The 71,061-nt window shown below is 37.0% G+C and overlaps 7 protein-coding genes across 14 annotated transcripts; 5 read left to right on the forward strand and 2 right to left on the reverse strand.

Moving 5' to 3' along the window:
- The first annotated feature begins 7,701 nt into the window (after positions 1-7,701).
- On the forward strand, positions 7,702-10,772 carry LOC306997213 (endonuclease domain-containing 1 protein). Its single transcript, XM_079610399.1, has 3 exons — positions 7,702-8,074; positions 9,921-10,077; positions 10,332-10,772. Exons 1-3 carry the CDS (start codon positions 7,778-7,780, stop codon positions 10,721-10,723), a joined length of 846 nt encoding a protein of 281 aa, XP_079466525.1. The 5' UTR covers positions 7,702-7,777; the 3' UTR covers positions 10,724-10,772.
- Positions 10,773-10,911: 139 nt separating this feature from the next.
- Positions 10,912-18,146, reverse strand: LOC306997211 (TRPM8 channel-associated factor homolog). 3 transcript variants are annotated; one of them, XM_079610395.1, is made up of 8 exons: positions 18,009-18,146; positions 14,113-14,863; positions 13,046-14,037; positions 12,860-12,954; positions 12,506-12,719; positions 12,172-12,411; positions 11,750-12,087; positions 10,912-11,406 (listed from the first exon to the last, which is right to left on the reverse strand). In XM_079610395.1, exons 2-8 carry the CDS (start codon positions 14,727-14,729, stop codon positions 11,164-11,166), a joined length of 2,739 nt encoding a protein of 912 aa, XP_079466521.1. In that variant the 5' UTR covers positions 14,730-14,863; positions 18,009-18,146; the 3' UTR covers positions 10,912-11,163. The 3 variants fall into 3 exon arrangements, with proteins under 3 accessions (XP_079466521.1, XP_079466522.1, XP_079466523.1); XM_079610396.1 differs by lacking the exon at positions 18,009-18,146 and adding an exon at positions 16,132-16,209 and having other exon boundaries at positions 14,113-14,823; XM_079610397.1 differs by lacking the exon at positions 18,009-18,146 and adding an exon at positions 15,051-15,110 and having other exon boundaries at positions 14,113-14,823.
- Positions 18,031-25,880, forward strand: pnkp (polynucleotide kinase 3'-phosphatase). Of its 2 annotated transcripts, XM_079610398.1 has the most exons (17): positions 18,031-18,178; positions 18,281-18,327; positions 18,468-18,722; positions 19,590-19,853; positions 20,148-20,227; positions 20,306-20,363; positions 20,475-20,582; positions 21,691-21,762; positions 21,880-21,928; positions 22,581-22,651; positions 22,911-23,003; positions 23,696-23,792; positions 23,874-23,935; positions 24,093-24,202; positions 24,287-24,374; positions 24,848-24,915; positions 25,052-25,880. In XM_079610398.1, exons 1-17 carry the CDS (start codon positions 18,052-18,054, stop codon positions 25,170-25,172), a joined length of 1,770 nt encoding a protein of 589 aa, XP_079466524.1. In that variant the 5' UTR covers positions 18,031-18,051; the 3' UTR covers positions 25,173-25,880. The 2 variants fall into 2 exon arrangements, 1 of the variants encoding a protein (XP_079466524.1); XR_013797295.1 differs by lacking the exon at positions 25,052-25,880 and having other exon boundaries at positions 18,040-18,178; positions 23,874-24,005.
- Positions 25,881-26,695: 815 nt separating this feature from the next.
- Positions 26,696-28,522, reverse strand: LOC306997529 (calcium-activated chloride channel regulator family member 3-like; the record flags this gene model as incomplete). Its single annotated transcript, XM_079610832.1, is given in 7 exon segments — positions 26,696-26,746; positions 26,906-27,008; positions 27,010-27,060; positions 27,146-27,251; positions 27,348-27,498; positions 27,596-27,712; positions 28,511-28,522. Coding segments are annotated over 7 exon segments (591 nt in total).
- On the forward strand, positions 28,139-34,567 carry LOC306997885 (uncharacterized protein). Of its 4 annotated transcripts, none has more exons than XM_079611457.1 (4): positions 28,139-28,615; positions 30,006-30,456; positions 32,341-32,619; positions 33,402-34,567. In XM_079611457.1, exons 2-4 carry the CDS (start codon positions 30,045-30,047, stop codon positions 33,869-33,871), a joined length of 1,161 nt encoding a protein of 386 aa, XP_079467583.1. In that variant the 5' UTR covers positions 28,139-28,615; positions 30,006-30,044; the 3' UTR covers positions 33,872-34,567. The 4 variants fall into 4 exon arrangements, with proteins under 4 accessions (XP_079467583.1, XP_079467581.1, XP_079467584.1 ...); XM_079611455.1 differs by having other exon boundaries at positions 28,168-28,615; positions 33,399-34,563; XM_079611458.1 differs by having other exon boundaries at positions 28,404-28,615; positions 30,022-30,456; positions 33,402-34,566.
- A 675-nt stretch (positions 34,568-35,242) lies between these two features.
- trappc6bl (trafficking protein particle complex subunit 6B, like) lies at positions 35,243-39,648 on the forward strand. 2 transcript variants are annotated; one of them, XM_079610453.1, is made up of 8 exons: positions 35,243-35,380; positions 36,109-36,200; positions 36,332-36,399; positions 36,709-36,826; positions 38,344-38,427; positions 38,537-38,630; positions 38,842-38,992; positions 39,452-39,648. In XM_079610453.1, the coding sequence occupies exons 2-7, from the start codon at positions 36,111-36,113 to the stop codon at positions 38,871-38,873; spliced, it is 486 nt and encodes a 161-aa protein (XP_079466579.1). In that variant the 5' UTR covers positions 35,243-35,380; positions 36,109-36,110; the 3' UTR covers positions 38,874-38,992; positions 39,452-39,648. The 2 variants fall into 2 exon arrangements, with proteins under 2 accessions (XP_079466579.1, XP_079466580.1); XM_079610454.1 differs by having other exon boundaries at positions 38,842-38,984; positions 39,455-39,648.
- Positions 39,649-56,889: 17,241 nt separating this feature from the next.
- On the forward strand, positions 56,890-60,195 carry LOC306996729 (mRNA decay activator protein ZFP36L1). The gene is made up of 2 exons (XM_079609558.1): positions 56,890-57,108; positions 58,023-60,195. The coding sequence occupies exons 1-2, from the start codon at positions 56,989-56,991 to the stop codon at positions 59,160-59,162; spliced, it is 1,260 nt and encodes a 419-aa protein (XP_079465684.1). The 5' UTR covers positions 56,890-56,988; the 3' UTR covers positions 59,163-60,195.
- The last annotated feature ends 10,866 nt before the right edge of the window (positions 60,196-71,061 follow it).

Raw genomic sequence — 71,061 nt, forward strand, 5'->3', positions numbered from 1 at the left:
AGAGAACAAGAGAGTTATATGGTTTTCGTGAGAGGCGTCTATTTTCACATAATTCAATTCAATTCAACTTTATTCGCCATGTATACAGATACTAGGAATTTGGATTGGTCTTCTCCATGCAGGCAACACACAGTAAAACAGAAAAAAACAAAGAAAACGAGGACAAAAACACAATACAAGGACAAACGGAGACATTATGAGCAATAAGTTAATAAGTTAATATGAATGTAGTGTTGTGTTAAATAAAAATAAAGATAAAGTGCAATGAATTCCTGATTTAAGCTTAAGCTACGCCTATACGTCAAACGTCGGGTCAGAGGTCACTCTCTCGTGAACGCACGTACGGCCGTTAAATATGGATATTTTTCTTACAAAAAACCCATTGCTTCGCTTTAGAAGGCATTAACCCACTGAAGTCATATGGATTACTTTTATGATGGATGGAAGTGCTTTTTGGAGCTTCAAAAACTCCATTCAATGTCATTACAAAGCTAGGACGAGCAAGGATATTATTTAATATAACTCTTTACACCTAGGATGGCTTGAGGGTGAGTAAATTATGAGAGAATTTTCCTTTTTGGGTGAACTATTCCTTTAAAGTATGGAATTAAACAGATGTTATGATAGTCTTCTGTTCCCAAATGTGACAAGAAAACAAATGTAGGGTAGGACTTGATTTTGGTTTAAGATGGTTGTGGTTTGCTATTGGTCGATCTCATGTGAGTGACAGGTTGTCCCGCCCTCATGCCATTAAACACGTCATCAGAGAAGAGAAGAGAAGAGAAGAGAAGAGAAGAGAAGAGAAGAGAAGAGAAGAGAAGAGAAATAATGTATGTGGAAAAATCATTTGTGACCCTGGACAACAAACCAGTCACAATTTTTTGAATTTGAGATGTATACATCATCTGAAAGCTGAATAAATAAGCTTTCCATTGATGTATGGTTGTTAGGATAGGACAATATTTGGCCGAGATACAACTATTTGAAAATCTGAGGGTGCAACAAAAATCTTAACATTGAGAAAATCGCCATTTATGTTCGCGATTTTGCTGCATCCACTCACAAATATATATTTATTTACGAAATTTACAAAATATCTTCATGGTACATGATCTTTATTTAATATCCTAATGATTTTTGGCATAAAAGAAAAATCAATCATTTTGACCCATACAATGTATCGTTGGCTATTGCCACAAATATACCAGTGCGACTTATGACTGGTTTTGTGGTCCAGGGTCACATTTATAACACAGTAAATACTGCAATTGTCCATTTTGATTTCATGGTGACTCTAAATTCATAGAAACTGTGAAAATGGTCATGAAAAACGACATTATGATGACTGTCTTGGTGCAAAATACCTTGACTAAAATTAAAAGCAGACAGGCTGGAAAAAGTGTATGACTAACATATTGGTCAATAGATGCTTCCTGCTCTGGTGCAAGGAAACCAACTGTCTGTAGCTGTTTGTGAGATAAAATAAGGCTTCTTTTCTCTCTCCTACAGCAAGAATATTACATCTTAATAAATGACATGAAATCTAGCACACATGCTGTACTGTAAAGCAGTGCTTTTAATTGGAAGAGTGAATTATAAAACAGAAATTTGCACCGTCTGCCAGCCTGTTTTGGAGAAACACAATTAACTAACCAGTAAACGGCCTATTTGCGACACTATTTTTATTCCATTTTAATGATTTATTTTAGCACTGTATCTTGATCCGCATTAAAAAAAAAAGCATTTTCCTTTGGTTAACACAATCTGAATTCCAATACGTCTGTCCAAACCACAAAATGTAAACCCGTTTGCACCAAGATCAGAATTCTGGTTATAACATTCAGTTAAAAATAAAATAAAAAAATGTCTGTGCGTTCCGCTGCATTATACGTGCATATGTGTTTGAGTTTGTGTGTGTGTGTGTGTGTGTGTGTGGGGGGGGGGGTGATCGGAGACTCCAAGCCAATTACCACATCCACCAGACATCCTCAGACTGCCTGAGCCTTCCTTCCAATAAGAGTACGGCTGCAAAGAGCTGGGGCCTGAGGTGGTTGCCATGGCAACTCAGGGGCTGCTTGCATGGCGGATGATGCTGGGGTGATGGATTACAGTAATGGGATGGGGTGTGCAGGAAGGGAGGGGTGAGTGGAGAGAACTCATGCATAAATATATTGGAAATGTATGAATAAATCTGAAATGCATAGACTTAAAGGACACAGAGGAGGAGAGTGGATGGAGGATGTTTGGATTTGGCCCGTTCAACATGGGTCTGAAAATCATAGATATGTGGCTTTATGAAGGAGTTCCTGTCTCAAAGAGTTCCTTAAAACTATTTTATAAAGATATATGTGAGGTTGAACTTAAACCAACTTATGAGACAGTAATATTTGAGATTTTACCGTTTAAAACATCTATTTAAATAATAATAATATGCTTCATATGTAACTCACATATTTCTACATGCCTTTACTGAATGCTGAAATGCTAATGTATATATACAGGCTTTAAACAGCCTTATTTTAACTGTACATAACTCTTTTTTTTCTAGCTTTTTTAATTTTCTGAAGGAATCTGAGGCCCAGGGTCCTGCTGTGTTCTAATGCCACTTGAAATCTGTCACTAGTCTGCCATCTAGTGTTAGTCGCAAAATGTACAACATGTACTACTCTGACAAGCACTAACTAGCATTAACCAGAAATTAATAATGGAAATTATAATATTGACTCAATCCAGTCATTTAACCTCAGTGTTGTTATTGTTATCCAAAACCTTCCAAAAATCATTTTCGTTATATAAAAAAAGAAAAGAAAAGCTGAAATTAAAAAAATATATAACAATTTGTTCAAAAACTTAAACTTAAAAAAAGGCTTTTGCAACTAACTGAAACTAAACGGAAATAAATATAATTGAAAGCTAAATAGCAATAAAACAAATTGTAGCACTTCATTTTACAGTTCTGTTCTATTATAGGCTATGTATGTACTATTATAATAATTACAAAAACTAGATACTAACCCTGATCCTCCCACTAAACCTAGCCTCCTTAACCCCTGTACCTTATATTACCCAGTACTTTCTTAGAGTACACATAATGTAAAATAGAGGGTTACACTTCATTTTAATGTGTCATTGTTACAGTGTAATTATATGTTTAAGAGTAACATTAAGCAATTACATATACTTACTTTAGGGTTAGGGTAGGATTAGGATTTGGTTTAGGGTTAGTTGCTTGTAATTATGCATAATTTACTGTTATTACTATGGTAAGTACATGTAGCATATGTAACTAGGACACTGTAAAATAAAGTGTTACCAAAAAAAGTGTAACCATAAAACATCTCAAAAGCACATTAAATTACAAACACTTACACTAAAACTTAAATTAAAATATGAATCCATGCTTTAAATAGGCTAATACTAAAATAATACTGTTTAACATGATCTAACACCTTTATTTATCAACCCTTAGGCTATATCATTGATTTATTACTAAATTGTAGTCATATTTCTTGTTTAAGTCCGGGGGATATTAGAGCCCAAGCCACTCCATAACATTGCACATTTGTTAACCTTATCTCTTTAGATATATTTAGTTAGAAATAAACATGCTCAGTATTAAAAATATAGTATTTGTCCTTGGTTTACCTTTGCTGTGCAACGGAGAATGTGAACAGTGAGCACAAACTGGAGGGCAGCAGTTGTAAGAGCACATATTCATCTGTTAATCAGAGCCTTTCTCGGGTTACATCAAGGTCAGAGCAGACACCAGTGCTGTTCCCACAGGGTCACTTTTGAGTCATGGGAAAACAAACACACTGACACACAACCTTTGCTGAAAAAAAAAAGAATAATAAAAAAGAATTAAAAAAAAAAACATATATACATACATCATTTTGTTTAAACCTGTAAGACTTTCAATCATCTTTGATATTTTAAATGACATTAGTCCAAATGTTTTGAAGGGACTTGATTGCTTTATATGATGCTTTAACAGATCGAATTTAGGCTTATATTCACATATAAACTTTGATAGGTGAAACAGAAGCTCAGCTGTAGCCTACTTGCTTGATGTGTAAGAACAAAATGTGTAAGTATAATGCACATTGCACACCTTTTACTTTTTTGATATTAAAGGGGTGGTTGAGTATGATTTCACTTTTCTAACTTTAGTTAGTGTGTAATGTTGCTGTTTGAGCATAAACAACATCTGCAAAGTTACAACGCTCAAACTGTCATGAGGGTAAGCGGAAAACACAGCAGGTTTGGAGAAACAGTCACTTTAATTAGAGCTTGACAAGTCTTGACAAATATGCAGCCTCAAAAGAAACAAAAGACTACCCGAGGTAGTTCGAAACACAGGGAGCGCGTAAAGCAAACAGGTGAACTAAGGTCTGTTAGACTGGAGCTGCGTAGCTGAATTCCCCGTGAGTGATAGCGTCCGGGAGGCAGACGAGGCGGTCAGCGATTCTCTGGACTGGGTTCGATACCGACACACACGGGTCCATGCGACAGGACTGAGACAGGACAAAAATAGCGTCAGACACAATACAGTTCACAATAGCAAATGCAATACTCCAGCGAGGTCAGATAGAAAGAAGAGCCAGGATATAGGGAAGCAATCAGTGAGAAAGGAGGGACAGGTGATGAGAGTAATAGGCCAAGACTGGTAAAGAGCATCAGCTGAAAGACATGAAAGTAGATTGAAGAGGTATGTGCGTAAATGGGTCAGCGTGTGAGTATGTGAATGGGCGTTACTAGACCGCGTGTGTGTGTGTGTGTGTGTGTGTGTGTGAGATAGAATCAGAGAAAGCACCCAGATCATGACACAAACTTCAAAGCAAAGGAAGATATTTGCTTTTAAAGAAAAGGACTACAACAAACGGCTGGTAGGGACTACACAACATTCCTCCCGGGTTAGTGACATCACCAAACTAGAATGTACATAAACCCCACCCCCGGGAACACGCAGTCCATGTTGAGAAGAGGAAGAGTTGCTGTATAAGAGTACATTTGTGAGTCAGCTCAAACTTTAGCATCCATTTTTTCACATGCAATCGAAAGTCACTCTGTGTGCATCTCACAACAGTTCCTATACGAGCAATTTATAGATTACCATGACAGAATATCCTAATTGAAGATAGTTAACTCTCCTTCCAGCCGCACATTAACAAACTAAGATCTAAAATTAAATCTAGAATTGGCTTTCTTTTCCGCAACAGGGCCTCTTTTACTTATGCTGCCAAACTGGCTTTGGTGAAAATGACTATCATTCCAATGTTTGACTTTGGTGATGTCATAGAACTGCCTCAAATGTTCTGCTGAAAAAACTGGACGTTATCTATCATAGCGTCATACGTTTTGTTACAAATGCTCCTTACAACACCCACCACTGCGAGCTCTATGCACTAGCTGGTTGGCCGTCATTAACTGTGCGACGTTTAACTCATTGGTATCAACTTATTTACAAGTCTTTGCTTGGTAAAGTCCCGCTGTACTTAAGCTGTCTAGTTACTATTGCTGTACCTACTCGCAGTCTACGATCTAGTAGGTATATTGCCTTAGTCACCCCGAAAGTCTGCACAACATTCGGCCGCCAATCATTCCAGTTTTCAGCTGCCAATGACTGGAATGAATTACAAAAAACGTTAAAACTTGAAAAACTCATATCACCAGTTGCTTTTAAACTACTCCTTTCTGAACATCTGACCGATCTATGTACCTGTTAATTGCCTCCAATCTTTTTCTCTTTTATGCTATATCCGCTTTGCACAGTGGACTTTTTCATCTGCACTACTGTCATACTTGCTGAGTTTCTTGACTTATTGGTTAGATATATTTTAATAAGATACATTTTATATATCCAGTAAAATAATTATTTTTAATCTTAAAATACTCTCGCTATGTCTTAATTATGTTGCTTAACAGACTCGCATATATCTTATCCTGTTTTGACCCTATATTGTCTTATTGTGTTCACTGTAATTTGTAAATTTGCACTCTTGTGTTCTGTGTATTTATTATGTAACACCATGTTGTCTTGCACATGTTTTGCCTTATCTTGGCCAGGTCGCCGTTGCAAATGAGAATTTGTTCTCAATCGGCCTACCTGGTAAAATAAAGGTAAAATAAAAAAATAAAAAACATCAGCATACATTCATCAACTAACCTTTCAGAGACGTCCTGTTGCATTCTACATGTTGTCACTTCTTCTTCAGTCTCTCCATCTTTGTCTGACTCCGTTTTAACATTAAAGGAAGAACAGTTTCTGTCATTAGTGTGTCTGCTTGAGGTAATCGCAGCTGCTAACACACATGAGTTCTTGAAACCCCGCCCTCTGTGAAGCTCATTTGCATTTAAAGGGCCAGGCACAAAATGGTGTGTTTTTGCAAACCCTCAAAAAGTGACAACTTTACATGCTATATAAAAATATCTGTGGGGTATTTTGTGCTAAAACTTCACACACACACTCTGGGGACATCAGATATTTATTTTAGATCTTGTGAAAAGGGCATCTTACCAGCCCTTTAAAGTAAACTGTCGAATAATGTCTGCAAGTCATTCTCTTTACATGCTATAAGCTATTAATTATGGCTATATTTTGTGTATAAGCCTTTTGGTATAGTGAAATAAATAAATAACAATTTTCACACATGATTTGACAGTTTACTTTAATAAATATCAAAAATCTAAAGTGTGTATCACACCTGACACATACAGGAACACTTAACAGTTGGTTTTATGACTGGAAGTCATTCATATGCTATTAGAATCGTGTTTACGGATGTCGTGTAACTTCAGACACGGTCCCTAAAGGATGAATGAAAGTATCACCGGTTTGGTGTGTAAATGACAGAATGACATTTTTGAGTGAACTAACCATTTAATGTGCTTAATTTAACCCTTTATTTAATTATGTTATCAACTAGTGTGATAAGCGGGGCACAACACAAGGAAAAAACGCAAGGTTTGAAACTTTCCACACATGCCAGCATGACGAAACTTTTGAAAGAATTGCGCCAAAATTAAATAAATCTTTGGAAGATATCACTGAACATTTATTTAACCATATCAAAAGTACATTTAGTACTGAAGTTAATTTTTCATCTCTGTTTTATGTTTATTTAAATCTAGACAAATCTGATATTATTTTAATCTTATATATATTATTTAACAGTTGAGATAGTTCTTTAATGCTGATCTAGCCAGCAGAAGACAAACAGGAGGGGCACGTTGTAACACTGCATTACAATAAACCCCTATTATTTATAAGTATGCTATTCAATACTTTATTAATTCTATTGAGAAACCATGAGAAAAAGGTGAATAAAGACTAAGAGTCAACGTTCAGAAATGATTAATTATTATTATGTTTTGAACTGTGCTGTATAGCTGTGTTTTGTAAAGTTGAAAAAGTTAATAATTGTATTTTATTGGGGCATGTTGTCACATTTCACTTCCATTCTTTCGGGGTATAACAATACAAAAGTATACACTGTATTATTGAAACAAAATCACATAATTGTACTAGTGGGAAATTAATGTGGGAAAAAAAATATTCTCTGAACCCCAAGTGAATTTACACAAACTGAGAAAGTCAAAAAGTGTTAGTTTGTGCCCCGCTCTCCCCAACTCCAAATGTTGCTAAATTTGGATCTACTAGCCTAATCTTTCTTATCTGTAATGCTAACAGTCATGGGGAGTGAAGAACAGCGAGGAGTTATAAAGGAGAGCCTTGTTATAAGACGTGTCATCTGTATTTAGCCTGCCCTGTTGCATTATGGAGGTTTCTTTTATTCTGTGTGTCCTCACTGCCATGTCCTTGGGTCCAGCAGATGGACATGTGGTGGCTAATTTCTGGGATTCACCTGATTGCATCAAGTTCTTCTACAAGGAAAAAGTTCCAGAGCTGGGAGTTTCCCAGCCAAATGTTGTCCGTTTATGTCAGCGCTTTCTAAACACATATCACTTCACCACACTTTACGACACACACTACCGCATAGCTGTCTATTCTGCATACATCTTTCAGTCAAGTAATGGTGGAGGCAGAGAGACACGCTGGTTTGTAGAGCCACAGGTGAGTAACATCTATTATTCTAGTGCCTTCAGAAAGTGCTGATTATTTTTGTGTTTGGATCCTGCATCTAGTTTGTTTCTAACATCAATAAAACAAGAAATTAAACGTATGAATACAAAAATACTTATATGATATTCCTACACTGTAAAAAATATGATTCATTAGTTGACAACATGCCAATTAGTTGATTACATCGCAATTGTAACCAATTTTCTACTTTTTTATGTTACACAAGAAGTCAGTTTAATGAAATTTAATTTGAAATGACTGAAACATCCAAGTTGATTGTACTTAAAAATTTAAGGCAGCAACTTTTGTTTTTACAGTGTACTTGAACTTGGGTTGCTTTTTTTAAAATAAATGTCAGATCACATCTTTTTTTATTGTAAATATATATTTTAAAGTTATTAAGTTCTGTTTTACTCTTTAAATGTAGCTGATTATAAGTAATAAAGTAGTAAGCTAAATAATAAAATGCTTTTTAATCTGACAACTTATCTCATTATTGGGGCATGTTGTCACTAAAGGCTGTGTTTACACTAATGGTATAAATATTCAATAATGTGACGATTAAAGGAACACTCCGACTTTTTGGGACTTTAGCCTATTCAACTTATCCCTCAGAGTTAGATAAGTCCATACATACCTTTTTCATCTCCGTGCGTGCTATAAGTCTGTTTGACGCACCCACCGCTAGCCTAGCTTAGCACAAAGACTGGATGTAAATGGTTGCAGCTAGCATACTAATCCAAATAAGTGACAAAATAACGCAAACATTTTCCTATTTACATGTTGTGATTTGTATAGTCACAGAGTGTACAAAAAACAAAGTCACATGAGACACAGACATATTTTAACTGTATAAATACTGGGAACCGCATCACCTAAGACGCGCCGTGGTGAGGAGCAGAGAGTTCGTTCAGAGCGCGTCTCAGGTGATGCGGTTATCACTCCGCCCAAGTAGCAGTGCTTCGCCTTCAGATAATATAGTTCCCAGTATTTATACGGTTAAAATATGTCTGTGTCTCATGTGACTTTGTTTTTTGTACACTCTGTGACTATACAAATCACAACATGTAAATAGGAAAATGTTTGCGTTATTTTGTCACTTATTTGGATTAGTATGCTAGCTGCAACCATTTACATCCAGTCTTTGTGCTAAGCTAGGCTAGCGGTGGGTGCGTCAAACAGACTAATAGCACGCACGGAGATGAAAAAGGTATGTATGGACTTATCTAACTCTGGGGAATAAGTTGAATAGGCTAAAGTCCCAAAAAGTCGGAGTGTTCCTTTAAGTCCACTGGAGGCAAGTTGAGGTGAAAACCCAAAAGCAATTTATTTACAACACAAGATAAACACAAAACAAAACCATGGAAAAACAACTAAAGCAGAAACACAAACCAAGACTAGCGAACAAAATTCTGGAGCCTAGGCATAGAACAAACAATACTGGACAAGGACACAGAGCAAACATGAGGGCTACAGGATACAGGACACATACAGGACTAACGGCGAGGCAAGGGACACCTGTGAATAATTAAACAATGAACCAATGACAACATGACACAACAGACAAGGGAACACATGGCAGGATCACATGATAGACAACCAGGAACAAGAAACAAATCCCAAACCGTGACAAATAGCATGTGCTTATACAGAAGCTGATTTTAAAATATAATAAATGTAATTTAATAAAATAATAAAGCAAAAGAAACTATTTAATATATAATAAAATATTACCCTGGGAAATATTTACTGGAGTCTTTTAGTTTAAAATGAATTATTGTATATTAGTGTAATTTTGACGTCTCATTAAGCCATCAAAAACATTATGTTTTACTAGTTGGTGAATCCCACATGGTCCAGTGAAATGCAAGATGGATATAAGCTGTCACAGCAAAACCAGGACATCTATCTGGGAGAGAAACAAGCTTTAAATGAAGACTACACAAACTCTGGATTTGACCGTGGTCACCTAAACCCCAACGGACATCATGCAGGTATAACCACTAATGAAGATTAGTGTTCCCTCCTGTTGACCTTTTCAGTGACTGAGGTCGTAGTTTTAGATAGATCAGTTAATATTACTACATGTATTGCCAATCTTAAAAGTTACTCTTTAGTATACATAATATAATATACATTCAAAATTATTTACCTGGACGAAAACATCCTAAAATCCCCTCAAAAGTTGCTGAATTTCTTTTCAATTTTTTCTTTCTTTTCTCTCTCCTTTATAACTGCTTCCTGTTAGTTCCAAGTCGTAATGCCACCTTTACCCTGACCAATGTGGTGCCTCAAAACCCAACGCTGAACCAGAACGCTTGGAACAAACATGAGTCTAAACTGACCACATTGTTTAATGCAAACTGTCATCAGGCTTATGTGCTGGTTGGTGCCATCCCTTCTTCTAACAACTGGATCATCAAAAACAATGTCAAACGGGTGAACATCCCAGAGTACATCTGGAACGCTTACTGCTGCGTCGATCAAAACGGCCGCCCCATCCTAAGCGGTGCTGCGACTGCCCTCAACACAGAGCTGAATGTTGTTGTGGAACGCAGCCTAGATGAGATGGTCAACTTCCTTCAGCAATTCTCAGATGCACCAGTGAATGAGCTGTTCAGCGGCCAATGCAGAGCTTAGATTAACACTTTCAAATAAACTTTAGCAATAAGGCTTAATAATTCTGTATTTCAAATCACATCAACATTACGCACCATTCAGTATCTTTTAAAATAATATGTATGATTAATTATCATAAGAAAGGAAAGTACACCAATACAAAATGCGATGCCATACTGGCAGTTGTTTAACATGCATGTAGTTTTTGGTATGTATATGTTGTGTTTTTAAAATGCATGTTCAGGATATATAACCTTAGCCCACTTGCCCAATAGCCATTCAGAATATTTAAGTTATATGTATAAGTTTGTGCCTCATATTGATATGAATAAATTGCTCATCTACACACTTATTCATTCAAATGAGACATGAATACAATAATGTCCATGAAACTCCAGATAAGCAAATATCATTTTTTGTAGTTAATCTAACCCCTCAATTATATTAAAACTGAGACGTTCTTATGCGTACTGGCTCATAGGATGGTCATTCCACTCAGGGAGATGAGAGATCTTCTCTTCTGTGCTGGGCTGGATGGGCCATCCCCACGCTTTGAAGAAGGGGGACAAATTCACATTGACCACCTTGGAGAAGGTCTCAGCATACAGATTCATCTTGCCTGCGTTGTCATTTGGCACTCCAGTCATAGTATGGTAGGCAGTAAAAACTTTCTTAAAAGCGTCCCAGCCAAATTTTTCCTGAAGCTTGAAACAAAAATGAGAAAGATGATGGAAGATTACACACAAAAATGGGTATAAATATATATATTTTATATTTTTAAAATAATTATATTAACAATTACAATTTTATATTTATTTATTCCGCATAAGCTTTTATTGTTTCGTTTTTAAAAATTAACCTTAAAATAATGAATGATTACTTCTAGGGCTCACAAATAATTCATTATTGCTTTAATCTCTCTTTAATAATTACAATACTGGCAATGATGATGTAACCAAAATTGTACATTATCAAACAATGTTTTAAAACACATGCATTTAACCGATTAAACAAACTGTTAAAACACTATACACAGTCTGCTCTTACCTGCATGTAAGTCTCGAGTGCCGTCCACATGCTCCAGCTTTTTAAATCCTTTCCGCCACTGATATACATCTTGGTACGAGCCTGACGGTTTTCTGGAGTGATGGCTGGATGAGCATTAGCTCTATTAATTCGCAGAACTTCCTCATGTACGTACAATGACCACAGGTTGCAGGTGCACTCAGTGGTGTGTGGAGGGAACTCCCAAACTCCACGCTGCTGGTTATGACCCAACTCATGAATGGCTCCCCAAAGACCACTGTTATAGGCTTCCTTTACGTTTATTAGTGCTGGGGCAGAGTTGGAGTGCATCATGATGGGATATCCAGCATGCATGAAACCTGAGGGGGTGAAAGGGGGAACGTGTTATAGTCAGGATTGTGGGAATATAATTAGTTTTTTATCCCAGCAATAGTAACACTGACCGTGAGAGATCTGAACATCTGCAACAAACCGCTCCTTGCGGGGCAACTTGGCAGGCCTTGCTGCCAGGTCAGTTATGCTTCTCATTATGGTATCCCAGAACGTAGCCACCTCATCAGGGCAGTCCAGATTCCTTACCAGTTCGGATTCTAATGTGATGATGATGTTCTCAAACTCAAGTTCTGCCCAGGGAGCAGGAGCCGAACGGATCCCGCTCACCCAGTCAGCTACACTAGTCTCTCCTGAGGGACAGAACAGGTTTTATCATGTACCTTTAAATGTTCTGAATAGAAACCTTACTGTGATTCTCACTGAATATTAATTCAGAATTCTTACCAGATTTGAAGTATGGAGCCTGTACTGAGACCTGCACGACAATTTCCACCCCATCCACTTTGCTCTGGGGAGGTGCTATTAGATAGATGAGCCCTCCCCACAAATTCCAGACCTGGACCATTTCTGTGTCCAAAGGGAATCGCTCATGGACCACAGGAGCCCGTTTCAGGATGTTTGCTCCACCAATGTTATCTGTCTGGCAACCAAGCTGCACCTACATAGAATATCTCCTCATGTAAATAACATGCTTTCCAAGCCCTATGTGCAATAAGGTTGTATCTAAAGTGACAAGTATAGCTATTACATACAGCACTATTCCTTGATCGGAAACATGTAGTAGACTTTATTGATTACCTGCCAATTTTTCCCAACGATCTCTGAAGGTACTGATATGTACGTCTTCATACCAGGAGAAATATATAAGCCAGTGCTTATCCATTCTTCACAACCTGAAACAAGAAATTTTATAGTGCTTAAAATAGTAAAACTTAAACAAGGAATAACATTTTCCTCCTGCATTTGGCAAGAAATCTTTCGTACCCCCAGTGTTAGCATTGATCCGAACTCTTGCATCAGACACAGTGGGCAAGTTGGGTCTGTCCTTGATGATGTATGGAAGAAGGGTATCAGGATCAGGCGACACTTTGTATAACTCAGATCCAACGTGGAGCATCAGGTGGTCTTTAGCACATTCGACAGGACAATTACTGCACACCTGTGGAACACCTACCTCCTTCACTATGTCACTAAGAATTGATACCACTGAGGTGTAGGCGGCACTGTCATGAGAACGCATACGAAGGTAACTGGCACAGTCACTGCCCAGCTGCTTCAAGCAGCCCTGTTCATGAGCAGTCAATTCTTTCCCCAGGCTTACATGTTCAGCAAACCGCTGCAGCATGCTACGAAAGTGGTACTGCTCTCTACAACTATGCTCTATATCTAGAGCCTTATATAACCCTCCACCCAAGGTATTGCCTAAGAGACACAATCCCATCTTGTTAAGAATATGATTTCCTGGGTATTCGGTCATCACATTGCAGCCACAGTGGGTTTGAGCCCAATACCAGGCATGACCCCCAATCAGAAGTCCTCCACCTTCAGCAACAAATTCTTGGATCTCTGCACATTGGGCATCACTGTAGGAAGTGCAGACATAGACGCTTAGATCTTCTCTGAAGCCAGTCAACTGGCAATCTAAACCTGATTTGCTCAGTACCACGTGGGCTGCTTTGAGGCTGGGTAGGATCCCAATAACACCCTTCCGACCCTCATCAAGCCACTTGATAGCATTGATCATGAATGTGGACAAAGAGTCCCGGCCCAGGTAGCCTTCATGGGATACCAGAATTACTCGACCTTGTCCATAATAAGCACCAGCAATGAATGCTTTTTCAGCAGGAGTGACTGCAATGGGGAATGCTAATGGTCCGTGCACCATCACCTCAGATGCTATAGCCCCTCCTTGGGTGTCAAACTCGGACACACCTTTTAGCAGGAACTCTAGATCATCTTTGAAGTCTTTGCCTATTCTGAAAAAAGACAAGACAGATAGTGAATGGTTTGTTAAAGAATGGGTTAAAAGCAAAAATGTGTGCTGAACTTACGATACAGAAAGCCAACTAGAAGGGATGTTTTTTGGAACAGGAAAGTTGCCAACTTCTCCTGGGAGTTCAGAGAAATAAATTCCTGCAACACTGCACACCTTGTTTCCTGGAAAGTTCTTTAAAGTGTTTTCTTGTGGATGGTCACAAGACCAACTCAATGCTTGGCCAGCAATGATCAAACCACCTCCAGCTTTGAGGAAAGCAACCAGATCCTTTGCACAGGTCTCGACACTGTAAGCATCTGTGATATATATAGCGAATTCATTACGGAAGTCTCCTAGCTCTGTCTTGATAGGGCAGTAGTTCAAGTTTTCAGCTACTAAACGTAAACCCCCCTGAATTCCTACAATGCCGGCATCACCGGTACATGGCATAAGCCACATTAGAGCATTCTCTATGAGGCCAGGAAAGCTTGTTAGGTATTCCTCATGTCCCAACACCACTATACGTCCCTGGCCGTAATGAGATGCAGCCATCAGCACCTGACCTCTTGGATTCATGACAAGTGGAAAGGCATGTTCACCTATTAGTACAAGATCACTGGGCACTGCTTTCCCTCGGCAATCAAGCTCCTGCAGCCCAGACATGAGAGTGTAGTAGTCTTCTTCGCGTGCCATGGTGAATTAGTTCTGTTTAGTAAGTCAATTCAAATCACTCTTAACTGACAGTCAGTTTTAAAGGGTCTGAACACTGTGTTTGTTCAACCAGAGCCTGTGAAATGCAGAAAAATTATACCGATTGGTTTTCAGTCCTACACAAAGACAGAAAAACGCAAGTTTCATACATTTAGAAACAAATAGAAATATAATTTTGTAATTACATTTAATATATAGTAGTATACACAAATCTGAAATAAACACAATTGAAACTTTACTTCCCATCCCAATTGTGACTACAAATGTAAAAATTGCAACTTATAAAAATATGCACACACTCACCTTTATCTGTAGATACAAAGAAGCTCAAATGACTTTCCTTTTTAGCTTTGTGTAACTACTGTGGGAATGTGTTTGTGGCTATGACTATGGCTCACCCATAAGGAGGACACCCTAGGAGCACGCCCATAAAATACCTTTTTAATTTTGTTTGTTCATCTAGAAACCACCACCAACCACTCCCTACAGCATTTGTATGTACTCGTTTGTACGTGAGACGAGTAGCTTCGTACAGAGCTCCCCAAATGACGTGTGGGAGAAAAAACAAGATATCATGGAATGCTGGAATACACTACACAACTTTTGTCCAAATTTTTGCCAGATTTACAGTCAAGAGGAATCAACTCTAGTTGGCGAAAGTCAGAGCCAGTCTGCAGATTTTGAGCAGTAATAATTGACAAATTTCACAGAAAATCACTAAGCGTATGATGGGCACAGACTCTGATTTTTAGCTTCAGACTATGAAATATTCAATGTTTTCTTCCATTTGTCTAGTACGGGGTTCCATAGTTGTAAGACACAAACACTTGCCACTTTAAACTAAACTGTTGGTACTGCATTATGCAGAGTAAATAAACTATGTTTATCAAGCCATAATTATTAGCAGGATATCCTCATGATAATATTTGTGTAAACTGAAGATTTGTCATCTAACAGGCGTAAGCAAACTGAATAGTCTCATACTATTCTTTTGTCTGTGCACTTTGTCCTGATTTTCAGGTACTGCACAAACAAAGTTTTAAATCCACCTTTCAACACAAATACTAGAAAACAGACAGGCTACTTTTAATTGTTGCAATGCAATACACAGGTTTCTTGTATACAAACAATACCGGATGCGCGCGCATCCAAGAGGCAAGACCGCTATATGTTATGCCAAGTTCTGTAAAAGAACATTGTAATTAAAGTAGATTTCGCATTGTTTGTAAATTCTTGTTGACTCAATAATAAACTGCAATTTCAGAGTTGAATCTGTTTGCTTGTGTTTCATTTGCATATTAATATAACATTATGTAAAAAGTTAGTTAGTTGACTAGTATGAAATTGTCCAACTAAGTTTGCGAATCATAAAAACCTGACATACCCTATGCATTTAGGTCAGTTTACAGCACAACAGCTCCGCGTCATCTCTGCTTCTGCTAGATATAGCCGTAAAGACTGTTGCTTTCTGCCTCTTAGATACGCGCGCATCTACGTGATGACGTTGCACAGAAACCCGTGTATACGCTACCAGCTTAAAGTCACCATAAAAACGGACAAGTCTTATTTTTTTTTATGAAATATAGCAGTAGCCTATTTATTATAGGCTATGTTTTATCTGTGCACATGATTTTTCCTCTTCTCTGATGACGTGTTTACTGGCGCGTCTATCTATCTATTGTAGTGTCCCACTGGTTGTGAGCAACCAAGAACAAAGCACATTCTATCATTAACTGTTTTTAAAAACTTACAAAAGGTATACAGTTTGTTTTAGTGGGCTACACAATAAAAAACATGTGATAATGTAACTGAGAAAAATACTAAATTGGTTAATGACAGCGGTGGCCAACACCATGTCGCCACACTGTTGTAGTAACTTTAACTACAGCAAGTTAACTGGTGTGGCAGAAACTATAGATGACTAACTGCGACTCCCAATGACATGGGAACCAAACTATGGGAGCCGTTGTTTCACATCGGAAATATTTACGAACCGGACCGGTGACAGCGTGAGCGTACAACAACTGAATCACAAGAAGTAACGTTAACCGTAAAGTTTTAGAAAACGTGTAAGTGTTATTTGGATTTTGTCTTGTGTATTTAGTAAAATGTAGGTGGCCTGATTTAAATCTATATTTGAGAAACTTTGTAGTTTCACACAGACTGCGCAGGTTTAAAGTTAGCTTGAGCCTATGATCCCTCTGTTTCAGATGAGAGAGAGCAAACATCACTTAGAGGAAAATTTGTATTTAAAAAGCAATGTATAAGAACAAATTCTAAATATCACTGTATCACAACCAAAGGGGTTAATGTATGGAACAGTTGCAATGAAGAGATGAAATCATGTACAACAATAAGTAAATTAAAAAGACTATTTAAACTGAATATATTAAATAGATACGAAAAGGACTCGAGGTGAAAGTATTGTATATTGGTTCCTTGGTCTACAAATTAAGTTTAGTATGGAGGTGTTATTATTTGATCTGCTATAGATAGAGGGAAATGAATAAGATATACGGAAATGAAAGTAGAAAAGAAAAGGGGAAAACATTTAAATGCGGGTGTATGTTTGTATCTATACATCTGTATTTATGTGAATGCATGGGTTTATGTGAACTGTAGGTAGATATACGGTGTATGAAAAGATGTATGTATAAAAGAACTAAAGAAGAATCAAATTGTTTTGTATGTAACTAAAGGATAGACATAGAGAAAGGGGGTAGGACTTGAAAAGTTTGTTATGAACTTCCTTTTTGAACATGGGAACTTCTAATTTGAATTACTTACAATAATTTTGGAAGATTGTGCTGAGAAGTACATGACCTTATTTAGCTGCTATTTTGATTTTAAGTTTGTATATGTATGCATGTCTGTATATATATATTTTTTGTTTTATAAATGTGTATGTGTATATATATATATATATATATATATATATATAATATATATATATATATATATATATATAATGTATGTGTATATATATGTATATGTATATATATATATTTTTTTTTTACATGTTCAAAATAAACAACAACTACTACCCTCTGGTGTCAAAGTCCGACTAAGGTAATTGTTTTTACACATGAAACATTAAAATACATATTAAAACGAAGTTACGGCATTTAGCTAATGAGTTACTTTTCAGTTATCAGTTTAAATATTCATAATTAGCTCGCTAAATAAATACTAAATGTACAGAAGATTGGTAATTTAGCATACATTTGGACTATTTTAATATTAAATCATTGTATTTCTTACCGTAACTTCTCTCCTCCTGCAGTCCAGCTGTTCTTGAATGTGAATGGCGATGCAGTGCGCACTAATGAGTGTGAATGGAGCTCGGGTGGCGCTGGCTGATGGTCGAGCTTTTATGTTAGGTCGAGGCCCTGAATCCAGAATTGCAGACAAGAAATGCTCGAGGCATCAGGGTGGGTTTTCACATCACACCCAGCCTATACAAAAAGTTGTACGTGTCACGTTTGTGTCTGCTCATAAAGAATAGCCTAACGTAGTGCTTCTCTTTTTGACAGTCAAACTTGTGGCCAACTATGCCAAACAGGAAGTTCTGGTTACGCAGGTAAAAAAACAAACAAACAAAAAAAAAACCCAGTATGTTACAATTTACTTTATAGAGTAAATTTTATGAAACCAATTATTTTCTTAATACTTAAATCTAGGAAAGCATAAGTGAATACAATCCAAACTGTGTTTCCACAGCTCGGGCCCAACCCATCTTCCCTGGACGGTCAGTCGTTGGGTCGTGGCGAGTCTGGATGTCTGACATCTGGTTGCACACTGTACTTGGTTGATCAGTCCCACCCGTTCACTGTGGAATTTGTTGGAAATTCAAACGAAAAGTCTTCCTCTCCTCAGAAGAATAGAAATGTAGCAGATGAAAGCAGGGGCGGAAAGAAAATCTCAAATGATCCCAAAAGGAGCATCCAGGATTTCTTTTCTAAATCTTCAAAAAAGGTATCAGGATAATCCATGGTAGTGGGACTGGACATACAAAAATAAAATAATGGAAAGAAATTAACACTTTTATTCAACAAGGATGCATCAAATTGGCCAAAAGACCTATATAAATCTCAACATTTTCCATCTCTCAGTATGATTTAAAAAAGTAAAAGTAAAAAAAAGTAAAACGACAACAAATTGCATTGTTGGAATTAAAAGGACAGTGTTTAAAAAAGGCAATACATTATTATTATTATTTATTTCTATTTTGGGATTTTTTTTGTACAGTCATCCTCCCAAATTGCTATTATAAATGTCTGCACATTTATTTGACAACAGTATTTTTGCTGCATTTTAATAAGTTAAACATATTTGGATAATAATAGATAAACTTTATATAACATAGTTTTACAGAAGGAAATATAAATGTTGGCACATGGCGATTCTGTACCACAGTTGAATGGCTATAATGCATTTCCTCATTCTGAATTTATATAGATGTCATCAATTGTATTACTGCAGTTATTTCTTTTTTGGGAAGTTTTTATAATAATATTGTATTTATGCTTTAGAATCACTGTTATATTTTTCTGTGTGTTTTGAAGAAACAGGCAAGAAACAGTGAGCTAGGACAAAAACAATATTGAAGAATACATTAATAAAGATAAAAGGTTACTTAATTCAAGTCTGCAGGAGTGTATACATTCATAAAATAAACATTTATTTTATATTATTGGGAAATTTACATTTTCCATGTCTATGGTACAGATATTTTCAAAAACTTTCAACCCATTTTTTTCTTTTAAATTATTATTATTAGAGTTATTTTATGTCAAAAAATCAAATGAAATGTCCCATAAAACCTTGGCTTTTGTTTCTCAGGCAACAAAACGACCTCGCAGCCCAGAGAAGGATGACACTCGCATGAAACGAGTGCGTGACGATGAGGATGATGAAGAGGAAGAGACCTCATCTGAGATAAAGCTTAAGCAATTACAAGCATTTGCTGAGAGAGAGAGTGTTGAAAACCTGGACCCACCAACTCTCAAACCCAGCGCTACGTCTTCCACTTGCTCTCAGAGTCACTGGCAACAGATCGGCAGCCTTATGCTGTTCACTGCAGCAGGGGTTCCAGAAAGCTCCAAAGTAAGACATGAACTTTCACATAGTGTTTATTCAGCACATAGTGTTTATTCAGCACATAGTGTTTATTCAGCACATAGTGTTTACTCAGCACATAGTGTTTATTCAGTATATAGTGTTTACTCAGCACACAGTGTTTATTCAGCACATTGTGTTTATTCAGCATATAGTGTTTATTCAGCACATACATGTAGTGTTCATTCGGCACATATTTGTAGTGTTTATTTGGCACATAGTGTTTAACCATTTAAAAACATTATGCTTCTATAATGTTTCATGCTGTTTTGTGTGATTCAGGTCGCGGGTTTTGACATTGACGGCTGCATTATCACTACAAAGTCTGGGAAAGTATTTCCCACAAGTCCAGATGACTGGAAGTGAGTCTGGTTGAAGAACTTACTATACCCTGCAGCTGTTTGTTGTCTCTCACTTGATGATGTTTTACTCTTGTTTAGGATTCTCTTCCTAGAGATTCAGCCCAGACTGGCCAGTCTGTTGAAGAAAGGATACAAGGTGCTTCTTAATCCACTATCACTTGTTGATGTTGTCAGTATAAGATAATGTTTCATAACGGAAGTTAGAGCATCAATAAATGTCTAATTGGTTTTACTTTGCTCTGTTTAGGTGGTATTTTTCACCAATCAGATGGGAATATCTCGAGGAAAACTCAGACCGGAGGTGTTCAAGTCCAAAGCTGAGGATATTCTACAGACACTTAAGTTGCCCATCCAGGTTAATGACACGCTCACTACATACACTACTGTTCAGAAGTCTGGGGTCTGTAAGAGTATTACCAGCAGCCATATCATACCTGTAGCCCAAGACTGGTTGCCCACTGAAGCTAAGCAGGGCTGAGCCTGGCCAGTACCTGGATGGGAGACCTCCTGTGAAAACTAGGTTGCTGTGTTAGTGAGGCCAGCAGGGGGCGCTCACCCTGTGGTCTGTGTGGGTCCTAACGCCCCGGTATAGTGATGGGGACACTATACTGTCAAAAATCACTGTCCTTCGGTCCTGACTCTCTGATCATTAAAAATCCCAGATTGCCCTTCAAAAAAGAGTTGGGGTATCCTGGCATCCTGGCCAAATTGCCCAGTGGCCTCTGTCCATCATCATGGCATCCCCATATATACTCATTGGCTTCACCTTCTCCTCTCCACCAATAAGCTGGTGTGTGGTGGGCGTTCTGGCGCAATATGGCTGCCGTCGCATCATCCAGGTGGTGCTGCACATTGCTGGTGGTTGAGGAGATTCCCCCATTCTATGTAAAGCGCTTTGAGTACCCAGAAAAGCGCTATTATAAATGTAACAAATTATTTTAATGTTTATGAAAGAAATCTCATGCTCACCAAGGCTGCATTTATTTGATCAATAATAGTCAAAACAGTAATATTGTGAATGATTATTACCATTTAAAAGAACCATTTTCAAAGCTGAATTTTCAGCATCATTGCTCCAGTCTTCAGTGTCACATGATCCTTCAGAAATCATTGTAATATGCTGAGTTGCTGCTCAAGAATCTTTTTTTTTTTTTTTACTTATTATTATCAATGTTGAAAAAGTTGTGGAAGTTTTGTGGAAACCGTGATAGTTTTTTCAGAAATAAAAAAGTAAAAAACAACAACAAAAAAACACCATTTATTTGGAATAGAAATATTTTGTAACATTATAAATGTCTTTTCAATTTGATCAATTATTGCATCCTTGCTGAATAAGATTATTAATTTATTACCTTACTGACCGGGAACCTTTTAGTGGCAGCATAAGCAAATTTGAATATTGAGTGTAGTAGATCTATTTCCTTTAACTTATTTACGAATGGGAACACGTTGTCTTTTTTCAGGTGTTTGTTTCCACAGCCCCTGGTATTTACAGAAAGCCTGTTATCGGAATGTGGGAACATCTTAGTGAGAAGGTGAATCACTATTGTGGTTATTTGCATTTTAAAGTATAATTTGCTTTACATTACATACAAGCAGCAAGTTCAGTCCCAGTAGCCTATGTATATTAAGACACTGTTGTGTTTTTGCAGGCGAATGGTGGAGTTACAATAGATGTGTCACAGAGCTTCTATGTAGGAGGTGAGCTAAATCAAGTTCATTCAAGTCTAAGGCCCTGTTTACACCTGGTGTTAAGATGCTTTTTTGGTCGATCGGATCACAAGTGGATGGCGCTAAATAGAGGTGTAAACGGGGTCTAAACCGTTCTGAGCTTGTCCACTTTCAACCACTTCCAGAGGTAGTCGAAAACACATTCGACCGGATTGCTTTTGTAGTGTAAACGCTCATGTGGTCAAATGTGTTCGAACAGCCACAAAAGACCGCCTACTCTCCGTAAACTGACCTAATGCATAAACGCTATGCGAAGCGCGCTAGCTTGACAGGATTAAACGTTGTCGGCTGAAGACACAAGTTTGGTCTGAAGACGAAAAACATACCAAGTCCAATGTTCTCTCACCATTCCCGATTTCTTACATGCACTCACCGTATTCGGCGTGATCTTCCGGCTGTCAGAGCAGAAACATAAGGTGTTGCTCTCCGTATGTTTTCCGCTTTCAAACGTCCCGCTACCTTTCGGCACGCCAATTACTCTGACTGCAGATACGTACCCACACTTGAAATAAACATTGTTTTACAATTTTATTTTATGTATTTTATTTACTGCACATAGTGCAAAATGACCCAATAATATTTCAGATTTGCATGCTCAGTTATGGTTTTCCCTCATTTACAGACGCAGCAGGACGTCCTGCTAACTGGGCCCCAGGGAAAAAGAAGAAAGACTTCTCCTGCAGTGACAGACTGGTAATGACGTTAACTCCAGTCTTCATTACTCATAAGCAGATTGAATTTGTGACTGTTACTAAGAGTTACTGCATTTTATAAGAAATTATGTAAATGTAAATCACGTGTAATAGCTTTACTCTGGTTTGGCCACAAGAGGGCATGGTAGTGTTTTTCTTGCTCCATTTCAGTATAACAAAAAAGGAAACTTTACAATGTTGTGGGCTTTTGACAAAATACAGCTTTACAGGTTTTTCCCCCTTATCTCTTATGCCCTCAGTTTGCCCTCAACATTGGTCTTCAGTTTCACACCCCAGAGGAATACTTCTTGGGCTGGAAACCCGCTCAGTTCAGCTTGCCAGAGTTGGACCCTGTAAACGATTTGACTTTTTGAATGTTTTTGTTTCACTTACTCATTTTTCACATTCTATTGGGTTATTTATGTATTGGGTTATTTACATGTATGGTTATTTATGTTTTGTACCTTAGTTGGATACTTCACAGTGCCATTCAAAAGTTTTGGGTCAGTAAGATTTTTTTTTAAAGAAACAAGTACTATAATTCAGTAAAGATGGATTAAATTGATCAAAATTGACACTAAAAACATTTATAATGTTACAAAAATATATATATTTCAAATAAATGCTGTTCTTTTCATTCATCAAAGAATCCTAAAAAAAATGTCTAATGGTCTCCACAAAAATATTAAGCAGCACAAATGTTTTCATTATTAATAATAAGAAATGTTTCTTGAGCAGCAAATCAGCACATAAGAATAATTTCTGAAGGATCATGTGACATTGAGTAATGATGCTGAAAATTCAGTTTTGCATTACAGGAATAAATTACATTTGAAAATATAGTCAAATGGAAAACTAAATTACTTTAAATTGTAGTAATATTTCACAATATTACTTTTTGTGTGTTATTTTTGATCAAATTAATGCAGCCTTGGTGAGCATAAGAGACTTCTTTCAAAAATATTAAAAAATCTTACTGGCCCAAACTTTTTGGACATTACTGTACATCTGAAATAATGTTTTGTGTTTCTGTATCATTGTCCAGAGGAAATTAGACTCCAAAATGCATCTTTACGATCCTCCTGATAGATCCCTCACATCTACCAAACAGGAAGTCATTGTAGCAGTGGGATTCCCTGGATGTGAGCCTTTTTTTCAGTGTTTGTCTCTTTCCAGGTGACCACTTTTTCTGATATAATAACCCTTGTTTTTTGTTGTTGCAGCGGGCAAATCCACGTTCTTCCAGACACACGTCATTCCAAAGGGCTATGCATATGTGAACAGGGTGAGTTGTTACATTGCTAACACAACAGAGAACCCAGAGACAAGAAGTAGATCTCCAAGAGCAGGATCGGGTAAATTTGGTTCAGGAGGATTTAAAAGTGTATAATATCTTGTTTTAACTGCCTTTTAATGCCGTGACATCTGCACATGAACTCTAGGACATGCTTGGCTCCTGGCAGCAGTGTGTGTCAGCCTGCGAACGGGCTCTAAAGGAAGGCCAGAGCGTAGCGGTGGATAACACTAACCCTGACCCCGAGTCGAGAAAAAGGTGCCTACCTCTGTTTCCAAAGCAGATGCTTCTTTGTCTTTGTCTTTTCAACTGAAATGGCACCATTAATGATTTTCTCCACAGATATGTAGATGTCAGTCAAAGCGCCGGAGTCCCCTGCAGGTGTTTCAACTTCTCAACCAGTCTGGATCAAGCAAAGCATAACAACAGGGTATCTGTCTTTTCTGTCGTTTTTACATTAAAGTTACCATGAAATCAAAATTAACAATACTTATTTATTATTGCAGTATTTACTGGTATTATAAATTATTTTTATTGTTATTATTATTTTTTAATTAATGTGAAAATTCACTTCTCTTCTCTGATGATGTGTTTACTGGCATGAGGGCGGGACAACCTGTTTCTCACATGAGATCAGCCAATAGCAAACCGCAACCATCCAATCAATTCCCCATGGACAAAATCAAGTCCCGCCCTAAACAAATGTTCTCTGGAGAAGCCCTTTCACTCAGATATATGCCACCATAGGAAAGAAAAGACTATCTCAACTTCTGTTTCATGGTGACTTTAGATATAAAACTCTGTATAAAAATTATACCATTTTACTAACTGTAAAAATGCAAGTCCAAAAATGCAAAGTCAGTCACTGATTGATGTTATCTTGTTTTTGTTTTTTTGCTGTAGTTTCGTGAGATGATTCCTTCTGCCACAAAGCATGTTCATGTCAATGACATGGTGATTCACAGCTACAAGTGAGTGAACAGCAGCAAGCTGTGCTTATTCCACTGTAACTGATCATTTTGCCAGGAAATCACAGCTTTGAACAAGCTTCTTTATCTTTGATCTTTATTTGCTTACTCATACAAGACTTTTTCTTGTTCTCCGTAGGAAAAAATTTGTGGCACCCAGTTTGTCTGAGGGCTTCTCTGAAATCCTGCAGATTCATTTTGTGCCTAGTTTCAGTGACAAAAGATCGGAGTTCCTCTTCAGGCAGTTCTCTGAGGGCTGAGTCTGACGTTTGTGCGAGAAATGAAGAACAAAAACAAAAAGGCTGAACAACCCAACTTAGCAGAAGAAAAATTCACTGAAAATTCGGAACATGACTGATAATACAATGCTAATTTAAATATTGTGTTAAATTGTCTTGTCCTCTCATTTTTACACTTGTCTTTCACTTTCTTTAATTTGTTACTTTTTAAATGTTGTTTGGTAAATTTATTTGTAGCTGCTAAAATCAACGTGCTGTTGTAAAGACTAATACAACTGTCTTGTAAAAAAATAAAATGAGGAAACAATTGCTTGTTTCAGTTTGATCAAAAACAATTAACTTGATCCAATATTTTCTACACTCTAAACAAAAATGGTGCTAAATAGCACTAAAAGTGGTTCATTGGTTTGTAATCATAGGGGAACCACTTTAAGTGCCATATAGCACCTCACCTTTGTCAAATGGTGTTATAGAACCATAAGAGCACCTTAACCACCCGAAGAACCGCTGAAGAACCAAACTGGGCTTAACAGGTTCTTAAAATGGCAGTGGTGCTATATAGCACCATAAGCACTGCAAAGAACTGCTGAAGAACCACTTTTTTGTGTAGTGTTTTTGGTGTGATTTAAGTTCTTGTCTGTAAAACAAGACTTTATTTAGAGCTGAGATTGTTTTGTAAATCTCAGAAAGCTTATATTCTAAATGTTGTGTTTAAGCACTATACATCTCTGGAATCCCAGCTTAAGGCTGGCCCACACTAAAAGACTTTTTAAAATCTGTGTGAAAAGCCGAGATGTGACGACGGGCAAGAAGAGATCACAATAATAGTTTTAGGACTGCTTTTTACAGAACATTCACGGGGAAAAAAGAAGATGGTTTATGAAGATTGTGATTGCCACAAAAACAGTTTAACCCTCTCGCAACGTTTCTTAAACTTTAAGTAATTATGGCTCAACAGCATCAGAAATGAGTTAGCATCAAGTTGAATGTGGTGTAATAGTTAAAAAATGGGCAGACAGAAACTTCTTCACTGTAAGAATTAACTTCATATTATATATATAGGTGCTGGTCATAAAATTAGAATATCCTCAAAAAGTGGATTTATTTCAAGAATTCAACTTAACAGGTTAAAATAATATATTATATAGACTCATTACATGCAAAGTGAGATATTTCAAGCCTTTATTTGTTATAATTTTGATGATTATGGCTTACAGTTTATGAAACCCACGAAATCAAAATCCCAGAAAATTTGAATATTGCATGAAATCACACAGTAATTACACAATAATACCATGGTCATTGAACCAGGTTTTGGTTCTTTTGGCAGTGTGGGCAGGTGCAAATCCTGCTGGAAAATGAAGGAAGCATGAAGTGCTCTGAAAATGTCCTGGTAGACGGCTGCGTTGACTCTGGATTTAATAAAGCACAGTGGACCAAAGTCCTCTTTTCTGATGAGAGCAAATTTTGCATTTCATTTGCAACTCCAGCCGATGACATGGGTCCCCAAACCAACACAGACTGTGGAAACTTCACACTGGACTTCAAGCATCTTGGATTGTGTGCCTTTCCTTTCTTCCTCCAGACTCTGGGACCTTGGTTTCCAAATGACAAACGATTTTCACGACAACATGAGATCACCTGAAACCAAATATTTCGAATAATTACTTCATTCCATATGTTTGCATGCAATGCACTGCAAATGACCAAAGATACATTTTGCATGTCTGGAAACATGTCAAATCTGTACTTACAGAATCCAGGCTTGGTAAGAACATTATGGAGCTGACTGTTTTTTTACATTTGTTAGGAAAAAACTTGCACCCCTTAGTCGGTAGTAAAGTTTTTGCATCTGTGGCACGGTTGAAGTGATTCATCATAAAACTGACCTTCAATGTTGTTGCTACACCTAAAGATAAGCAGGAAATCAATGGTTGAAATGATTTCCGAGGAGATTTTAATAATACGCTTTCTTTTTGTTCAAGTTTTATGACCTTGTAGCTTCAACATGGCCATTTGAGTAGTAGAATGGCTTTGTTTCACTGTATTCATCATAAACGCCCCATCTCAGATGAGCCCATTCATGAACCAAGACCAAACCTGCAAACAAACAAATAAACATTCTTGTATACAATATAACAAACATATTACTGTATTAACCTGGAAAAATGTTGAAGGATAACAAATGACCTTCACCTCTTGACCCATAAGGCGTAATGAGTGTGTCGTCTCTGAGAAAGTTTGGGGTGAAATGAATGTACTGACCCTCAGCTCCACATTCACCATACTGATGAGTGTAGGGTTTATCACCGTATGCTGGTTTAGCATTATCAATTATAATTTTTGCCTGCATTTCACATAGAAATTGCATTAGCAGTATGTTAATTAAATTATTGAATGGATTCATATTTGACACGTAATAAAAATGGCATAATTCTCTGTGCCTTTTCATAGGACTCTGTTCTTGCTCTGGTAAATTCCTCACTATTCCAGTGGGGTGGACCTAGTATCGTAGCTTCTTTATTGCCTGGATCTTTTGGTGTAAACTCGTGAACGCCCCCCTTTCAAAAATCTTGCTTCCAACGCCCCCCGTTGTTCGTTGAGAAACACTACATCTTCTCCGATACACAAGGTGGCAGTAACGAGGTCACGATGTAATGTTGTTCAAACACAAGCGGGAGCAGTAGAAATCGCACTTACAAAGCAAAGCAAAAGGTAAATGTTTTCTATCAAAGTATGATCCAACAGAGGGCGCTAGATGGCCCAGAAAGCTGAATCGATCAGTGAGCCCCATCCAAATCTCAGGGTTTGTTTTGTCTTACGGTGGACAGTTGTACACCTAAATTAATAATCACAAACTTATATTCAGTCCACAGATTCCTATGTGACAGACCAAACAAAAAATACGCCATAACAATCTGTACACGAGTATTTACAAAACTCATGATCAAATATTCACAAAAGGCTGCCATTGGTCCATCCTAATCAGCGCTGTGAAAAGTAACATTCATCACGTGACAACGCCGGCTGGCTGACCAACGCAAGTAACGTTCTGGACAGTAATTAACATTAGAAAAACGACACTTGTCATTTTTAAATGCCGTTAAATTGAAATTACACAACGAAGAGTCATAATAATTGTACACCTATCGTATCTGATTTATTGGAAACATAATTCGGACCGCTAATGTCTGCCTCTGTCAGATTTCATGTTTGATGGTAATGGCCATTCTACCCGCTCGTTCTATTTCTATGAGAAACCAAGAGGGAAAAGGCACAGTATGAAGTAAACAGATGTGCTCAGTGTCTTGATATCATTCACAATATTTCACAATCAACAACCGTCTAAATGTTTTTACGCAGCCTGTCATTTCGCCAATTTACCGCGTTTCGGTCGACGCAGAGGCGTTTTCGATGAATCCCTGCTGCATTACAGTATGTGCAGGAGGCCTACAACTTAACAGGTCTGTGTAGAATGGGAATGCTTTATGCTGTTGAGGTTTATACTGAATTTCACTTGTTTTAATAATGACTAACTTAGACCTAATTTTGTATAACGTACAATAATGACTTGCATTGGGGTCTAAATGTCTGAGACCACTAGTCAAAATTAATAATTGTTTTTCCCCTTTACACATGTTATTATAAGTTTTTAATAGAAAAAAATATATATATTTAAACGAATTTAATAATGTCTTATGAAATAAAAATGGACAATACTTGTTTGTTTATGGAACACACAAGTTTATTATTTGTGCAAATGAGTTAATTGATTTATTTGTGCATGTCATTATTTTATTATTATTATTCTTTTTAAATTAATGTGCCCTCTTAATCTATGAGGTGTGCATGAGGGCGGGACAATATAATCCCTTCCCTCCAACAACCTATTACTTGCATGAGATTGTAGCAAATTAGCAATCTAATACATTTTCAATGGATACAATTAAGTTGTGCTCTACATTTTTATCTCTCGTTTGAGAAGTCGTTTCACTCAGATATACATCACAATAGACCAAAAAATGTGATTGCAATTTACATTTACATTTATTCATTTAGCTGACGCTTTTATCCAAAGCGACTTACAATTGCTATATATGTCAGAGGTCGCACGCCTCTGGAGCAACTAGGGGTTAAGTGTCTTGCTCAGGGACACATTGGTGTCTCACAGTGGATTCGAACCCGGGTCTCTCACACCAAAGGCATGTGTCTTATCCATTGCGACAATTTCTGTTTCATGCCGATTTGAGTATTTGGTACGCTCCCCTTTTTACAAAAGACTTTACATGGTCAGTGTCAAAAAATTGTACCTACTAATGGTCCATTCATATCTAGGATTCTATATTTTGAATCCTAGATTTTCATTGTGGTCTCAGACCTCACAATATGAAAAAGTACTGACATGAAATGAAAGTCAGCATGAAATGGAAGTTACGATAATGTTTTCTTCCCTGTTATGATTTATATCCAAGTGAAACGGCTTCTTGAACCCCCCCAAAAATGTAGGGCAATACTTGTTTTTGTCCATGGGGAGTTGATTTGATGATTGTGGTTTGCTATTGGTCCATCTCATTTGAGTGACAGGTTTCCCGCCCTCGCGCCAGTAAAACGCATCATCAGAGAAGAGAAGTTATTGCAAGAGGGAGGGGAATTTATTTTGATTAAAGATTATGAGGGCACCTGAGTTAAAAAAAAATGTCAAAAGGAATAAATCATTTATAAAAAAAAATACCACAATATTCCATAAATAACAAGAATTGTCCATTTTGATTTCATTGTGATGCTTTTTAAATGCATTTTAAATTTAGTAATGAGAGTTAGATCGAGTTTTTTTAATCTGCCCTCTTTCTGAAGTGGGTTGCATGTTTAGGGGCCTCAAACAGGAAGGACACCATGAACCTGAATGAGAAGAAGCCCAACAAGTGGTGGACAGAACCGGACACGTTTGCCATGCTGGCCCTCATAGAGCAGATGGGTCTGGTCCACGAGCTGGACAAGAAGCGCCAGCGCAACGAATCCCTCTTCCGACGCCTCCGTCTGAGTCTGGCAAAGCGGGGCATCCACTTCACCGTCACCCAGATCCGTAACCGCTGGAAGAGCCTTAAACATAAGTACCGTAAGATCAAACTGGCCAGCTACCGAAGTCCAGCTGCACGCCTCTCTGCCGTCGAGTCTTTCCGCTACTTTCACATGCTGGATCACATGTTGGTGCGCAGACCAAAGACGGGAAGCAGGGAGGACAACCTCACAGATGGTCACGACCTTCTCGGACGGTCACTCGCGGACCTGGATGACCACACAGACAGTACTGCTGCCCATTACCTTTTTGCATGACCTGCAGTTTATTTGTGTATATGCAAAGGAATAGTTCCTCCAAAAATGAAAATTCTGTCCTTTAATCACCCTCATGTCATTCCAGACCTTTGTGTTTTGTGGAAGACTAATGTTAGAATGGGATGCTGGATGTTGATGCTGCTCTTCTCCTTACAGTGAATGTGAGGACGTAATCGGATGCTGTCAGGCTCACGAAAATGTCACAAAAGTGCTCCTTATGATATGATTTCCAAATCTTCTAAAGTCGTGCGATTTTGTGAGAAGTTGTTCTTCACTGATAATCTCCACCTCCACCACAACTCTCAAATCCAATTCACGTTCACATATATTTAGACTTGTTGCACCAGGTTTAACATCATTGGAATCAAATTAGCATATTTCCCAGTTTACTTTCTTTGTAGGCGAAAGAGCCTGTTAGTGGAACACAAAAAGAGTTTCACAGAAGAAAGAAAGTCACCTGGGGTTTGGTGTATAAATGATGACAGAATATTCATTTTTGGGTAAACTATTATATTTTTACGTTAGAAATTGTGGCGACCCAGTCGTATTTTCTTGCTTTAACCTCACAGCCTTAACATGCATCATTTGACGCCATAAAAAAGACAAAGAAAAAAGATATGAGAACTTTTTTATGCTCCAATTTATATGCTGTTTTAAGTTGATGCGCTTAATCATTTATAGTAATTTTGCACAATTATATGGTTAGTTACATATTATTATTTTTACTTCATGACCTGCTAATTGAGAATTATCTTATATATTATAGGGAGAGTTCTCCCAAAAAAAAGAAAATTCTGTTATCATGTTATTCATCTTCATTACAAATCCACATGACTGTCTTTCTTATGTGGAACATAAAAAAATATATATTTTGAGAAATTTCTTTGTGTCCATATAATGGAAGTTGGTGGTAGTCAAAACTCTTTGGTTGACAAAACAACATTCTTCAGAATATCTTCTATTGTGTTCGGCAGAGGAATGAAAGTCATACAGGTTTGGAACAACATGAGGGGGAGTAAATGATGACAGAAAATTTTGGGTGAACTATTCCTTTAATTTGATCAGGTTCTTGATATTATTGCCTTGTTTTCAGGGCAATAATTAGACCAGCATTTCCCAACCCTGTTTCTGGAATAACACCAAGGGTACGTTTACATGTCAACGGTGTACTAAAAATATAGTTTTTCGTATACAGACAACAATGTTGTCAAATGGATCCACAAAAACAACTAAAAACACTGTATTATTCATAGGTGGCCAGTAGATGGCGATGTCACTTTGTAAAGAAACACTATGCGCCTATAGACTGAACACATAATACGCATACACATGACTATGAGAAACCATCACGGTTTTGTAGTTTACAACAGTATCGTTTTCAAAAACTTGCACACAAATTTGCGTTTACGGGCTCACAAAATGCTGTTGTCGTGTAAATGAACGGCCAAAACGCATAAAAAGTTTTCTGAATTTTTTAGTTTAAAATGGTGCCATGTAAACACATTTTCAAACTCTTCCTAATCAAACACACCTGATTAAACTCAGCTCAATAGTAGAGACTCCAAGACCAGAAATAAATGGGTCAGATAAGGGAGACATTCAAAATGTCCACTGTTGGGAAACATTGAGTTAGACTTTCCCTTTTTGCACACAGACTTTGATACAGGTTTGATATTCCAACCAAAAATGACAATTCAGGCTTTATTTACTTACTCACCTTCATGTTGTTCCAAACCTTTATTCATTTTTGGGCGGAGTATCGCTTTAAATGTCATCGTAGTCTCTCTAGAGTTGCTCCTTATAATTGTGATCACTGTACGAGATGAGGATTGGTCCTGTTTATCTCCTCTTTCAGGTCCTTGGCCTGAAGGCGTAATCCCTGAAGGCTTAATCCCAAACTGTGATCCTGAGAGCATGTCTAAACTTGATCCTGATGTTGACGAGAGCCTGAATCCAGATGACATGGCTGGTTCTGTGCCTCCAAGCTGGGCTGTGGGACCAGATGAAGTTATGACCCTGGGCTTGTCAGGAGAATACCTCTATGCAGTGAAGACCGAACCACCATCCCTGTGCACTCCCAACAGTACAGAAAGTACAAGAGATGCCGCCGACTGTGGCCAGGACGATTTCTCAGGTGACATTCTGGTTCAATTCTGTGTGGTACAACAAACTAAGGGTGTGTTCACACTTGTAGTTTGGTTCGTTTGGTCCCAACCAAAAAAAACAAACATTTAGTCCTGGTCCGCTTAGCATTCACATTGACATTTTAACACCGAACCTAAAGATACCGAACCTAAAGGTATAGGGATATGTTCACAACCTGATTGGTCGCCTTTTATTACGTATATTTCGTGACGGAACTTACGGAACATCCAAAACAATGCTGTGTGTTGGTGCTGTGTGTTGGGATAAATGCGCTCGATGTATGTGCGTAGCTAAAATATGATGGTATTTTGACCAGCTGAGAACTCTTGAAGTGCTTATGGGCAGGAATCCCTCCGTCACACACACACAAACGAAGATCTGCTTCGAGGAGACGCGGTTCTGATGCCTGTACCGAACTATGCCTAGAAAAGACGGGTATGGTTGAGCATTCTGTCCATCTTAGGTTCGCATCTTGTGACATCATGTCCTGTCTTTGGTTCGCATATGTCTTTGGACCGTATGGCGTTCATTTTTCATTCGAACCGCACCAGAGTTCGTTTGGAAGCTGACTAAGACCCATCCTTTCAGGGGTCTTGGTCCCCTTGTTTGGTGCGCACTAGAGTTTGGATGGCAGCGTTCACACTTATTCAAATGAACCGCACTAACAGAGCAATCGCACCAGGGTTCGTTTTAATCGAATCAAACATGCCAAGTGTGAGCACACACTTAATGACCTCATGAGTCACAGTTTTTCTTGTTTCATCCCAGCAGGAACTTCTGAGGAGACCAGCAGCCTCATCCTCCAGCAGCTCACCATCCTGAACCACCGGCTCGGAGAACAGCTGGCCGAGCAGAGAGCCTTCCACTGCAGCATGCTGGGAATGATGGACCGCCAGATCCAGGTCCTCGAGCAGCTCTCCAATTTCACCAGGAACCACCAACCCAAGCTCGAATCCCCTGAGACGGACTCTTCAGTTAGTCCGAACGTGCATGAAGCTCAAACGCAGACTCTTGAGCCATGTCCCATGTTCCTCATGCCCAAAATCGAACCAACAGCTTCTCCTTGGAAGGTCTCTCTCGTGGAAGTCCACAAAAGGTCACCTTCTCAATCGGGCAGTAACATTGAGACTTCTCAAACCACGGAGGGGTGCAAAGAAAGCACTTCAAGCCCACCTTCTTTAGAGATTTCATCCTCAACCAAGAACGCTGTTGTGCAGAATGGATTGTGTAAGCACGATTGAGTGATGCTCATTTATTGGGACGTTATATGCAGTCAGTAGGAACAACACTACCACAAGTCTTTTGTCCTGTAGATGTTTCAGGATGTTGCTTGTCTGATGCAATACCTGAAACATCAACATGTGCATTTTTTTTCAGTTTCATAGGAAAGTATTATATTCAGTGCTCTGATGTTTTAATCAGTAACACTTCGGAGAAATAGAACAATAGACTTATTGCTATTATTTATTTACTTTGGTTTGTTTGCGAACTAACACTCAATGTGAATCTTAGATGGTAAGTAACTTTTGAAATTGCAGTTCGGACCAAGGTAGCTTTATGTATGTAATCATCTTGCATTATCCGAGAAAAAAAAGGTCATTGGTAAGCTTAAAGATGTGCAAAATTATGAATTTCTTCCAATTATGTTTGGGACACACTTTACGACTGATTTTAACAAAAGAGTGTATGTTATGTCTAATGTCAACTCATATGTGGTTTAGTATGAACTTATAAGTCTGTTAATTTCAATAACTGCTTGCCTCTTATTATAAAGTTATATTTCACTGAAATGTGTCATGACATTTTTCACATGCAAAGTAAATCAGGGTTGGATTAGTTGTAACGGCCCTGACTCCAGAAATCAGAACTTTCACTCTAGTGTACATCAGGGTACTGAGAAATCAAATTTACGTTCAAGTATGGGTTTTGTGCCAATTAAAAAAAAAAACAAAAAAAAAAGTCAGTGTCTTGCTAAAAACATACTAAAGTTGAAGTAGTAGTAAAAAAAATTGTACTTAACAATTTTTTTGTAAGTAATTGTAACTTATTTTACATAGCTTTTGAAATTGACTTAAAAACAAAAGACAGCAGATCTTTTGTCATTAATATGTAAAGCAACCTAATGATACATTTATATTAATAAGTATATTAAATATAAGTTATATAATAATATTTTTTTTATAATTTGCCTATTTATCTAATAAATATATTTTATAATATATAATTGTAAAGTAACTTTTTAATCAGAACTTACAGACAATTTACTGCCTCTCTCTCTCTCTCTCTCTCTCTCTCTCTCTCTCTCTATATATATATATATATATATATATACATACATGTGTGTGTATGCATATTATATATATATTATACTATATATTAAATATATAGTATAATAACACACACACATACAGAGAGAGACGCATTACTGTTCAAGAGTAGCACGCTTTACGATCTTTACGTTTTTATGTTTTTGAAAGAAGTCTCTTATGCTAACCAAGGCTGCATTTATTTAATGATAAATACATTGAAACTGTAATATTGTGAGATATTATTACAATAAAATAAATTGTAATATGATGGAGGTTAAATGTGTGAGCGCGGATCGGGTCGTTGTTCTCCATAACAGCAGGTGGCAGTATTGGTTGTCAGTATCAGCGATACTTCACTGAAGAACTGAAGGCGGATTTTGTGCATCTGGGGGTGTTTTCATAAATGTATTTTTATTTGATTACTGAAGATACGTTCAAGGAGTAAGTGCTTTAAAGCGTGTGTTTATGTCAATGCCATATCATTTGTATTGTCAATAGGTTGAGCACGTTAACAGCTCTATCGCTGAAGGTGCAGTAACATTAGCTGAGCTGTCTTTACCTCAATCATACAGATCAAAATTTTATGCATTTGTAGGATTTAAGCTTTATAAAGCAGAGTTTTAGCAGTACGTTTGCTGTACCCGGTATTGATGATATACATAATTTAATTAATTCACATAAACAATGTGAATATACATTTAAGACAGCTTATGTAAAGGTCTAATAATGTATACGATTATACTGTTAAAAATGTATATAATAAATATGTTAAATATATTTTTATTGTAGTTTTTTCTACTCACTATACTGTCCTGTTACAGTAGATGTATTATTTGTGTATTTGATCTACTCATTTATTCATTTACATTAATCTTATTTTTACTATTTATTTAGTTTTACATAGCCTACCCTATTTCTCCGATTCAAAATCCACACGTGACACATTATCCAGCAAGTTGTCAAAAACTATTTATCAGATTGTTATACTTCTATGCCAGCTGTTTTTAAAACATCTCTAGTTGTTTGAAAAATATTCTCAGGTGGAAAAAGAGTGGTAGAGCCACTTCAGTTTGCCTGTGGGCCTGAATGGGTTAAACCCAGAAATGGCTATTTTTCTTTTGGAGTGTTTCCAGGTGTTTGAGGAACTTTCCATGGATGTTCTCTTTCAGATATGGCAGATGACGCTCTGTTTGAATTCCTCCACATGGAGATTGTTTCTCACGTGTACAAGGAGCATGCGACCCGGGAGGACATTGATAGGGTACCATCTTACATTGCAGTCTACAAAAAGTCCAGACTGCACATATCATATTTTTTTCCTTTGCTTTAATGATTAATTGTTATAGCATTTTGTCTTTGTATTTGTATCATCCTCTGATTTGCTTTGTTAAGGAGAGAGTGACGTGTGTATCTACTCTAGAGGCAATGGGCTTCAGAGTTGGACAAGGACTGATTGAAAGGTATTCTGATGTACAGAGTTACTATGTTATACACGGTGTGGTAGCACTTTATTTTCTGTCCTGTTCCCCATGTACATACTATGTGCAATAACTAGGTACTAACCCTGAACCAACCCCTAAACCTAACCGTAACCCATGTTTACCCAGTACTTTCTTAGGGAAGTACATGTACAGTAAGTGCACATACTGTAAAATAAAGTGCAACCCACGTTGTTTTTATATGCACTACATTGTATTATTATATATATATTTGGAATCCAGAGTTTATAAATCTAATGTTGGCATGATTTTGCATATGTTTTTGAAAAGGTTTACAAAAGACAGCCCCAGTTTCAAAGATGACCTGGACGTTATGAAGTTCCTCTGTAAAGACTTCTGGAGCACCGTCTTCAAAAAACAAATCGACAACTTGAGGACTAACCATCAGGTCTGAAGGTTAAATAATGTATTTGAAGTGCCCCTATTATGATATTACCTTTCATGTAGTGTGTAATATAGCTATTTAAGAAGATAAAAGGTCTGCAAAGTCATTATCTCAAAAAAAAAAAAAAAAAAAAAAAAAACAGATTCTGACCGAGTGGCCAGTAATTCCAGTCTTACTTCCTTCACAAACCTACCTAGTTTTGTAACAAATTTGCATAATGTCAGCCTGTGGTCTTCATTGGCTGCCTGTAAACAATGCTACAGTACTTTGCTCGTCCCTCAAATGCTGTAGTTCTATCTGAGGCCTGGAAGAGTTTGGTTTGGTCAACATGTGGAGAAGACACTGTTTTTCAAAGCAAATCCACTTTGCATGGACTAAAGGATGAGGATTCTGGCTCGAATTGATACAGTAAAACTGACTTCATAATTACTGTCCGTATCACTGCGTATCAAGTGCTGAGGAAGAGCTGAAATTCAGATATGGTAATGAGCGTTTTGTTTCTGACACACGTTGTGAGCGGTAGACCAATCACAACAGACTGAGCCAGCAGACCAATCATTGCAGAGTAGACCAATCACAACAGACTGAGCCATCTGACCAATCAGAGCAGAGTAGACCAATCACAACAGACTGAGCCATCTGACCAATCAGTGCAGAGTAGACCAATCACAACAGACTGAGCCATCTGACCAATCAGAGCAGAGTAGACCAATCACAACAGACTGAGCCATCTGACCAATCAGAGCAGAGTAGACCAATCACAACAGACTGAGCCATCTGACCAATCAGAGCAGAGTAGACCAATCACAACAGACTGAGCCATCTGACCAATCAGTGCAGAGTAGACCAATCACAACAGACTGAGCCATCTGACCAATCAGAGCAGAGTAGACCAATCACAACAGACTGAGCCATCTGACCAATCAGAGCAGAGTAGACCAATCACAACAGACTGAGCCATCTGACCAATCAGAGCAGAGTAGACCAATCACAACAGACTGAGCCATCTGACCAATCAGTGCAGAGTAGACCAATCACAACAGACTGAGCCATCTGACCAATCAGAGCAGAGTAGACCAATCACAACAGACTGAGCCATCTGACCAATCAGAGCAGAGTAGACCAATCACAACAGACTGAGCCATCTGACCAATCAGAGCAGAGTAGACCAATCACAACAGACTGAGCCATCTGACCAATCAGTGCAGAGTAGACCAATCACAACAGACTGAGCCATCTGACCAATCAGAGCAGAGTAGACTCTCCAAAAGGCGGGGTTTAGAGAGAACTAATTCTTTATCAAACGGTTTCAGACACTGTGAGAAAAGAGGTGATGCTGCAATGTATATTATGAGAAAATCAAACGGATTTTTGACCTTGAAAGGATGTAAACCTATTGTAGGAGACTATAACAAAACAAAACAAAATTGGTAACCTTTAACATAGCATAATAGGGGCATTTTAATACGCGGCAACACATTTAGCATTATTGTAATATCTTTTCTCTGGGTTTGTTCTAGGGCACATATGTCTTACAGGATAACAAATTTTCACTACTTACTCAGTTTTCCAGTGGAAAGCAATACCTTGAGGAGGCCCCAAAAGTGAGAAAGATATTTAGGCCCATTCATACTATATCATATTTTATTTTGTCTATATTTTGATACCATAAGGAGTGAAATATAAATAGATCTATATATGTCCTCTCTGCAGTACTTGGCCTTTTCCTGTGGGATGATTCGGGGTGCTCTCTCTAACCTGGGCTTGGAGGGTGTAGTGACCGCAGAGGTCTCTGTAATGCCATCATGTAAGTCAATGCTAACCTTATATATTCCTCACCATTTTAACTCTTAGTAACTAAATATATGAATGATTAAACAAACAGATACATACTTATAATACATTTGGATATACTATTTGGATGGTTCTTTAATGACAAGTGTATCCACTGATAAACTGTGATTTGAGACCGCAACTGTCTTCACTGCCTTTGTAAATCATCTTTCTGTTCTTTATAGGCAAATTCCAAGTTGTAATTCAGAAACTTTAGGATGGACTAATGAGCTATGAACACAAATGTTTCTTCATTTAAAAGTTTGTCAGTGTGAATTAAATGGACATAGATTCTACATGTTTACAACATTATTTTTTGATATGAAGCAGTTTCAAGTTAGCCTGGGAAAACCCAGACCACTCTCAGTTGTAACTGAGTAAGGGTCTGGCAAAGCTCCATAGACAATTCATTTCCACAGGGGCGTCACCAACGGACGTCGGATAGATCTAAAACCAATCAGAGCGATGAATGACATGACGTATGCAGAGCGACGGAGAAACATCTCGAGACTCTCAGCAATTCTCTGTTTGTGTTAACGAAAATGACCATTTTAAATCGCTTGAAACAGACGCGATAGCTGATTCGAACGAGTGATGTTGTGATGTTCCACGGCGGCATCCATCTATGTAAAGTACAAAATCTGCGTCACCGTCTCTGCTTTGTCGTCATCGTGTAAAACGTTTCTGATTGGTGCCGCGATTTCGACGGATTGGAAATGGGTTTCAATGGGCTCTTTGCCAGACCCACTTGCAGAGCAAATCTAAATTTGCCGGAAGTGGTCTGGGTTTTCCCAGGCTAGTTTCAAGTTATATTTTCAGTGAGACAGCTCCCACGCATTTCTATACATATTTTGTTCACTCTAAATACAGTCTTGACGTGTTTGGAAATATTCTGAATACTTCGACACATCTTATTGCAAACTAAATGACTGAAACAGATAATCATGGAAGCGTATTTTCATAAATGCTACATTTTGTAACTTCTGAATTATTATACTGTATATCAGATTCAGGTCACTTAACATATTTTGGCCATTTTACTTTGGTTGGATAAGACATTAAAAAACAGATGTATAGATTATTTTCTACTGTTTTATTGTAAATGTAAATGATTTCTCCATGTTTGGGACAGTTTTTTTAAACAAGCGATCTAAATCTGTTATTTAGTAATGACACATCTGATTATTTATTTGAAGAAAAACAGCTCTTTTTAGTTTAGAAATATGTTTAATGTTTGGGAATGTAACAGTTATATCTTACTGGTGAAGTAAAAAAAAAGAAAAAGAGAAAAGATATGTTTGATTTCACCAGAAGAGGGCAACCTTTGTCCGTCAGATGAAGTCATGTAGCATGAAAGCTCAAAAAATATTTCATCATAAAAGTTTCATTGGAATGATCTTGTAAAAGCTTCTTGCACTTAAGTTAGTCTGAGAACTCTTTACAGCTGGTACTTCACTTAACCCATCCTTGTTTATTTACTTCACAATTCTGGATGAATTTATAAGCATTCAAATAAATGAAGGATAAAAAAAGTGCTTTTTGAATGAATGACGGATTTTAATAAATGTCCAAAATGAATGAATGCAATATAACAATAAACATACATCCATTTGTCTCACACCCTAATATCTGATATGTATTTTGTTTTCTTATCACTACCCAAAAGTTTAAACATTTTGTTTTTTGCTTATTTTCAAAAGAGATTGATGCTTCAATCCACCAATGTGGCCTTTAAATAATAATAAAGAAAATGACTTAGAAATGTACTTAGAAAATACTATCACATAAACTGTAGAAAAAGTAGAACATATTAGAAACCATTTCAAATGATCTTAGCACAGATTAGTATATCCTGAACAATTGTTTGATATATATTTGAGAGAAAAGGTTTCCATGGAAGTAGGAAATCAAACACTAAAGATGAATTCAGCAGAAACAGAATCTAGATGACTCATCGAAGAAAAACACGCCAGTCACAAGACTCAGTTACGTTAATTATTACGCTGCATAACTATCTATGTCAATATCTCAGTAACACAACTAATGCTCTTTTTTTCTGTTTATGAATGCCAGACTGTTATTTTGCAGCTTGTTTGCGTTTTCCCCTCAGACTAGTGTGCAAGGTCATGCGCTCTCGATTATATGTCCCGAAAGCTTCTGCTGTTATAAGAAACAAACAAAAAGTGGCGTGCTTAAATGGAAGACCCACATAAAGAACTTTAGGAAGGCTTCCCCAGTGAGAGCCCATTCATGAGCCCTCTTTTGTGGAGCGCTTTTCCTTTCTGCCGGTGGAGGTAAATAAACGCCCTCAGCCTGAGCGCCAGCTGTCTCGCTTCTCCTGCCATGTCATGAAAGGGTTAGTGGAAGAGAAGTCTGCAGGACAACTTCAAACACACCTTCTGTCCCACAGCACAGTCAAACAAACATCCAGCACATACACATCTTCACTTTACTTTAGGTGGGTCAGCACGGACTTGCTCTCTGCAGTATTTTCATTATAGGTTTTAACGGAGCCACACACATGACATGCAGAGAAAAAATATTTATATTGTGGCCTCAAATGAACAATTAGTTCCAGCATGTTCACTATTCATTTCCTTGTTTTAAGTCAATGGTGCACAATATAATAATTTGACCCATTGTTTTAGTTAAATCAAAACGAGGGGACGAATTAATAAGTCGTGGGAATTAATTCCTAATTCATGGCCACGATATATATATTTTTTTGTCTGCATGTCTTGTGTGGGGCTCCGTAATCTTGATCGTAAGATAAAAAGTAAGAAAACTGTCAAATATTTTCTGGATCATATTTCACCCTGGATTATTATCGTCGACTAAAACTGTTAAAACTGTTAAACTATTAAGTCTGTTCATTGGAATAAAATAAAATATAAATAAAACTTACATTTAACAAAAATTTGAAATGTTGCTTTGGCAATAACCTGAAATTAGTTTGTCGAAGCACTAAAATTAGTAATAAAAACTACAACAAAATAAAAATAAATTAAATATAAACCGCAATATTAACAATAACAAAATAAAATGACAAACGCACTAAAATTAACATGAAAAATATTAAAATAAAAGCTAATTCAAACTATTAATAAAACTAAAATAACGCTGATTTTACCCCAAAATTAAAGGTTAAACTATAGAAAATGATATTTTGCATAAATGAAGTCTGTTTTAAGACCATTAAAATGCTTTGCATGGGTTTGCATTATTTTCTTTATAATTGCATTTAATTTCATTTAAATAAAGTAAATGCACTTTAATTTATTTATATAAAAAAATAAATAAAGCACATTTCACCCAAAATTTTTTATCGTTGTAATGCAGGCAAAGACATTTTCTTCAGTATTACAGTGAAGAGATACTTTTTAAATAAAGGGCTTGGCTTAAAAATATATATAAATATACTGGTGTGTGTGTGTATATATATATATATATATATATATATATATATATATATATATATATATATATATATATATATATATGCAGTATTCAACATTTGAAGTGCATCAAAGTTGTCATCAAAGTTGTCCTTAGACAAGAATGGCTATTGTTCAAAATTCATGTATAACTTTGATGAAAGGTTTTGATCCACTTCAAATGTTGACTGTATACATATAGTCATTGGCTGATGGAAGGCAGATCCCCCTGTTATGAACCCATCTGTCAGATGCATGTGACACTGCTTTGAAATGCCTGCTGAAAAAGCTGTTCTGCATTTCTTTGGCTAACTTGCATTAATATCTCACAGAAGAGCATATAAATGATAAACTAGACTAGGACAATACAACCCACCCACTCCTCTCTGCCTCCCGTGTGTGTGTGTGTGTGTGTGCTCCTCAAGTGCTGCTGGGGGATTACTGGAACTATGGGAACTCGAGCCACTGAGACGAGCTGCAGCTGGTCTGTGAATGCAGCGAGAGGAACACAAAATCCCACCATAACACTCCACCGCTTTAAGTGTACGACTTACTCTGATGCCTTAACAAGCCTGCTCATTAAACCTTATTACATGTGCTGTGGTGGAATTGTGATGCATTGGAAGATCAGCGGTAGTGTCAATCAGAAAACAGTGTGATCTTTAAGGTGTTTTTTTCAGTGAGGTGGTATATTATATTTTGTTAGGATTTATATAGGTGTACATGACCAAATATACGTTTAGATGGATTATTTTGAATATTTAAAATAATGTAAAATGCTCGAAACTATGAAATAACTCAAGGAATTATGGGAATTATGTACTGACTAAAAATATTACGCAAGTCTTTCTTATATTTGAAGTTATTCAAAGTGATGATATTAGAGTTCCCATGCTAATAATACATATTCATATTGTACACTGTACAAAGTTGCAAAGGTTGGTTTTTAAAGAGTACTGGAATTCACATCCTTGTTAGGTGCTAAAAAGAATTACAAAATAAAAACAAATAATAAAATTACGAATATTTAAGAATCTAAAATTAAATGTATAAAAAAGTTTAAACTTTTACAAATAAAAAAAATTTTTTTTTATATTGGACACATTCAAGTGTGTCAAACTTCACTCTAAAAAATGCTGGGTTGTTTCAACTCAAATTTGGGTCAAATATGGACAAACCCAGCCATTGGGTTACATTTTTTAATTATGTAAAAAATATCGTCCATATTTGACCCAAATTTGGGTTAAAACAACCCAGCATTTTTTGAGTGTTACAAATGTACAAAGGATTGTTTTTAAACAGTACTGGGATTCACTAGCTGCTAAAACACGTTATTTATTTAATTTTTTAATTAATCTTGTTCAGTTCAAAAGCATCTCTGTAGGCTGTAGCCATATTTTACTAACCAACTGAACATCTTATTAAGTAAAGTAATAATAATTAAAAAAAACTTTCATATTATTTATTCATACGTGTCCAAAGTTTTTGGTAGTGTACATTTCACAGTTGTACAAAGGATAGTTTTGGAGTTTGCATATGGACACTTGTTTGCTAAAAATACAATAAAATAAAACGTGTTTATTGTTCGGTTCAAAAGCCGTGTTTTACTAGAGCAGCTGAGCATCTTTTTATAATGTCATAAAGTCAGGCCATCAGAGCACTGTTTAACATCTTGATTGACAGGAAAAATGGGTTACAACCTTTACCCTTTTGTCTTCTACATAAATTGCCAAGATGTTCAGCAGGACAAATCCCAGACGTGGACCAGGGGTTGAGGGGTGAGTGAAAAAAAAAAATGCTTTTAAAAGTGGCAAACAATAACTTTTAATTTGCCACTCTCATTTCAAAAGAGAACCATGCAGCAGTCTCTTTGTAAAAGAGAGAGAAAATGGGGCACAATGCCGGGATATCTGTGGAGTTTTTCTTTTTTACTATCCTGAAAGGATTACGCTTTTAAAAAGAAAGAGAAAAAACTAAAGACCTGTACCTAATCACTTCCCCTGGTAATTCCTCTGCTTGATTAAATGAGAGGGGGGAGTGTAGCGTTGAGGGATATCAAGAGGATTTGAGAGTTGCTCTGGGGCCAGGAAAACACGACCTGAAGTCTGTGCATCACAGTTCATTATGAACATGGGTTGAGGTGATGAAGATCGTACGTTTACTGCATTGGTACAAGATTTAATGAGATTTATAAACACATTTAATCAGTATTCTGTATAATGGATGTCATAAATATTTTGCTGCAGATCAGAACAATGCAGCAGGTTTAAAGCCCAATTTATACTTCTGTGTGTCGAATTCACGCCGTAGCTACGTTATAGGCTGTGTGTAGCGCGCGTAGTACCCTTCGGCGTACCCTGACGTGCACCTCAACAAAAATTATCTGACCAATCATACTTCGCCATCCGCCATTTTGTACGACAAAGCAGTCAGGAGAGTTAGTAGATTAACATAGAAGTATAAATTGGGCTTTACAGTCCGCTCGATATTTTGTACTGTTTTATACCTTGGTGACCATCATTCGGCAGTCAAAGCATTAAATACATCTTTCCAAACTTGAACAGACTTTGTTCAATGAAAAAAGAGCTTCGCCGTGAGTATATTGGGGCCTTGAATTACATTCAGTCTTTTGTAGTGCGAGCAATAAGTTGCTGGCTGCAGTTCACTTAACGGCCACCGGTGTCACTAATAACAAGAGTTTCTGAATTCTACATATAGCCCGTTTAAATGTTATCGTTTCTGAACGTTTCAAGAACATTCAAAGGTGACTTTTCCATAATGTTTGCTTAATGATAAAATGGACTGTTTGCTTTTCACTGTGCCAGTTGTGACAGTTGTTGCGTCGTGCCACAACAGCTTGACGAGGCAGTCTACTGGACTCGCGACAAAGCTAGCGTTCCAAATCCATTCGTCCCATCAATTTCTCGTCAGGAATTAGTCACCGCATTTTGTCGACAGCCTCACTGATTAAAATGAGTTCTGTTTGCTTTTGTTGCTTCACATCGCACCTCGTGTCTGGTGTAGACCCGGTTAACGTTCACATAACCAAATAATTTTTTTAAACATTCAAAAAAACGTTTGTTTAGATTGTTCTGAGAACTATCAGAAATAACGTTTTCACAACCTAATGGGAATGTAAATAAAATGTTCTTAGAACATATTTTTGTTAGCTGGGAAGGCATCTTTCGCTATTTTTAAGATCTTTTTATATAGGCTAGTCAATGTACACTTAACTGCATATGCAAAATGAGAAAATTTTGCTTATAGACTACATAATTGCATCATATTCTCGGACTAATTGCAAAGTTTAAAGTCTTTTCAGCGGTGCACAGTGTAGAAAAACGAAGCGCACGACCCTCAGACTATTACTCTTGCTTATCCTTCACTGTTTACCTAATGAAATGCTGTGTCAGTGGAAATCCCTTCATTGGCAGTCACTCAACCTTCTCAGCTGATTCACTCTGTGTCACACTGCTGGGGTCCAGTAGGATCCCTCCTTAAGAAAAAAAATAATAAAAGAATGTCTTCTTTGTCCATCTTTACCCCACCTCTTCTGCCCCGTCATCCCATTTGGTTTCTCCATGGTGATGGAACATTTGTGCATTTGATAGACGGTCCTTTTGCCTCGCTGGCTCTTCCATGAACAGTCCGCATTGCGCTGAACCTTTTGTCCAGGGTCTCGCTACGTTCCTCCGGTTCTAATTGAATCAACAGTGTTGCTGTTACCAAGAGCATAGAGGCAAGGGGGTCTTTCGGAGGGCAAAGGACAGGTCAGGACCTCTGATCCCATCGCAGAACCTGCTGGGCATGGCCAACTAGTGTCAAACCTTGGGCACTGGGATGAATTAGCACTGTGTTTGTAATGAGTCCCAGCTGGAGCACTGGAAAGAAGACTTCTTATTTCGTCTTTTATAGGAATCCCTTCTTACAAGCTGTATTGCACATGAAAAATGCAGTTATGAAGAACTTCACTTTAATCAGATCCTTTAAAATGCAAAAGAAAGTTATTCGTGACAACAACATGCAAGTCCAGTACTGCAAGTTTGTTGATCCTCTAAGAGTGAATTGGATAAGAATCTTATGTACTCTTGCCAATATATGAACAGTCAGTTCAGTAATAGAGATGGGAATCATAAAGAAATTTTGATTTCGGTTATGATTCCTTGTCATTTTGGTTCCTTAACAGTTATCTTTTAGAACTTTTAAGGAATAAACAATTAATCGCATCAAACATAAAGGTTTGTGCATATATATAATATATGTATATGTATAAACTTTTATGTTTAATGCGATTAATCGATTTTGACAGCACTCAGTATTTATATGTATTAATTATTGCGTTTATCTTGTAATTTAAAATACCTGGTTCTGAAAGAATAGTAACTGTTAGGGAACAAAAATGACCGGATATCGTAACTGAAACCAACATCACTCACATTTCTATTCCTGAACTGACTGTTTATATTGGCAACAGTACATACAATTCTAAAAATAATATAAGACAACATTTGGAAAGGTAGTGCTATAAGCTTTAATTCATTAAAACAACTGACTCGTACGAATCATTTGTTCAGGTATCAGACATTGGTAGTGCTGTATGTTTTTAATTCACTAAAATGCACAAACATATACGAGTCATTCGTTTGGGAATAAGACATTGGTCCTGTAGTATATTTTTTGATTCACTAACGAGTCGTTCACTATAATCAGACTACATTGGTCACGCTGTATATGCTTATAGAAAGTGTTGTTTTCAGTTAAAAACGGTGTTGAGTAAATTAATAACTAAGGATTTTTACAACGGAAATTAATCAATGCTGAACTTACTTATTAAACTAGACAATGACTTTCTTCTAGAGCTGCTGTATAGCCAAAACAATCTTTGTTGCATAAAATTTCCTGTTATGACTCTTAACGCTGCTTTGAAACTATCTGTATTGTAAAAAGCGCTAAATTAAAGGTGACTTGACTATTGACTAGAAAGAACTGAATTATAAGAATAATTCCTTCGCAATCAGACTACGCACAAGCTGTATGTTTTTAACTCACTAAAAAGAACCGGCTCCTAAGAGTCATTCCTTCAGGAATAAGACTACATTGGTCATGTTGTGTTTTTGATTCACTAAAAAGAGCCAACTTATCAGAGGCTTTCATTCTATCATCAAACTGAAGTGGCCACGCATTCATTACATTTTATATAAACATATAATTGGAGATTTAAATTGTTAACATGATCAAATTAATAAAAAAAATATTTCACAGTAATGCTTGATTTAACAAATCCATTCATGAGAAGTAATGGGAAACTCATGTTTGTAGTCGGAAATGCCTGTGGGATATGAGCCTAATGTCTCCACAAGTATCAACCCTGAAGCTCATATGTCCTATACTTTTACAGGAGGGGCAAAGAAATTTCAGACCTTGGTCCAGAGTGTTGACACCCTCCCTCAGTCGCCCCTCAGGAGTTGCAAATCAGACCGATATCTTGGTTATTAATCAAGTGCCTTCAAGAGGGAATAAACAACAGGCCTGGAGGACAGGCCTGGATAATGTAGGCCTGGTTTGGATTCAGGGGTCGTTTAAACGCCGTCATGAAGAGGGAGTGGGGGTGGAGACGGGACAGGTTTTTTTTAACGTTGTTCCATTGCAATTTAATTGAACAAAAATGCTCCTATAAACAAAAACACAGTGGACAATAATTAAGATCACAATGTGACATGATACTAATAGTGCTTGGATATTATTGATTTCATTTTTCTTCAAAGCGAAGGGTAAAGGTTTTGCTCTCAGTTAGATTGCTGAATTTATGTGCATTATGATCACATAATCCACAGTAGTGGCCAAAAAGATTAAAAATGTGTTAAAGATTTTGTAAGCATATTGCCTAGTTGGGCTTGGAGTCAATTGTTTTATTTGTGATAACGCAATGAAACGCCAAATTGTGCTGACATATATTTGACCAGGGTGTCACAAAGAAAATTATGAACATGCAAAAACAAGAGAGAACCAACAAAATTTGAATAACTGATTATGTTGTAGTCAATGTATGCTTTTTGTTTTTTTTAATAGTTAAATAGAACCTGTAGCTCTATTTTAACCTTTTTATTTGTGCTAAATAATTTTGTAAATAAATACCATTACCAAGTTTAGTGATTTGTTCTTCACTCATATTTAAAATATTTTAAAATGTTAAATATTTTCCTCCTATATAGATACAGTATACCTATTCAGCTTATTGTTAATTTGTTGAGCCTAGTGTTTGATTTTGGTTAAAATTTTCATAAAAAACTAATTTGGTGGCAAAACTTTAATTAATTTTATAGCAAGTTATTGCATGGTTAACCCCTCCAGTTCTACTCGCACCGTTCCCAGTGGGATTCGAACCGGCGTTATGATAATAAGAAAAATGTCCCGTTGCTCTATTGGATATATATTTTTTTGTTTTAAAACCTTGAAGGTGAGCCAATGGATATCTCAAAACCAATGTGCAATTATGCCAGTGAAGAAGTCTTGAGACCTGACCATAGATGTACATTACACTTCTTTGGAAGAAAAACACATCTTCAGGATGGTCTTCGGCAGGAAAAGCCGTATTAATGCACAGCAGCACATAGTGAACAAGTTCACCTTTTCTTTTTTTCTTTTTTTAGCGAGTAGTATTGACGCATACACAACTTTGTCTCTGGGCCTCTTGAGGCTTGACCCATGGGAGGCTCAGTAGTTAAAGCCTGTCTTTTCTGAGCAAGAGAGATCTCTCCTGCAAGAGTGTAATGTTCTCTTTGTTCCCCGTGTGGAAAAACACAATGTAGGTGCTCAGGCATGCACTGGGAGGCAGATCTCCAGGGCTGCCCTGAATCTCATTAGTGGACTTTCCAAAGTTTATTATGATTGGACGGCCTTGTGAAAAGAAAGCAAGGGCCCTAAGAGTCCAGGGTAAGCCCGAGGGTGTGTGTGTGTGTGTGTGTGTGTGTGTGTGTGTGTGTGGGGGGACGGAATTAGTCCCATTCCCATACAGGAAGCAGATGTTTTGCTGTGGCCAAGTAACTCTGGGAAATCCACTGAGACGGGTCTTAAATCTCGTGACTCTTCATTAACTCGATGCACCGTAAATGGGATTCTGTACACGGGGCCAATCTAGTTTCTCTTCCCCATTCCGAATAAATTCATACAAGTGCACTTTTCCGTGCTTTTGAGTAGCCTTTAAAAGGGCGCTCATAAAGGCGACCAGCAGGGGGAGGCTTTGACAACAAGTCTCCTCATTGCGTAGCGAGATTGGGCCCTCGGCAGGGAGCGAGCCTGAGCGCTGGACACAATACACAGCCTGAAGAGACTTCCTGTGGGGTGAGGGATGAAAAATAAGAAACTGACTTAAGAAATAAAGATGAAAAGCTGGCTTGTCTTAACTGCTTGCCAATGAGGAACTGCTTATCAGTACCACATGGGCTTTAGGTCATGGATTAACACCACAGATGCTTGATGGTATGAGAGCTAACATCTAATTTGGTTTATTTTGGCAGGATTTTGATTACAGATGGTATATATATATAAATGTTCTTTGAAATGGAAATAATAGAAGCCTATATTAATATATTATACTAAAAATAAAGGTTATATTATACATAAATACATTGTATGTAATATATTATCCTAAATATTTTTTCAATATATTAAATATATATCTCATTTTCATACATAATTGTTTTAGATTTAGACATTTAGCCAACGTTCTCTTACCCATAATAATATACAGTGACATACATATTGCCCTTCCTTAAATAACACTACAGTTTTTTTCATTCCGTAAGAACAGTTGTACTTTGACAACAATGATTATTCAATGGCTATATGCAACTCTGAACAGACAAATATAGATAAAATGTCTTAACTGACAGTTAAGAGTGATCACTACATGTGTATGTTTGGTAAAGGTTTGCCTTTCTTTCTCAGGTTCACTTGTTTTCTTTAGCGTAACTGGACACCTTTTCCCTCCAGGACTGTTTTTCGGTAAACTAGCTGCTATCTCCACGGATGCTCTCACTGGGGTTATCATGTATTCTGTAGCTCTTCAACATATGGAAAGTATGGATATATTCGATGCTCACACATATGTTTAACATTTAACTGAGTAACGGAGTATAACACACACACGCACACACACACACACACACACACACACACACACACACACACAGCAGATGAATGTGGATAGTTTACCTTGTCTTAAGTGCAAATTGTTTTGGCTTGTCTGCATCACCTGTTCCTGGTTTTGTGTCAGGATGATGGAATGGTTCCGCACTAAAATGACAAACACACACGTTTTAAACCCTCAAGCTGAAGTGTGTTCTTTTATGTGCCTCTAGTGGCGCCAAATGGAACTGCAAATTCAATCATGGTTTTCAAACAGGTTTCCTGAACACTCGCCCCGCTCCTCTATTGGTTGGAAAAACAGATAGCCCCGCCCAAAACTCACATCATTGGTTCGCTCAATGTTACCATGTCTCTCTTGTCTGAATACTCAGATGTTTTGAAATTAGTCATATTATTTACACTTTTTGGGAAATCAGTGTATAGCTGACTTATTATTATACCTGCATATTCAATTTTAACATAACAATTGGTGCACATTTGCTTCAAAGACTAAAAACAAATGGAAGGAGTTAAATAAAATGCTAAAATCACAAACTCAAGAGCAGAATTAAAATGTTAAAGTGACAAAAGCTGCCCAGACATGTCACATGACCTCCGTAAACATATTTATAGCAGGCTTCAATGTTAATATTTTAAGCATTTTGCACGTCACTGACAATGATGTTCATCCAGCATAAGCTGGCATTTTGAAATAACAATAACACACCAAAATACTTCTCACAAAGCAGGCTGTGCGATATACTTGTCCAGTCCAATTTAAAGGAATGCTTTACCTGAAAACAGAAAATCATCATTTACTCATGTTGTTAGAAATCTGTATGATTGTTTTCTTTTGTGGAACTCAAAAGGAGATATTTTGAAGAATGTCCAAGTTGCTCTTTCATAGAAAGCGGAAAGTGATTTATAACATCAAGCTACAAAAAGTCACCACTAAAATGGCCATTACAATCTTTTGAAACCATATGAAAGTTTTATGTGAGGGACAGACTAAAATTTAAGTCATTATGAACTAAAATTACAGGTTTTTTAACAGGGTAAAATAAAATATAATGTCAAATAAAACTGAAAAACATTTAAAAAATCATTAGCCTACTTTAAATAAAATAAACAATAACTGAAATAAAATAAAACAAAACAAAACAAAATAAAATGTAAAAAACTCAAACCTTAACTTGAAGTTCTAAAATACTACAATACCTAGAAGAAAAAAAATACATACAAAATTACTAAAACTTTAATTAAGATAAAAATGAAAACACAAAATATAAAAAATAAAATCTTATTCAAAAGATTAACAAGAACTAAAATATTAGTTACTAAAATAGCACTTTCACAGAATAACACAAAGGTGAGTTTATAATAGAATTCATTTTTTTAACTGAACTACTAAAAGCTGAGTGTCCTTTTCAATAAAGTCCATAGCCTACAGACACTAAGTGTGGGCAATACCCTCAACGGGCCAACTTTTTAGCTTATACCCCGGCCTATAAGATGGATATAAGTACCTTAGATAGTTATTTCAACCCCTAAGGTCTGCTGAAGGACTGAATAAGGTAGTTGTCCCAAGGAACCTGCACTGCAGCTAAAGTAAAAACCTTTGCACATTCTGATATGCATTGGAGTGCAGTTTGATCCTCTGTCTCTTTAAGTCATGACAGGGACATCTCAGATGGATGTCTGTCTGCTTTCACTCCGAAACCCCCATGCTGAGCTCACACTGAGGGGTAATGCAGAGGGGTGTGTGCTTCAGCACCTGCAAATGAAATTAAAACAGATTAATAGTGCACAGGACAAACAAGCACAAGCCCTCCGCAGGCAGCATGCTAATGTGGAGCCTGCATGAGGATAATGGGACATTTTACACGGAAATGACAGATTTCAGATCTCCTGCTGCATGCTCCTTAAAGTAGTTGGTCGGAAGCTAGTTATTTTACTTTATTAAGTTTTAAATATGAATATTTTTCTTACACAAACACTTCACTTCTCTTCAGACGGCCTTTATTAACCCCTGCAGATCCGTGTGGATCACTTTTATGATGGATAGACACACTTTTATGGACTTCAAAACAGAAACAGCAATTCACTGCCATTATAAAGCTTGGAAGAGGCAGTACATTTTTTTTATATATAACTCCGATTGTATTCGTCTGAAAGAAGAATGTCATACACCCTGGATGACTTGAGGGTGAGTAAATCATGTTTATTTTCATTTGTGGGTGAACTATCCCTTTAAAATGAATCTAAATGCAAATTGGGGTATCAGAATGCTTGCAGTGGAGTTTAAACTTATAAAGTCCATACGGATCATTAGAAGTCATAAAGGACATGGATCATATGTTCAGGCCTTTCATTTGGATCTACACATGAGTGTATAAGACCATTGAACGCTCTTTTGTCACTCACGCCCGTGTGCGTTTCCCATGCGTTCTCGCCGCATTTGCATGAGAACAGCCCTGAGAGGCGGGTGTGAAATATTCTTTTCATGCTCCGCTAAAGGATGGAGATCCCTGTCAAGGAAAGCTTGCTGTGGCTTTGGTTTGTTTTCGAGACCGCTGGATTCCATGAGCCGAGGTTTTATGTCATGTAATGGTTTCCCATTTGCAAGGTTGGGCCTCTGCAGCTGCAGAGCCCATTACAAGTTGATTGACATCATTCTTGGGACGTTTACAGGTCATTTGCAATGGCATGTGGTGCATGGTAATGGATTGAGGTCATATGAAAGCAAACTTGTTGAGTTTCTGGTCTGTTTGGGGAGATTTTAAAATGAAACGTCATTTTTTTGTTGCATTGTTTTCGTGCTGTGTTCATTATTATTATTTTTTATTATTATGCATGTGTCCACAAGAAATGAAATAAAGAAACCTAAAAATCTAATTTAAAACGCACGTCAAGTTATACTCCTTGTATGTTGGTTTATAACATTTTCAAGAAAGAATAGTTTTAGATTAATATTATGTGGTGTAACCGTGAAGTAAAAAGGAATAACATAGTAACACTTTGAATACAAGTGTACAAGTTTATTTACTATTACTATAAATTAAGGATATCAGATTGCAATCTGAACAGTACAGCCATTAGAGTCAGGGGTCTATGATATTTTCCTGTTTTATGTTTTATTTTCTTATGTGTCAGTCACACCACATGATATTTATGGTGGAAAAAATATGAAAATATAAAAAAATATATAGGCCTAATATAAAAATATCAACAAAAAGGGCCAAACTAAGTATTATTTTAATGGGGCTTTTATTCTTCATTAAGTTAGGACACTTGCATATTTGTTTTTTACTTTATTTTTTGATGTACAGTAGCCTAAGTAATTGTTTGTATGAATTGCATATTAATTTATCTTTAAATAAATGTAGTTTACCCTATGGGACTGAGGAGGTTCTCTCTAAGTTATGAATAGGCATTCCTCTAATAACGTCACTGTAAAAAAATATTTTCATGATTTGTTATCACAACTTTCTTTCTTTTGTCAAATCAACTTAGATAAGTAATGTGGTTCAGATAGCGTACTATTTCGAATTCCTGTTGATTAAACCAATCTTCTTCATTGTATCAACTCAAATTTTCAATTTCAATGAACTCAAAATGTTAAGTCAACCAGGTTACTTACTTTTTTTAAGTTAAACCAATAATATTTATTTACGTGTCCATTCAAAGTCTTTACTAATGTTCTCATAACACAAAATCTTATACATCATGGAATGTTTTTTGCTGAAATGTTTTGGTTGATTAGAAAAGTTCAGAACGTCCAGAGAACTTTCAAAAGCGTTTCCCAATGTTAATAAAATGGAATGTCTCCTTAAAGTTGGTATAATCAAGGACGTTTTTAAACATTTAAAAAAAAACTGGATGTTTCGAACGTTCAGAAACATTTAGAAATACCGTTTTTCAATGAAAGTTAGAACATTCTTTGTTAGCTGGAGATAGTTGTTCATGCGCATTCCTGCACACGGCTGTGTGGTTTGTTGAATAATTTCCTCTCTGGTCATCTGGGATGACTGCCGCGAAAGGTGGGGGTGTCTTTTTGGGGTGATGTTCCTTTTTGCCCCCTGACACTGTTGTGATTAAGGATTAGACCGGAGAGGGTCTTCAGCCATCTCTCCCCTTTCCCTAAACAATCACCCCCTCCCTGCCCCACCTCCCCCTTTTACCACTCCTCTGTTCCCCTGGGGGTGGGGGGAGGTTTTTAGCCCAATAACTTTTTTACTCATTATGTTCTAAAGTCTTTTGCTCAATCAGTGGAGCAGGAGGGAAACACCCCACACCCACACACCCTGCCCTCACTCCCCTGCCTGCCAACAACATTGCATCAAACACCGAAGTCCCTTAATGCTTCTTCCAAGTACCCAAAACAAACTGACCAGATGTCTGTTTATCACACTCTAATGACCCCAAGACAACAGGTTTAGTGTCCTAGGCCGCAAGGTATTTAGTTTTCAATCATTTGTGCCTCGCTAATGAGTTGCGCGTACATCTGAAGTTTGACTTTTCCTATTTTCTATACAAATCTATTCTCTATTCCTCCATAACTGACCCATTACATCACTGTCTGTCTAAAGCACTTGTTTTTTTCTCTCTCCCCTTATTAGGACGGTAATGGGGTTCCCGGTTGCTTGACCTCCTCATTAAAGTATGTTTCTAATTATAAGCTGTAGTCTTGCAGGAACGTTAACAATAGGTATTAGACAGACTAACTGTTTTGTTCAGTTGTGAGGTTAAGTTACAGCTGCATGGATGGAGTCAGCTAGTTCACAAGAGCCCTTGTGTCTCAACAAGCCCTTCATACGATGACATATTGGTTTGTTGGAACCTCCTCCCTGCCCATTTTGGTCTTTTCTGCTTTTCATTAACAAAGGGGGGGAATCTTATTAGTGTGGCTTTATGTTGAGAGAATTACAGTCACTAACAAACTAGCTCAAAATCTAGAGAGGGTATTATTATTTAGAAATCATTATAATACTGATTTGGGGCTCAATAAATATTTATTATCAATGTTGAAAACAGTTGTGCTGCTCAATATTTTTAAAAGTAAACATGTAAACAATTATTAAAATAAGCACTTTTTCTTAGTATGGAAAACGTTTTAATAACCTAAAGAATCGTTTTCCACTATAAAGAACCTTTTGTGGAATATGTTAAAGATTCTTCATGGAACCATCGATGCCAATAAAGTTGAACTTTTATGCACTTATTTTAAATAGATCTGATGGTCATTTTGCATTGTAATTGACGAAGACCCCCCTAAAAACAGATCTGCAGATGCATGACCTAAAAAATACTACATTAAATTGTTCAATGAAGTATTTGGTCATTTCAAATCAAGAACTGCAGAGAATCTATCTTCTTGTTATACACGTCTAGCTCACCGAGACAGTGGCGTCTCCTCTCACAGTGGGGTCAGCTGATCAGAAGGTCTGTGGTCATCAGGAAGAGGGATATAAAATGACTTTAATGTCAACCTCTTCACCAGTGGGTGACACTTTCAACACCTTCCCTAGGTCGTATCAAAGCACCTCAGAGGGTCGTCGTCTCCAGTTCTGACAGCAACAGGGTGTTGTGATCGAACCTTCAGATGTTTTAACGCAGTCAAATGAGTCACAATAGCCTCAAACATTGTTTTCTTAAACTAATTGGGTATAGCTAGTAAAATAGAGTAAGACTCAATGCATGAATAAAGTGAATAGTGTATATATGAACTGTACCGGTCAAAAGTTTGGAATAATTGGGATTTTGTAATGTTTTTAAAAGTCTTTAGAAGTTGATTTGGTGCTCAAGAAAAATAAATAAAAAATAAATATATATATATAGATATATATAGATATCTATTTATCTATATATTTCTTCTTTTTTGAGCACTAAAGAAAAAAAGGCTATATGTATATTTTATACACACACACACACACACACACACACACACACACACACACACACACACACACACACACACACACACACACACACACACACACACACACACACACACACACACACACACACACACACACACACACACGTATATATATATAGGCTAATATAATATATAGGCAACACTGTATATATAATTTTTTTAATATAAAATCAGCATGTCAGATGTTCTATAAACATTGATAAGTATAAGAAATGTTTCTTGAGCACAAATTCATCAATTGTAATTCATTCCTGTGATTGTAAAGCTAAATCTCACATGATCAGTGTCACATGATCCTTCTGTAATCATTTTAATATTCAGCTTTACCCTCACAGGTATAAATTGCTATTTAAAACACAGGCCTAAAAAAATATAGAAAACACTGAGACTATTTTAAATCATAATATTTCACAATGTTACTTTTTTTGTTTATTTTTAATCAAATAAATGCAACCTTTTTGAGCATCCGATGCTTCTTTCAACATTAAAAATGTGTAATTATTCCAAATTTAAATATAATGGTATAATTAATATTATATCAATAGTATATTTAATATATTAATATGTCAGTGTGGGTTTACAGTTTATACTAGCCTAACAACAACAGCTATAAGTATGATGCCATTAGAATCGGATGATAAAGTACACTATTCCAATTTATAAACTACAGAAAACAAGCGTTATTTGTTTCTAATAGGGTATAAAAAAACACAAACAACTCATCCGCGGGCTTTGTAGAGTTCAGTGTGTAGTGGGAGGAGCAAAGCAAACGCGGAGGTGTGGTCGCCGTACAACAGCCTTAAAAACACGTGCTGGTCGAACGCGTGAAGTTCATGAAAACTACGAGGGAGTTGCGTGGGATCACGGAGGAATCATCAAGTAAAGTCTTCGTCAGGACTATGCCATCCTACGCGCTCAATCAGTTTATTGACCTGGATGATGTCCTGTGCAAGGTAGATCTAGCGTTTATGAATTATTAACGACAGTGTGATTGTTGTGGGAAACATCACGTAGCTATCACGTTTGAATCACGTTTATAGTGCGTGTTGTTTTTCATGCATCTGAATGCATTCTGCAGAAAACGTATAAAGCTTAATGCAAACGATTTCAGTAAAGTTCAAGAGAACGGATCGAAGCAATTTAATGACATCTAAGTTGCTAGCAACTTCTCTGCCAGGGAGGGAACGTGGGCCACGAGTCAGCGCCGTTTTATTCAAATAAGACATTATAGTCATGTTGTGCTGGTTTTGCATGTATAAATCTAGAACATGCGATGAAAGCGCCAAATGCTTGTCGAATTGTTGAGAGTTAGTGCAAAAATATTTAAACTTCGTTTGATTTTTCAAACGTAAACAACTTGATTGACCGGAGCTGGAGAAAAAAAAAACCTTGCCGCTGAAAAGTTTTTTTTTTTCTTCTTGGCTCGCGTTTATCTGAATTTTAATTTAAATGCATGTGTAAATAGAACGCAAACTATACTTTCAGACTTGAAATCGTAGTTTTCTTCTTGCTGCATTCTTTGAAATCTTGCGAATTGTAGTCTCTGATGCGCATGCGAATCGTTTTACTGAGTCGACTCAGTTGAACCTGTTGATAAAACCTAATATTAAATATAACAGCTGATGATAAATAAACAATTGATTCAAATATAAGACACAATGTGCGTGCGTATGTATGTTGGAGTGTTAGAGACCACTCGATGATGCTACGATTCGTTTTTGAATCGGTTCTTTTGAAAGAACGAATCCGACTCCCCATGATTCCATTCACTGCATGTGCTGTAAAGAGAAATATTTGCGGTTTTAAATTAAACTTCCAGACTGTCATTGCTTAAAGATGTATAACCCTCTTGTTCTTCTCCTTGCAGCACCTTTTAAATCTTGATCTTCGAGAGCCGATGAAGACCTCCGCACAGGCAGCTGCTGTGGGATATAGGAAGCCTGACAGTCCCTGCACACTTTCCTCCACTGGTTCAGGACTTTCTATTGACAGCATTGAGAGTGGAAGCATGAACACAAATTACTGGGGCACCCAAAAAGTATCATCTCAGTCGAAGTGGGGCAAGATGCCCTTCTGGTCGGAGCGCTCAGTTAGCATGGTGGAGGGCAACACTGGAAGTCTGGGATGGTCTTCTGCCGAACCCAGCCATTTAAGGCAATCTTCAGTCAACTCAGGTGCCGTTTCTCTCTCCAACTCTACATCTTCGATCACCGCCACCTCATCACGCTACAAGACCGAGTTGTGCCGCACGTTCGCCGAAAGGGGTCTGTGTAAATATGGCAGCAAGTGTCAGTTCGCGCACGGCCCTGACGAACTGCGAGACCTCAACCGTCACCCGAAATATAAGACCGAGCCCTGCCGCACTTTCCACTCGATTGGCTTCTGCCCCTACGGTATCCGCTGCCATTTCGTTCACAACGCCGAAGACGATTTCGAACAATCCCGACCCCAGACCTCCAACCCGACTGTCCAGCGGCCTCCCCTACTCAAGCAGAGCTTCAGCTTCGCCGGGTTTCCGACAACTCCCCAACATCTCGAAGCCCCTCTGGCTCCTTCCTCGTTCCTGCGCGCGCCTTCCGTTTCGACTCCGTCAAGCGCCATGTCCGACCTTCTCTCCTTGGCTTTCCCTGATATAGACCCCAACACCCTTCTGGACCAGGCTCGAGAGTTGCACCCTCAGTTTCTTCCATCTCCTGACTCCGGGTACTCGCACTCGGGACTGACGCCCACGTTGTCGCCCACCCAGCTCGCTTCCTCCCAGCCTGAAGGCTGCTTACGGCAGAGTCCTACCGGTGGAGCTTCCCTAGGCCTCCGGAGTCTATCCCACACCTCTCTCTCAGACCACGAGGGGGGCAGCTGCAGCTCATCCAGCAGCATGAGCGGGTCCGAGTCCTCCTTCGGGCCGGAAGCCAACGGACGCAGGCTTCCCATCTTCAGCCAGCTCTCAGTTCCGGACGACGCCGTCTACAATGAACACAGCAACTCTAGCACAAGCTTCTTCTTGTAGACTGTCACTCCTCACTGGGACTGAACTGTATACTATGGTATACCTGATGTATTATATGGCTGATACTTGACATTTTTAGTTAAGCTCTGAGCGAAACATACTGTTTGAAGGTACTGAATGTTGAAAGATCCGTTAAAGTGGGGTTTCATGTGCTTTTAAGTGGAGCGATTCGCCATGTTTTATTTTTGATTACCGAATAGACAAGTGGGGACAAGATTTAACTCTACAACCTGCAAAGTTCTGGCATCGAGATGTTTAGTAACATATGAAGCTGTTAACTTTTAAGATGCATTTAGCAATCAGCTATTTACGAAACTGTTGTACCGAAATAGCCAAAGAGAGGTTATGACCATGTCTTGAAGGTCATTTTCAATATTTGAGAGATTCATTGTACTCTTTCTAACTAGAGGCCAAACTATTTTTTTTGTTTTGTTGTTACTCCACAGTTTGTGTACTATCATAAAACAACTGTTTCCGAAGTTAGAATTGATTTTTATTAATTGATGTTAGTCTGCAATATCAATATGAGTTCTTCCGGCTCTTTTTTTTTTTCTTTTTCTTTTTTTTTCTTTTTTTTTTTTTTAGATGGGCATTTGGTTCGTTCCCAGACCTACTTGCCTTATGTTTCCGAGGATCCATCCTCAGGAAGTGCACAGTTGGAGCTTTACTTGGAATGAGTTGCCTGTGTCATAGTTTTTGGTTTTGTAGCTGTTGATATTGTGAGTTTAGGCAAACCAATTTATTACAGTATGAGCCTTTAGTGGCTTTTTTTATTTTATTTTTTTAGTTATTTTTATAGCTGGTTCTGATTGGTCCGTGTTTTGCATCTGATTGTCTGTAATGCACCTGCTGGCTTTGTGTTACATGATGGAGAGTTTCAAGTAACTTAATTTCCTTTTTTTTATATTTATTTTATTGTATTTATAGAAAACATGTTTTTGATGACGTTTGTATTAAGTTTAATATATTGATTTCTTCTCCCTGCTGCCCCTATTATTTTGTACTGAAAATAAACCCTGTTGATGAACATTGACTCTTGAGGTGTTTCTTTTCACCAACTTCAATGGATAGTTCACGTAAAGTAAAAATAAGGGATTGTAAACAAGACTATTTGTGTAATTCCAAACTGGTATGATTTTCTTCTCTGGGACATGAGATTTTTGAGGTCTAAACAATAGACCAGGGGGAAAGACATTTCTTAATCTAATCTTTTGTTACACAGAAGATATACAGGTTTTAAATTACTTTATTTTATTGATTTTTTTTCTGCCACAACTTTACTTTAAAGGGATTGTTCACTTGTTATTTACTCACCCTCATGTTGTTCCAAACCTTCATGAGTGAGTTCCTTCTGTTCAACATAGAAAATATTTTGAAAACTGTTTAACCAAAGAGTTTACAGTATCCTTTGACAGTTTGATATATTTTTGTCCTACTATGGCTACTGTCTGGTTTCCAACAATCTTCAAAATATCTATTTGGAACAACATGAGGGTGAGTAAATGACAGAATTAGTTTTTTAGGTGAACTACCCCTTTAGTGAACAAGCTCCAAAATGACTTGTGTTTGGAATAATCATATAAAACCCAAAGATAACGTAATGACCTAGTTTTTGGTTTCTAACATTTAGCATGTTAGGATTTTCAGAAGCAACATGCAATAGTAGAGTAGTCAACATTTGAAGTGGATCAAAAAAAGTTCAAAGTTGTCCAAAGAAAAGAACGGGTATTGTTCAAATTTCATGTATAACTTTGAAAGGTTTTGATCCACTTGAAATGTTGACTTCTGTAGTTCCTCCGTGGATGTGAGTTATGACTTGATTTGCTGAACTGCGCTTTGACTGCAGGCTAGTATCTCCTTATCAGTGCTGCGAGTTTGTTCATTCTTCATTTATTGTGGTTGGGGGAGGTGTGAGCAGATCACATCTAGAATGGAAATGAGAAGCCCTTTGTTTTATCTGGTTTACCCCCAATTTGCCTATCCCTCCATGAGTTAAGTAGTTGGTGGTGACGGATATAGAGTTATTTGCCGCAAAACAGTATTTATCATTGCTTTAAAGTTGTTGTTTTCCGGAATAACCTGTGGCTCTACTTTGAAGTTGCATGTTTACTTTTTCTTCATTTCTCCCACTTTGTCCATTTAGCTTCAGCGTGAAGGAAGGTCCTTAATGGTGTTATGAAGAGTTGAAACTGAATCCCACGAAAGCTTTTGACAGTTAAGTAACAAGAAACTGATTCTGTTCACTATTCACTTGTCAGGGAGGACAATGGTTCGGGGAGGCGTCCTTTGAGAGAGGCGAACCAGGGAAAGGGTTAAAACTGTCTTACTGTTCTCTATTGTGTGTGGGGAAGATTCTCCCACATCGCCTAGTGAGTTTTTACAAAGCCAGGCGCATTCTCACACAGGGCCCGGATCATATGGAATCCTGAGCAGATGGCCACATTCACTGGGACTGTGGGTCAAACATATGCTCTCCAGCCTCTTGTGTAGAATGGAATCCGTGAGCGGAAAGGAGTGCGCTGGGAGCTGGGGGTGGGGAACTCAACCTGGCTACTGTAAGACAATGGGGCAGGGAAAGAAACACTTGCAAGTTTTTGGAATGAAACATTCTTATGCAAAGGAATCATTCGACTGATTCGATGATATATGTGACTCTATAGGTTTTAAGTGAACGCCTTATCTAGTATATGTCTGACTACTTCAAAACTTTTTTTAATTAGATGTTTATTTAAACACGATTGGCCTATAATTTTTGGCCTTTAAAGAGACATTTTCCCAAAAATGTATATACCGTCATCATTTCCAAACCTGTATGAGTTTCTTTCTTCTGTTGAACTCACAAGAAGATATTCTAAAGTATGTTGGTAACAGTTGACGGCACCCATTGACTTCCATAGTATTTTTTTTTTTCTACTATGGAAGTCAATGGGTGCCGTCAACTGTCCGGTTACCAACATTCTTTAAAATGTCTTCTTGCGTGTTCAACTGAAGAATGAAACAAAAACAGGTTTGGAACAACTTGCGGATGAGTAAATGATGACAGAATGTTCATTTTTTTGGTTGAACTATCTCTTTAAGTTGGTTAAATAAGAAGACACAAAACTACTTAACTCTATAAACCACTAAAACCACACTGGGATACATTAAACAAGACAGCTATTAAAAGAGAGAACCAAAAGGTTGGGGCAAGTTATCACATGTTTTATATGTTGTAGTTTTATTGTTTATCTGCCAAAATAATTGAATCCCAACCCCCCCCCCCCCCCCCCCCCCAATTGAGATTTAATTTGTATTAAATAAAAATGTAATACATTTTGAATAAGACAGCAAAACATTGGTTTGACTTTGTGCGCTAAATGAAACTTTTGTTCAGAAGTTTTTGAAAAAAGTATATTTTTTTAATGTATTTTTAAACTATGTTTTAAATAACATAAATGTTTGCTGATTTGGTGCTCAGGAAACGTTTTTTATTATTATTAACAATATTGAAAACATGTTATGCTGCTTAATATTTTTAGGATTCTTTGATGAATAGAAATTTCAACAGCATTTGTTTGCAATATAAATCTTTTGTAACATAAATGTCTCTATTGTAAGTTTAAGTGTCCTTGCTGAAAAAAAAAAATCGTACTGACCCCAAACTTTTAAACAGTAGCGTATAAGATTGATGAAGAATGTTAGAATGTTAACTTCAGTCACCATCTTTTTCTCAGTGAAAGGTGTCATGATATTACTATAGGCTACATCATTTTTTCTGCTCCACTAAAGAAAGAAAGTAAAACAGAATGCATGGTTGAACCTTTGAAAACTTGAAATACTTCCACTTTTCAGATACACAATCAAATAACCACCAGAGGTCAGTAGAGTCATGTCGATGCACCCATGAATACAAACATTGTTCAGTCTCTCCTGTTAAAGTGCTCAATGCTCATCATATCAAATAGTTTGTAACAAAGTGTTCTATCATATACTGTAGCTTACTCTATTATATTTCATCTTATGGCTGAAATAGTACTTCCTGTTTAATCCTGATTTTGCCAAGTAAGCCATGTTCCTAAAACACATATTTCGTTGATCCTGGAACAACATTCCTGTCAAAAAATGTAGCCCTAGCCCTAACCTACTCCTATAACTTATCCCTAAAATCTTATCAATAAATGATAAGTGGATAACACTGATGCACCGAACCCTGCTTGTAAGCCTAAACTTGACATAAACTGTAAACTTGTCTCCTAAATCTGATTGGTTGATTGGAATGTTGTGTTCCAGGATCAACAAAGATGTTGATCCAGGAACATGCCGTACTTGGTGAAATCCGGATCACCTTCCTCGTGACAGGAAGCCGTCAGTCAGCCGAAGTAGCAAACATATTGAAATAGAAAAGTTCATATTAAAAGAAAAGTAATTATATTGTAGATTTAAATATTGGTTGGACTATAATCATTTATGGTTAGGCATTCCCCATCATCGAATGCACGAGGCCTTTTAGACGGCATGTCTTTAGATCCATAAAGAGAGCTCAGCTGATATCCCTTGAATATACATTTCCTAGATGTTTTATAATGTTCATAAGTTCCCCCAGGGAGGTCTGAACCGCAACACTATACAAATTTAGACAGAGTGCGGGACCTTACGACAGCAGAAGAGAGAGAAAAAAACATCTCAAGGTTTCATTAATGTCACAATTGGACAGTTTCGCTTCCCTTTGCTGCTTGCTTCATTTCCTGCTTTAAGTAGATCCAGTACATCATAAAAGAGGAAGTGCACCCCCCCCCCCCCCCCACACACACACCATTCCAAAGCTCAGGAGGCTTTTAAATCAAGTCGACAGGCCTTTGTTCCAAAGGCTAGAAGATTATAGAAGATCAGAGGAGTATCTGTAGGCTATTATATATATTGCATCATATAGACTACTATAGGATCAATAAATTGAGAGAATGTGGAAATCGCGTGATTTCCAATTGAGACTTCTGAAAGGATCATTCACATAACACATCTATTAAAAACGATCGGATATTCCATCATTTTTTTTATAAGTTTTAAATAACAAGGGGACAGACATTTTTCTCTTTCTGATGTTTTTGGAGAGCCAGGGGGAAACATTTTTTAAAAGACAACAATTTAAGAACATTTTCGAGGACTTACAAAACAGAGGTGAATTTAAAAAAGAAAGAAAAAGAAAATCCCTACACAGCGGATTGAGTAACTCTGACTGAACAGGATGTTCAAGGTTGTTTGGAGGTCAGTCTGAACATCCCCTCTCCCGTTCAAAGATTCCTTTAATCACAGATATCGCTCTAAATGATCGGTCTAATAACACTGTCAAAAATGCACTGCATTTAAATATTTGAAAGAAAATGCAGGGAAGAATGAACACAAAATAGGACGTGAAACTCTTAAAAAATAATTTTCAGGAAATGGTCATTCAGAGGAAGTGCTTAGCCTTCAGAAAAGGCTGGTCAACATCCTCAGGAGGCCAACGGAATATCATATGATCTGTTGGATTTACTATTCAACCCTCGCAGTTTTAGAGTGATTGGTGTGATTTTGTTGTTTTCTAACCAACCCAATGTCACGGCAATTCGTACGAATTTTACGAGGTGGCTAATTCGTAGCTACCAATTCATAAGACCTCACTCGTACGAATTAGTACGATTTTTGCTACATTTTCATACGAGTTGCCAAATTCGCATGCATTCGTACGATTGACCTACCCCTGACCCCGCCCCTAAACCTACACATCACGTGGGTTTAGACCGGTTTAGACAAATGTACGAGTGAGGTCGTATGAATTCATACGAATTAGCCACCTTTTAATCACTCGTACAAATTTGTACGAATTGGTCGTGAGATAGCGTTGCACATTCTCACTAGTACCAGTGTACTTCGATAGTGGTATTATATAGTAAAAGCACAATAATCTCAACACTTACCATGTTTCACCAACTTTAGTTTTCCGTGATAGGTGTAGTAAAAGGACAGTAACCACAAAACTTACCATTCTTTTTCAAAAACTACCCCAGTATTGGTAGCTTGAATCTGTTATGTGTAACATTAATTTATTTAGCAATACATATTCAAGTTAAATACACAATTTAAATTAAATTAAACAATAAACAAATAAACAAATGGATATTGGAGGCTATATAAAATACTAAAATAACACATTTTTAAAAATGGTTTAAATGACTAGTTAAAATATATATATATATATTTTTTCAAATTTCAAACATGTAAAATTTTCAGACTGATTGGTGACCTTTTTATTGCATTAAATGTCCAGGTAATGAATGAATGAATGAATGAATGAATGAATGAATGAATGAATGAAGGAATGAATGAATGAATGAATGAATAAATAAATAAATAAATAAATGAACAAATTGTTAAAATTACTACATTAATAGTTGATATTATTGTATGATTTTAATTGCCGAATAAAGTTGAGAAGGTCAAGACCTTTACACAGGCCAAAATCACTAAACCACTTACTTTTCATGTTAGGTTAATTTTATGTTATTTAATAGTCTATAATCTAAAATATTGAAATGCTCTCACTACAAAACCTCAGAATGTGTTCCTTTAATGCTTTAAAAATCACGGGACACCACTGTGTGCAAAACTCATGAAAAGTGGCCCAGGGTGGGGGTGTTGGGAACCTCAACAAAACACGTGGATCTTGATGCCTTTTACTCTTGAGAAACAAAGTGTGGTTGTGTAATCTTTGAGGTTTTCTGTGTTTTGTGTGAGGTGCAGTGAAGGGAGAGGAAATAAGGCCACAGATGGAGGAGAGCTGCTGTTTTCAGAGCCTCTCTGGGCTGAATGGCACTCTTTGTGATCCTGTCACAGCTCCACATCCCACATGTGTTTCAGAAGCAACCCCCCCCTGCTGACGAAAGCGCTTTAGGAGAGAGAGAGAGAGAGAGAGAGAGAGAGAGAGAGAGAGAGGCCGCTGCCAGAGGACAGGTCTGTGTGTGTTTTTAAAGCAGCCCAGGCTTCCAATCACATTTCACTGCATGTGTGGATTTGTCCCAGTGCCCTAGGCTTCACAAACTGACTTGAAAGTTGCAAAATTTTGTTCCCGATCACATGAAAACATGTTTTCCGAAAAGACCTCAATAAAACAGAACCGCTGATCTAAACCGCTTAAACAGAAAACTCCCTCACAGAAAATGACGGTTGAAATTATGCAGGCTACTAAGTTTGATAGTCTGACAAAGGTGTTTTAATATATTGTAACTGTTTATTGATGTTTAATATTCTTTATATAGTATATGCATAAATGTAATGTAATATTGATTGGGATATATATTCACAATAGACATTACATTAGTACAATAAATACATAAATACATTTTTAATTTGATGTTTCAGGTGACGAATGCAGTCAAATGACTGTAGCCTACATAACATTTTTATAACAACAAATGTTTATGTATTTATTTAATGTTGCACATGACGAAAACAGTAAATTACTGTATAAGTTTTTTATTCTGTTTATATTCATATATTTAATAGGAGTATTTAATTAAATGTATAGGCCTACGCCTATTACATCAACCAATTCAATGAAGTAGTAACTCTTTTTCTTTTGCACTCGTGTGCCTCACTTAAATATTCCCAATTCATAAATATCGTATCATATTTACAGATTTTTATGTTAGATGCGATTAATCGAGATTCATAAACTTGACAGCACTAATATAAAGATACATTAAATTAGTACAATAAATAAAGTAATTATAAATTAATTTATGTATAAATACTTTTACTTTTTTTAAATATGTTTTTAATATAGGCATATATATATATATATTTTTTTAAATCAAATATTTATTTAATAAAGATAAGAATACAGCCAAATGAAAATATATTTATACTGTTTATATTAATATTAAAAAATATATATATTTAAATTATTTAAATAAAATGTAATTACATTAACAAATTAAGTTAAATCAATTATATATTTCTACATATCTGCTTATTCAGGCTTTACCTTTTTGACATGAAATGAACATAACAATGAGAGAAAAACTTTTTAATTTTTTTTTATTATTATTATTTTTAACGGAAATCTCACTCAGCAATTGCACAAGCCTTCCTCAAACATTACACCTAATCAGGTTAGTAAAAATAAAGAAATAAATAAACCCTGAAAAAGAACTGACCTGGTTCTTCTGAGAAATTGTGCAAGCGAGTGGTGCAAGCGCTAGCACGCTGCCTAGCAATGAGCGTTGTGTTTTGACTAGGGGCTGTCTGTGTAAACAAAGCGAGAGTAAACAGAGTAAAGGAAGTGTAGTGTGACCTCACACCTGATGTGAACGTAGGATACTGACATCAATCGAAGACACGTTGTGGCAAGGAAAAGCACTCTTGGATGCCAATGCAGAGCACCAATACCACAATGCTGATCTTATGACTTTTTTCTCATGAGAACCTTTGTATCTAAAGGCGTAACCTAATTTGACAGATAATGCCAGTCGTGTCTAGGCCAGTTTTTACGATATGAGTTTGCCAATAACCTGTGCTGATTCAGCAAAGGATTTGAAATTCACTAGATAGGCTGTGTATTATCTCAGGAGTGCACTCCCTTTGGGAGGCAAACTTCCTGTGCTCAATAGTCTATGCAACTCTACGAAAAAAACATGTCTGAAAGTTTCCTTTGAGACCCTCTTGGTTCTCTAAAGATTGTTTTTTTCACTGTTTCCTCAGACGTTTCCTCTCTCATCGCCAAATACTGTTGTAACCGCTAGAATGGAATAGCCTTGCTCTTCTGAGGTGGAAAAAGGTAAGCAGAGTCACGCTGCTGTTGTAGAAGTGGTTACAGTCGCTCCACCACTGAGTGGAACCGTGTCAGATGGTTTAAGTCAGAGGTGCTTTTGTTTGAAAAGCGGTGAAGGCTTGACAGGATGAATGTTTTAGAAGTGTGAACTCCAGGGGACTAACTTTTTTTCTTTTTCTGTGTAACAAGTTTTTAATTTAGAGTCAGTTCTTCAAACAGCCTTTTTTGCTCTCGTCTTTCCATTTTCCCCTTTTATTATTATTATTATTAGTGGTGATTTCTAAGGCAATCATTATTCATGTTGCCTACATTTTGGGCTCGGGGTCTTCAAAATTGTACCTTTTTTTTCCTGAAGCCAACTATGGTCGAGAGATCCGTCGTTACCAACACAATTCAACGGAACTTGCATAGCAATGCTCTAACAACCATTCCGAACATCCTAGCAACCGCATAGCAACACACTAACAACCACTACGACTATCTTCACAACTGCATAGCAATACACTGACAATCACCCTAAATAGGCCTACCTTACAACGTACAACAACTTTAGTGAGCAACATTTAAAAGCAGAACATTTCCCCATTGAAACAATATGTTCTACATTTAATAATACTTAATCTAATCATTCATTTTCTATCATCTGATGATGGCATGTTATTTCCACGACGGGTCATTTTCAGAGAAGTGGGACAGAATTTGCCCTTGCCTGCAAAAACCGCCGCTGTGTGCGAGGAGGAGAGCGTCTGCGGAAAGTGGCCCTTTCAAACTCTGCTCACATTCATGCACTTCCCTCTCAAAATTCACACACCTGTTCAAATACCCAGCCTCAGTGGCCATAAAGAGGAATTGTTCACCGCCATACTCTTGCAATGTCATGTGCAGTATTTCAGAATACCCTAGAGGGGACTTATTTTAGACTCAACATAAACAGAATTGTAATTACTTGTTTGAAGTCTGACCATCTGGCCATATGCTGAGGCTGGTTTCATGTCTCATGCTGAAAGGCTGTTTTACATGCCTCAAAAAAAAAAAAAAAAATCATGCCTCAGCAAAACAATCTGGATGGAGCACATGGGTTTTTGACTGGCAATTAAATATAGCCTATGTATGTGTGTGTTTTTATATATATATATATATATATATATATATATATATATATATATTTATATATATATATATATATATATATATTGGGCCGATGCCGATTTTAAGAAACAATTATTTTCTGATACAGATCATGTGACCCTGGATCACAAAACCAGTCACAGGTCGAACTTGTATATTTGTGGCAATAGCATTGTATGGGTCAAAATTATCGATTTTTCTTTTATGCCAAAAATCATTAGGGTTTTAAGTAAAGATCATGTTCCATGAAAATATTTTGTAAATATATAAAACATTCATTTTTGTGAGTAAATGCAGCACAGTCGCGAACATAAATGGACAACTTTAAAGGCGATTTTCTCAATGTTTAGATTTTTTTTGCACCCGATTTTTAAATAGTTGTATCTCGGCCAAATATGGTCCTATCCTAACTCAATGGAAAGCTTATTTATGATTTTCAAACAATGGACCCATGTGACTGGTTTTGTGGTCCAGGGTCAAATATTTGTCACTTGCTCGCTTATGTGAACTTTTGTCATTTAAATAGTATATTTATTAATGTTTTAAATAGCCAAAGTAAAATAAATAAATAATAATATTATATATATATATATTTTTTTATTATTATTTATTATATATATATATATATATATATATATATATATATATATATATATATATATATATATATATATATATATATATATATGGGTGTAAAGACAATAATAGTAATAGTAAATGGCATGCCTTAACTAATTGACTCATACACGCCCGAAGAATCATACATGAGTATTGTAAAGTATTCTGCAGTCATAACCTTCCTGGCAGCTTTCTAGTTGTTAAGCTTTGAGTTGCTTTTTCATCACTAATGAATCATTACTGAGACATATAGTCATGCTTTATAACAAACTGCTCCGAGACACAAAGGCTAAGGTTTCAAATGCAGTTTTATTGAAAGGGTAATCTACAATTGTAGTTGAAAACGGGCAAAGGTCATAAACACCGGGTAACCAGTCCAAACAATAACAGGGTCGTGCAGGCAATACAACAAAAAAAACAAGATACAGGAAACCAGGAGAATGCTCAGAATTGCAGTGTTACACTAGACAAGACTTCACAATGAATGACTGAGGTAACCAGCCTTTACATTAATGTCTTGCTCACTGATTAAATCCTAATATGGGAATAAATCAGTTCTGTGAGCAACAGATGTAGAACTCGAGCATTATGTTTCACAAGGGAACCTGAAACAGGAAGAAACAGAACTTCTGCACATTCGAGACAGAGAACAATATGTGTTCTTTTATATTTAGACGTACTCACTGCTGTTTTGTTCCTTCACACAAAGAACATGACGTCCACAAGTGTGTCAAACACTGTGGTCTAATTTATGCAAAGTAGATCATGTTTTAATGTATTTTCACTGTTACTTTTCTCAGCTGGATTTTGTTCTCTTTTTTCGTTTACGCACATTACGTTTTCTTTGCTACAAATGTTCCTGTATTTGTTTCCGGTGTAGTCACATAACAAGAAGTGTTTAATATATTTGCAAAGTTGTCACTTTGTTCACACAAGATGTACAACATGTTTCACTTTATCTGTAAAGATTATTGTGGTCCACCAAAACATATTTTAAAACGTAACTCAATGAACTGCATTGTATATTAGACAACAAAACATGAACAACAAGCACCTGCAAAATGAATGATGTTACTGTCAACCATTTGAAAGATTATGATAGTGCATGAAGTCATTTCCTCAGGTTCACATATACGTCTGAGCAAAGTAACCACAGATGAAATTTAACTGTGTAAAGACAATAATTAAATGGCATGACTACATTAACTGATTGACTCATAAATGCCTGAAGAATCATACATGAGTATTGTGAAGTATACTGCAGTCATAACCTTCCAGCCTATTTTTCTTGTTATTAAGCTAATTACCAGTTCATTCATCACTAATTAATCATTACTGAGACATAGTCATGCTTTATATTTGACAACA

The sequence above is a fragment of the Phoxinus phoxinus genome, assembly GCF_949152265.1.
Source record: "Phoxinus phoxinus genome assembly, chromosome: 4".
NCBI classification, from domain to species: domain Eukaryota; kingdom Metazoa; phylum Chordata; class Actinopteri; order Cypriniformes; family Leuciscidae; genus Phoxinus; species Phoxinus phoxinus.

Coding starts and splice junctions, on each gene's coding strand:
- LOC306997211 (XM_079610395.1), bottom strand. CDS start 14,729: ATGGCACGCGAAGAAGACTACTACACTCTCATGTCTGGGCTGCAGGAG. Junction 12,088..12,171: donor AGATGTTCAGATCTCTCACG/GTCAGTGTTACT, acceptor TCACCCCCTCAG/GTTTCATGCATGCTGGATAT. Junction 11,407..11,749: donor CACTCGAGACTTACATGCAG/GTAAGAGCAGAC, acceptor TTTTGTTTCAAG/CTTCAGGAAAAATTTGGCTG.
- LOC306997213 (XM_079610399.1), top strand. CDS start 7,778: ATGGAGGTTTCTTTTATTCTGTGTGTCCTCACTGCCATGTCCTTGGGT. Junction 8,075..9,920: donor GCTGGTTTGTAGAGCCACAG/GTGAGTAACATC, acceptor ATGTTTTACTAG/TTGGTGAATCCCACATGGTC. Junction 10,078..10,331: donor CCCCAACGGACATCATGCAG/GTATAACCACTA, acceptor GCTTCCTGTTAG/TTCCAAGTCGTAATGCCACC.
- LOC306996729 (XM_079609558.1), top strand. CDS start 56,989: ATGAAAACTACGAGGGAGTTGCGTGGGATCACGGAGGAATCATCAAGT. Junction 57,109..58,022: donor TGGATGATGTCCTGTGCAAG/GTAGATCTAGCG, acceptor TTCTCCTTGCAG/CACCTTTTAAATCTTGATCT.
- LOC306997885 (XM_079611455.1), top strand. CDS start 30,045: ATGAACCTGAATGAGAAGAAGCCCAACAAGTGGTGGACAGAACCGGAC. Junction 30,457..32,340: donor CCTGGATGACCACACAGACA/GTACTGCTGCCC, acceptor CTCCTCTTTCAG/GTCCTTGGCCTGAAGGCGTA. Junction 32,620..33,398: donor TGGCCAGGACGATTTCTCAG/GTGACATTCTGG, acceptor GTTTCATCCCAG/CAGGAACTTCTGAGGAGACC.
- pnkp (XM_079610398.1), top strand. CDS start 18,052: ATGGCGATGCAGTGCGCACTAATGAGTGTGAATGGAGCTCGGGTGGCG. Junction 20,364..20,474: donor TGTTGAAGAAAGGATACAAG/GTGCTTCTTAAT, acceptor TGCTCTGTTTAG/GTGGTATTTTTCACCAATCA. Junction 22,652..22,910: donor TCTCCTGCAGTGACAGACTG/GTAATGACGTTA, acceptor TTATGCCCTCAG/TTTGCCCTCAACATTGGTCT.
- trappc6bl (XM_079610453.1), top strand. CDS start 36,111: ATGGCAGATGACGCTCTGTTTGAATTCCTCCACATGGAGATTGTTTCT. Junction 38,428..38,536: donor ACCTTGAGGAGGCCCCAAAA/GTGAGAAAGATA, acceptor TCCTCTCTGCAG/TACTTGGCCTTTTCCTGTGG. Junction 38,631..38,841: donor GGTCTCTGTAATGCCATCAT/GTAAGTCAATGC, acceptor TGTTCTTTATAG/GCAAATTCCAAGTTGTAATT.